The 71,469-nt window shown below is 45.2% G+C and overlaps 9 protein-coding genes across 9 annotated transcripts in view; 6 read left to right on the forward strand and 3 right to left on the reverse strand.

Annotated features, from left to right (window-relative positions):
• Positions 1 to 121: 121 nt before the first annotated feature.
• PtA15_12A529 (uncharacterized protein) lies at positions 122 to 6,892 on the reverse strand (the record flags this gene model as incomplete). Its single annotated transcript, XM_053162147.1, has 9 exons — positions 122 to 404; positions 511 to 803; positions 881 to 1,800; positions 1,870 to 2,466; positions 2,543 to 2,599; positions 3,015 to 3,225; positions 5,429 to 6,003; positions 6,056 to 6,326; positions 6,869 to 6,892. The coding sequence occupies 9 exons, from the start codon at positions 6,890 to 6,892 to the stop codon at positions 122 to 124; spliced, it is 3,231 nt and encodes a 1,076-aa protein (XP_053026094.1).
• Positions 6,893 to 10,244: 3,352 nt separating this feature from the next.
• PtA15_12A530 (uncharacterized protein) lies at positions 10,245 to 10,472 on the reverse strand (the record flags this gene model as incomplete). The annotated part of the gene is made up of 1 exon (XM_053162149.1): positions 10,245 to 10,472. One exon carries the CDS (start codon positions 10,470 to 10,472, stop codon positions 10,245 to 10,247), a length of 228 nt encoding a protein of 75 aa, XP_053026095.1.
• Positions 10,473 to 20,175: 9,703 nt separating this feature from the next.
• Positions 20,176 to 20,379, forward strand: PtA15_12A531 (uncharacterized protein; the record flags this gene model as incomplete). Its single annotated transcript, XM_053162150.1, has 1 exon — positions 20,176 to 20,379. One exon carries the CDS (start codon positions 20,176 to 20,178, stop codon positions 20,377 to 20,379), a length of 204 nt encoding a protein of 67 aa, XP_053026096.1.
• Positions 20,380 to 35,396: 15,017 nt separating this feature from the next.
• Positions 35,397 to 36,096, forward strand: PtA15_12A532 (uncharacterized protein; the record flags this gene model as incomplete). The annotated part of the gene is made up of 3 exons (XM_053162151.1): positions 35,397 to 35,405; positions 35,471 to 36,019; positions 36,082 to 36,096. The coding sequence occupies 3 exons, from the start codon at positions 35,397 to 35,399 to the stop codon at positions 36,094 to 36,096; spliced, it is 573 nt and encodes a 190-aa protein (XP_053026097.1).
• Positions 36,097 to 44,485: 8,389 nt separating this feature from the next.
• On the forward strand, positions 44,486 to 44,959 carry PtA15_12A533 (uncharacterized protein; the record flags this gene model as incomplete). Its single annotated transcript, XM_053162152.1, has 1 exon — positions 44,486 to 44,959. One exon carries the CDS (start codon positions 44,486 to 44,488, stop codon positions 44,957 to 44,959), a length of 474 nt encoding a protein of 157 aa, XP_053026098.1.
• A 95-nt stretch (positions 44,960 to 45,054) lies between these two features.
• On the forward strand, positions 45,055 to 45,764 carry PtA15_12A534 (uncharacterized protein; the record flags this gene model as incomplete). The annotated part of the gene is made up of 3 exons (XM_053162153.1): positions 45,055 to 45,123; positions 45,206 to 45,568; positions 45,690 to 45,764. 3 exons carry the CDS (start codon positions 45,055 to 45,057, stop codon positions 45,762 to 45,764), a joined length of 507 nt encoding a protein of 168 aa, XP_053026099.1.
• A 3,170-nt stretch (positions 45,765 to 48,934) lies between these two features.
• On the forward strand, positions 48,935 to 49,579 carry PtA15_12A535 (uncharacterized protein; the record flags this gene model as incomplete). Its single annotated transcript, XM_053162154.1, has 4 exons — positions 48,935 to 49,074; positions 49,143 to 49,219; positions 49,281 to 49,423; positions 49,487 to 49,579. 4 exons carry the CDS (start codon positions 48,935 to 48,937, stop codon positions 49,577 to 49,579), a joined length of 453 nt encoding a protein of 150 aa, XP_053026100.1.
• A 17,260-nt stretch (positions 49,580 to 66,839) lies between these two features.
• On the reverse strand, positions 66,840 to 67,907 carry PtA15_12A536 (uncharacterized protein; the record flags this gene model as incomplete). The annotated part of the gene is made up of 5 exons (XM_053162155.1): positions 66,840 to 66,900; positions 67,002 to 67,025; positions 67,149 to 67,196; positions 67,282 to 67,311; positions 67,402 to 67,907. The coding sequence occupies 5 exons, from the start codon at positions 67,905 to 67,907 to the stop codon at positions 66,840 to 66,842; spliced, it is 669 nt and encodes a 222-aa protein (XP_053026101.1).
• Positions 67,908 to 71,420: 3,513 nt separating this feature from the next.
• PtA15_12A537 (uncharacterized protein) overlaps positions 71,421 to 71,469 on the forward strand; it is a gene marked incomplete at both ends in the record, with an annotated part of 246 nt that continues 197 nt past the window's right edge. The window contains one exon of the mRNA XM_053162156.1: positions 71,421 to 71,469. This exon is cut by the window's right edge and continues 197 nt beyond it. Within this exon, the coding sequence (XP_053026102.1) occupies positions 71,421 to 71,469 (49 nt within the window).

The raw sequence follows: 71,469 nt of genomic DNA on the forward strand, positions 1-71,469 counted from the left end.
GAAGCGTCCATAGATCGGGGCCGGCTCGAGTTCCGAATGTTTTGTTGTTTGCAGGATACGATAAACGAATGATGAATGTCCTCATTGAAATAAATAAATGGGTAGTAGTGTTCCCGTGGAGCTAAGCGTGGCGATGGTTGGGATGGTAGCGATGGTCTTTGAGCGGCTGATGGTCGGGAGTAGGCTCGAGATAGAGCGGCTGGTCGTCGTCGTGGAGGGTGAGTGTGGCGTCCTCGGCCGCGCTGGGCTGGGAGAGCCGGGTGGAGTGGTCGTTCTGCGAGTCAGTCAGGGTCATCCGGTTGATCGAGTGGTCCGGCTCGGCCATCATCGCGTCCTCGGGCTCCTTGTTGAACTTCTCGCGGTCGTCGGGCTCGACGACGGCCAACCGATCGCCCCTGTCCCTGCTACTAAACGGCGGCGCACAGAGAGAGAGAGAGAGAGAATCAGTCAGTCAGGATTTTTTTTGTTTTGTTTTTCTTGCTTTTTGGGGGCGGTAAGCGGGACACGTACAAGACCGTGCGGAGCTCGCCGATCAATGGCCATCCGCCAAAGACGATGGCGGCTAGGAAGCCGATGCTGTGCAAGACGATGATGGCAAAGCCGAGCACTGTCCGGGGGACCGGCTTGGTCTCGAGCGACGGGACGAGGAACTGGAGGATCACCGACTGGATCACCGCCATCGTCGCCTGGATGATCGCGGCGACGTTGGTCAAGGTGGCCCCGAAGGGCCGGTGGACGACCATCAGGCCGAAGCTGATCGTCAGGAGGATCATCTCACTGATCACCTGTGTTTGTCCCGAGCCCTTTAAAAAAAAAAAAAAAAAAACGGCTCAGCGCAAAGGTTGGCCCACCGGGAGGCCCGAAGAAGGTGGCCACATACCTGGCCGAATCCGATGAAGGCGGCTCGGAGCAAGGAGATCAGGGTGAGGGGGCCCAAGATCCACCATTTGCCGGGCTTGAACATGCCGACGAGGGCGATGGACCAGTTCCAGGGGTGGCCGCGGGAGTGATGGCGGAAGAGACGCCAGGCGGTGAAGGCGAGGGCGAGGGAGCTTGCGAGCCAGAGGACGACGGCGAAGAAGATGGGGGCGCGGGCGTCGGCGTTCCCGAGTCTCCACTGCCAGAAGGTGAAGAGCGAGAGGGGCGGGTATGCGAAGAGGAGGACGCGGAGGCCGATGGCGAGGCCGACGGGACTGAGCCGGGCGAGTTTCTGGATCGGCGAGCGACGGCCGGCTCGGGAGGAGGGGGGCAGGATGAGGAGGGTTAGGGAGACGAGCAGGAAGCAGGCGAGGAGGAAGGCGGTGAGGATGAGGAGCCACATGAACAGGAACATGAACGCGTTCTCGACGGGGAAGCCGACTTTGTTGACGTATGCGGCCAGGCCGGGGTCGAGCAGGGTGGTGTTCCGGGTCACCACGGGGACGGTGTGGCGGGGGCGGGGGACGGTGGGGGTGAAGCCGGAGGAGTCGAGGGCCTGGCGGGCCCGGAGATGGTGGGTGGTCGTGGTAGTGAAGTTGTTGTTGAGGGGGGCGTGCTGGTATGCGCCGGCAATCATCTGGTGCATGGTGTCCTTGACGAACAGGGCCCGGGCGGAGGTGGAGGTGTCGGTGTGTGTGTCGACGGTGCCGGGCTGCTGGTTGAAGGGCGAGTAGAGCCGGGAGATGAAGGCGACGGTGTCTTGGGTGGTCGAGAAGCCGTTGCCGCCGGTGCGGTCGCGCAGGTCGTCGATGGCCCGACTGATGCTTGGGCTGGAGATCAGGCCGACTGAATATGCGAAGTTGGTGGTCCATGTGCGCAAGACTGTGTGTGGAGATGTGGTGTGTGAGTATACGAGGATGGATGGATTGTTTGTTTGTTTGTTGGACTGACCGACGGGGTAGTTCAGACTGAGCATTCCAGCCATGGCCATCTGCTGGAGTTGGTTTCCGAGGAGATAGAAGAGGGAGGCGGGGGCGGAGAGGCGGGCGGATTCGGGGGCGAGGGCGGCGGCAATGAGGGCGATGAGGGCGGCGAGGATGAGGGAGGCGGCGGAGAGCCAGGCGACGGCCCTGTGGCCGACGGAGAGGCCGTTGGTGAGGGTGACCTGGAGACAGGCGGCGGGCAGGCTGGAGGTGCTGTCGACGAGCTGGATGGTGAAGACGGCCTCGATGTCGGGGACGGCCCAGGCGAGTGCGGGGATGGCGGGGATGCGGTCGGGGGGGATGGCGTACTGGCCGGAGCCGGTGAAGTTGTAGGTGGGCAGGGGGCAGAGGACGCCGGAGAGGACGGAGCAGAGGTCGATGGACAGGTTGAGGGCGTGGATGCCGTAGGCGTTCAGGCTGAGCTGGGCCTCGAGGTTGAGGCCCCTGCTGACGGAGGCGGCGGAGAGGTCGAAGGCGAGGGTCTGGTTGCGCTTGGAGTAGCGGACATCGAAGGTGTCGACGAGGATGGCGCGCGGCTCTGAGCAGTAGGAGACCGAGCTGGTTTCTGGGGGGGGGGGGGGAGGAGGAGGATGAAGGGGTCAGTGGGTGTGTGCGGAGTGGCTGTGTTGTGGTCTACTGACCGATGATTTCTGAGCCGGCGAGTGCCTGGCTGGCTGGGAGCAGCAGGAGGAGGAGGACTGTGAGCATGATGGGTGTGGATGCTGGGGTGGGGGGGTGTCTCCTCGGGCAGGGTGTCTGTCTGTTTATATGTTGCTGGGTGGAGTGCTTCCGCCCAACACAGCCCAGCCTTGGAGGTGGCTGGCAGTGTATGTATTGTGGTCTGGGCGCACTCTGCATGGGCGGGCGGCGACTTCACCCGGATGCCGGGAGACTGAAAATCAATTCAAGCTCCGCAACAGTCATCATTAATAAAACTCGGCTTCGAGCCACAGTCAAACCAGGAAACAACCTTCATGGATTAAAAAGAACAATCGAAGTGTGAACAAGCGAAAGAAGTCTGAAGAATTGGAAAGGAGTGTGACTGGAATATATACAAAGATGGATGAATCGGAAGGAATGTGGCTGGAATAGAGGATGAACTAATAATGGGACCAAACCCTCCTTCTCCGCCGGCGGGGTCGGTGGGCGCTGATCCACTGCTCCGTCCGCCGGCACGACCAAGCCGCGGAATGTCCGCGCCAGCCGACCGAGTGCTTGCTCGAGTCCGGGCCCCCGAAGAACCAGTGCTCGAACGCCGGGCGGACATCCACGCCGTGCCTCTCTGGGCCAGCCGCCGGGCGGAGCCATCCAGCCGACTCGCCCGCTGCGCGACCACCAGCCGCAAGGCCCGGCGCAGGCCGAGCTTAAAACTAAGTCTCTCCGAGGAGGCGCAAATTAGCGCCTCCGAAGGAGAGGTCAAGTCACACCATTGGCCCTACAGACTCGAGAATTTCTGGCAAAAAAACACCTATTTTCTTTTCAAAACGTAGTTTTTAGTTTAAAAAAGATCTGAGTAGACAGACTTGTAGCCTGCAATCTCAGCTTCCATTTCACCATTTCTTACCCAACTGGCCCCCACGATTACTAGCCCACCCCTCCTGCCCTGAAGTGGTTCTGGAGTGGGCAAAAATAAGCTAAGAAGCTTGCCACTCCAATGGTGCAAAGGGCGCGGGATGAATCAAGAGGAAACAGGGAGGTGTTGGGGAAAATGGGGGAGCGTAGGGTCCTCCCTGCCATTTGTCTCAATCCTGCAGGGCAAAACATGCAACTTTTGTTGAGGTGGACCAGGCTAAGAGAGGACTGAAAGTCACAGACGCTGGGTCTTGTGACAGTGACTGGACACAAAGATAAAGTGGTTCTGATTCAGTGAGGAGAGCGCCTTGGATCTGAGGCACCATAGACTAAATACAATGTGTAGTTTGGATAGAAGCATACACTAAGTATAAGGATCTCAACACACCCCCTTGCTGATGACAAACTACTGTAGTAAAATCAGAGATAAAAAAATTCTACTATTTGAGTCTCATAGTGTGAAAAAAAAAATCTCTTGAGGGGACAGAAAAAATAAGTATAACCAGGTCAGAGATTCTAAGTATGCAGGGAGAAGGGAGAAACCACAACAGAATCTGTACTCAAAAACAAGCAGACAATAGAAATTAACCATAAGCGTGCGCCGGAGTTGCGCGTACTACGAATGAAAATAGCGGAGACTTCCGAGTCCTTCAACCCCAGACAGAGATTTCGTCATCGAAGTCGTCTTCTTCTTCTTCTTCTTCATATTCATCTTGTTGATTTCCAAGTGTGGCGACTGAGGTGGCACCAGTGCGAGCCTCCGTTGACTTGGAGGCACCCTTGAACTTAAACTTGCTCGATTGATTGGGACAGTCAGTCGAGTGGTGTCCTTTTTCGCCGCACTTGTAGCATCTGAGTCTGTTCTTCGATTTTGCGGCCGCCGCTGCGGCGTGAATGGGCTCGGAGGAGGCAAAGTCAAGTGTGGTTGATGTGGATATTTCGTGAGCCTCGAGTGCGCCGATGGCATCGTCAAGAGATATCTCAGTTGGCGAATAAACGAGATGGTCCCGAATGGCTTTCCACGACTCGTCAAGGCCATGGAGAAGCCGATCGCAAATTTGTTGATCAGCTGGAGTAAGCTTTACACTGGCGAGGTTGGTGGCGGCAATACGAACCTGAGCGATCCATTTAGCAATAGGCTGAGAGGGATCTTGACGGGCTGTCCAGAACGCATCTTCAAGCTGAAGACGTCGGGCCCGGGTGTTCTTCTCGTATGCATCACAGATCGTCGAGAAAAGCTTATGAGCCGGTTTGACGCCTTCGTATTGAATAGAGAGATCGACCAAAAGAGTGAGTGAGATTGTTGAGATCGCCATGTCGGACAGCGTGTCCCAGTCGGCGCCATAGTCTTCAGGGTTGTAGCCACGTTGTTCGGGGGATCGAACAAGAGACTTTCCATCCTTTGTATCAGTGTTATTCGGACGAGGGAGGGACTTATTGACGATATCGATAACACCTTGTATGGTGAGAACGTTCTGGAGCCGAGAACGCCAAGCTGGGAAAGTTACCGAGTTTCCATCGAGTACTGGGACTGAAGGTATCAAGGGAGAGGGATTGTTTATTTGTCTGGATGGCATGTTGGAAGTGAGGAAGTTGATGATTGAACTGGTCGATGGGTCGAGTAGTTGAAATCCAAAGTCGAGGAGGAGCGGAGCGACAATGGGTCTCATAACCTGTTGAGGTGGACCAGGCTAAGAGAGGACTGAAAGTCACAGACGCTGGGTCTTGTGACAGTGATTGGACACAAAGATAAAGTGGTTCTGATTCAGTGAGGAGAGCGCCTTGGATCTGAGGCACCATAGACTAAATACAATGTGTAGTTTGGATAGAAGCATACACTAAGTATAAGGATCTCAACAACTTTAGAGGCAAATCCCTCCTTCAGAGGTCGCTACACTCCACCGAGGAGGGTACACTTGTGTTAAGTTTGGGCACAGGCATGTGTCTGCGCCCACGGTCACAAAGGCCTTCAGCCGCCCAGCCCTCGATGTCGGCGCACGCGGGCACAACTGCTTGAGCTCTGCGACAGCGCCCTGCGCGCCGTACATCTGCCACGCAATATACAACACCTTGCCAGAATCCCAGCGTAGTTTGCGCTCCACCTTCTCGCACAGCAGCTTTGGCACAAGCTTGTAGAGGTTTTTAACTTGCTGGATCATCCTCCCATCAAAGAGCTTGGGGTCATGTAGCATCGCCCCGTTCCGGGGAACATCCACCATCGGCAGTCCGTCTCCTCTGGCCTCGCTTCCGCCAACCATTCTTGCTTTCTCCAGCACCGGTTGTGCCAGCCAATGCGGGTAATGTTCCAGAATGTCCGCGAGCACCTGTTGCACATCCGACCTCTTGTTGAATTCACGCGCAACCTTTTCATGCAGACTGAGCACTGCCCACTCCCAGGGGCTGTCGTCGTCCATAGTCCAGTAGTCGTGCGACCGATCAATGATAGACGAGCTAGCTGCACTTGCTCCACTCTTTCGATCCCCCGCCCAACAAGCAGCGGGCTCATCAGGCACGGATATCTTCCGGCGTGCTTGACAAAGTGGGCGGAACACTTGATTCAGTCTTTCCAACCCCCGCTTGACTAGGGGACTCGATCGTCTGATCAGGCACGCCAGGACCGGCGCCCCCTAATTTGCCCCTAATATCTTCCGACGTGCTCGATGAAGTGGGCGGAACATTTTCTTCAGTCTTTCCAACCCCCGCTCGACTAGGGGACTCAATCATCTGAGGCACGCCTCCCCCTACTTCGACGCTATCCGCCAGCTGGGGACCATCGACGGGTGGTGGTACGCCGGGGTGGACCAAGAACGACCAGCCAACAATCACAGCGAGAACGAGTTGCTGGATATTGATCTGTCCTCACACTTCGAATCGGCTCCTATAAGATACACATAGCCAGGACGGAAGTCATCAGCAGAGCACTCATCAAATCGGCGGAGCACTCGCTAACGTCTGGGCATGATGGCCATGACCAACTAACCTTTTGATGATTTTGTGGTGAGGGTTAAAGTAAAGAGGGCAAGTAGATTGATAATAGGGTCTGAGATCTAGGGCTAAAGTAAAGAGGGCAAGTAGATTGATAATAGGGTCTGAGATCTAGGGTTAAAGTAAAGAGGGCAAGTAGTTTGATGCCAGGGTTTGAGATCCAATCTGTTGGATGTTGTTGAGCTGGTGATCAGGAGGATGGGGGAGAAGGCCTGACGGGAACCAACAGCTGCAGGCATTTTATATGTGCAGAAGTGCGAATGGCAAACCACTCCAGAGGGACTTGGGCCGATCTACAGAAGCTCGGGGCCGGCGCCAGCGATTTCCCAGCTCGGTTGGATACCCCGTTGCAGCTTGAGTATGTATCCGAAGATGCCGGTTGGACTCCCCCTAGTATCTACACCACGGACGCACCATAAATTGTAGACCACCATGCATTGGTAATCACACATTTGTCCGCATTAAATCGTGGGCGCTATGGAGCTCCGTCCGGTGCTAGGCCGGCGGCAGCGCTGGGAGGGGAAAAGGTGTCGTGAGACTGCCCTCTCGGATGGTCCAGAAATGGGTCGTGAGGATTCAAAGTGATAGCTGGGGGGAAGTGGTTTTGAGGTAACTTCGAGCTGTGGAGTCTCGACGGCGGTTGTTGGTTTGGATGCATGAGGATTCTGGAAGGGACTGGGGGATCAGATGAAGGACTCGGACTTGGGATTCTTGATGATGATCAAAAAGGTGATGCCCTTATTCTTGGATCAGAATGGCATACCACTCCCTTCCTCCAAGTTCTGCAAACTTGGACTCAGGGAGGCGACCTGTCACATGAATTTCATCACATCCTCTGCGCGCTACGCGCGCACAGACAACAAAACAGAAGAGAGAAAGAAAGAAAGAAGAGAACAAAGAACAAAGAAAACACAACACAAAAGAAAGGAGGAAACAGAAAGATGAGAAAGAAAGAGAACAACCAGGACCAGAGAGGAAGAATAAGATGAAATGGAAATCACAAACAAAACACAAAATAAATCCACAGCAGATGCTGTGTTAGGACCAAGAAGGATGGAAGGGAAGTGGGTGAGAGGGGAGACAGTAGAAATAAAAGAAAGAAGTTTGGGGATGGGAATGGAAAAGTGGGGGGGGAAAGAATTTGAAGGATAAGAAAGGGATGGGGAAAGGGGAAGTTCTTGAGGATCTTGAAGTCTTGAGGATGAGTGAGAATCTTGATAGTTGCTTTTAGATCTTGATGCTTGCTGAGTATCTTGCTGATCTTGATGGTGGTGGCAGCAAACTGCTTCTGACTAGCTGACAACCAAATGGGTCACCACAGCGCTCGCCGAGAGGGTCCCCCCGAGTGCATGGATCCTTGTCGGACTCGGGTCGGATTGAAAATACATACACGGCGGACGCACTGTTGGGGTTTTCCCAGAGGAAAACCTTTGGAGTGATTCATTCCAAAAAACCTCCAAAGTTGCGTTTTGAATGTTTTCCAAATGAAATTCAAAGTTTTTCCAAAGTTGCTGCAGACACTTCGAATAACATTTGAGCGGATTTCACAAAGGTTTCATAGGTAAATACAAGGGCACAGCCCCCAAATTTGGGGTTTCAGGGGGTGAGAAAGTCACAATATGTGAAAGGCCCCAATTAGGGGACAGCTGAAAGGAAATGAGTTCAATTTTTCAAACTTTTGATGATGCAATTTGTAAGAGCTGAAGCTCTTCACTGGGCTAGGGATTTGGCACAGAGGGAGACAAGGGTCTCAACGGGTCTGATACCAATGTGGGGCTTGTATTTCACGTCTAGCTCAGGAGAGATGTCTAGTCAGTCGGGATCCCTCTGTGTATGTACAACTGGATAGGAGCAAGAATGGAAAGAGAGAAAGAGAGGAAATGGAAAACTCACCTAGATCAGGAGAGATATCTTGTCAGTCAGGATCTCTGCTGAGCTAGGAGTGGCCGGGGAGATATGTATAAGTACTACTAGGGTTTAAGGGCGGCTTCGCCGCCCTGTGACCATTAATTCCATGTCAACTGCAGAAGTCATGTAAAAAGTTCCAACATAATCACATATCATTACGGGAACAGTTCTCAAAATGTTTAACCAAGTCGCGGCTTCATGACCCCTGGTGAAGCCTGGTCCACTACTTAGTAATGCCACACTAAAAAGGTGGATGGTACCTCAATTCCAAAGTCGCAGCACACAATTGAGAGAAACATTTAATTATTCACAATAAAGATATAATTTAAGACATATCTATTAACTACATTGTCTTTTGACGTTCCAATTTGGAAAATAGCCAATTTATCAGGAGAAGTCACTCGTGACAAGGCTACATACAATTGACCATGGGCAAAAACCTGAGACTTCAATAAAAGTACTACATTAATCAATGTTTGGCCCTGGCTCTTATTAATAGTCATCGAGAAACATGCTACTACGGGGAACTGATTGTGATAGAAAGAAATCTTAGCCTGGGCCTCCCCCTTGTATTGCAGTGTTATCTTTGTTAATATAACTTCTTTTCCTTTGTGAGACCCCGTCAAAATCTTTGCACCCATTGTCCACTTTTTTAAGCGCGTCACCATCATTCAAGTGCCATTGCACAAGCCTTGCGGAATATATTACAGGCATTCTAATTGCTAAGGATAAGCGGTGTTCAGGAAAGCCAGGGAAATCCAGTTTATTTAGACTTTCTTCTGGCAGGGAGTCCAAGGCTTCATCGTCCGGTCTATCCACTGAAAATGACGTTGACACCGCTACATTCATCTTTTCCAGCACAGCGCAATTAAGAGACCATGTATCAACATTAAGCGGAGCCAAGATCCACCGTGAACTTAAATATTCCATGTAACTGTTCTGGGTTCTGCGGCATTCAGTTTTGATCCCTCCGTACAGATATCCAACCGACTTTTGGATCAGGTCATCTGGAGAGATTGCTAAGTTCACGTCGACCGTTCCCAATTGAACCTTCTTGTTTGATGCAATTTGCAGTTTCCCTTCGCCAAGATGGAGTAGTTCTTGGCCAAATCGAGCGGTAGTCCCGTCAGAGTCTTTGCTCTGCCTCAATCTCATGTTAAGAGTCAAAGCGTGCTTCTTGACTGCTGCCCATAGGTATGAAGATTTTAGAGTTGCGTGGCATGAAAGAGGACACTCCTCCATTCCAACGACGGGAAGAGTTTGACAAAAGTCTCCCAAAAACACAACACACTTTCCTCCAAACGGCTGCTCATTATTAGTCACTATTTGAAGAGATTTATCAACTGCTTGGATAGCTTGGAGGTGCATTGTCACAATCTCGTCCCAGAAAATTACTTCGGCTGCAATTAAATCCCGACTGTATCTTGTTGAAGCATCAATGTTGCATAAGGTCTCATCATTGACTGTCAATAGGAGTTTGAAAGCAGAGTGAGCAGTCTGACCTCCGTTGAGTAGGAGCGCTGCTACCCCTGTCGATGCGACGACTACACATTTCTTACGATTGATTGTCATCCTGTCGATTAAGCTGTTTAGGAGGAAGGTCTTCCCAGTTCCGCCAGGCCCATCAAGGGAGAACAGTTCAGGTAGTCGGTTATTAACCGCATACATCACATTATTGAAGAAGAGTCGCTGTTCCGCCGTGAAAATCAATTCATTTTTCTCCAAACAAGCACCGACCGCGCCGAAGTCAATAATATCTTGCGGACCATCAAACATTTCCATCAAAAATTGATCCTTTCGCGAAAGCTTCAAGCCCACCGACTGGAAACAAGCATTCATTTCCGCCAGTGTTTGACTCATAAGCCACAAAGTCGGGCATCAGATTTCCTCTTTTGTGGGGTTTGTTGCGCCATAGAGGGTGGCGAGTTTTAGTACGACATCATCACCCAGGTTCTTGAAGTGGTCTTTGAATAGTTTTTGTGGAAACGGGGGCGGGCTGTAGACCAATATTATTGCAAATAATAACTGGAGCCCCCAACCAGTCTTAAAAAGGGCAGCCTCCGCCAATGCCGCATTGTATTGATTGTCATTAACCAAAAGTCCCATTGCATCCGCCGCTTCACAAAAAGTACCGTAGACTATTCCATTGACTGTTTGGAGATCATGGAATGACAAGACACCGCGTTTATGCAAGAGGAGGAGGCGTATGTAATACCACTCCCCTTGGTGGATAGAGATAAAGTGCAATCTCCCAACAGTGTCGGAAGCTCGGACACGGGCCTTCCATTCATTATTTTCCCAGTAGAAATAAGTGGGGAACTCTTGATAAGTCAAATCTTGAGCAGATTTCCCCAATAAGTCAAATCTCGAGCAGATTTCCAGTCGATGTGGGCTGCTAGCGACAAGAGGGGAAAAGGAAAATTATTACACTCCTCATGATTAAGGGACCATAAACACAGTCTCATCTTCCCGGGTTTTGCGGCCGTCCTCAAAATGGCTAGACACGGAGGAACTTGATATCCCGGGACACGGTCTCAGTATCCCGGAATTGGTGATTTGCAGCAGATAGGGATACGGCCAAGAGCGGCATGTAAGTACACAAGGTGCCAAGGTCAGCACAACAACGAATGAAGCAAGGACCAATAGCGGTGAATATAGAGAGAGAAGCGGGCCAAGGGTCTTACCTTAAGCGGAAGTCAAGGAGCGACTTCCTTATCCGGAAGGCTTCACAACCCAAAAACAGGGGGGAAAATTAAAAAAGCAATGATGAGATGAGGATTGGGGCCACAGTATAAAAGCACGCGGCCTGTAGACCATTGAAGGTCATTGCTTGGCTCCTGCTTGGCGCCAATTGCTTAAGGAGCCAAGCAATCCAGGACAGTTGGTACCTGTAGCTTTTTTGATGGCGAGGAGGGAGGAATGCTGCCAAATTTTTTTTTGGCGGGCGCCTGTTGGTCCCGTTAATGTTAAACTGCTAATAAGGGTTCAAAGTAATGTTTTGTGAAAGGCTTGTGAGATATGTGGCGCCTATGGCACAACACAATTTCAGGGTGACTATGCATTCAGTCTAAGGAAAACCAACTTTTGACCCAAAAAATGGGTTGGAAAAAAACATTTCAATTGGAAACTGCAGGAAATAAGGTCAAGTTTTTTTTTGGAAAATACACAAAAGTTGTTGCTGAAAAAATGGCGATGAGGTAGAATCAGAAAATCTGGACACTGGCCACTTTCACCCTTAGAGCCAGCACAGCTAGCCTAAAGTCTGCCTTTTCTACTCTTTTATACCCAAAGTACTTTATATCTTTTCCACCCTAAGAGTTATCCTTATTCTGACTTCATATTCTATTTCCTCATACAATTTTAGCCCTAGATAATAGATAAAACTTACCATTTCTTTGTAACTCTACTCCTTCCCTGAGTTCTTGAGTTGTGGCGCGCATGCACAGTTGTGACGTGTAAGCGCTACCAGGCGCGCCAACCACATGTACATATCATGTAATTACATAAGCAAACTGTGAAGTTTTTAAGTCAGGATCCCCCTTGCATCAGGAGGATCTACAGACTTCAGCACACCAGAACCACACCCCAGATAACCCAGGATCACCACCAAAGAGATTTCCACACTCCCAGTATACCTACCATTACAGGCCCCTAGGATATTGACAGTAAGCAAACTCTTTCCCTGAACCTTGCTTATCCAGATAAAAACTCTGTTGCCCAAGGCCCAAGAGGGATCCCTCTTGGCAAGCAGGCACATATCTACAACAAACAACTTGGCGGGTACCGCTGGTGCGGGTGCCAAATACGGGTACGGGTATCTGTTTGGGCCAAAAAAAGCAGGCGGTACCCGGAAACGCAGTGGCTACCCAGGTACCAATTGCCATCTCTACACCAGTTAGCTTTCAGCTATGTACAGCATTGCCAAGCATGTTAAAAATTGGTGTGTCAAGTGACTCAAACCCGTGGACTCAACCTTAAGGATAATTTCTTTTTCTCCTCTTCAACTACAATGTCGACCAAAACCAAAGAGGACAAGCCTACTCACACCACAGTAAACCTGAAATCTCAAACTTCTGGCTCCAAAAGGAAGATCTCAGGAGCAAGAATTCCAATCCTCAAAGCACCGGGTTTGGACTCAAATTATCTCACTGGAAGAAAGTTGTGCTGCAAGTACTCAAGTTGGCAAAGGTAAAACATTTTCTGACCAATGTGGCCGCACACCTTTGGAAACCCACCTGGGAAGAAGATAACAATGTGATCTGCACCGTTCTGGTGCAAATCATTGATGAGGCTAACCTTTTTCACCTCTCCCAAAAGGACACCACCTTGAAAATATGAAACAATCTCTTCCATGCCCATCAAGATTCTTTGACCAGTGGTCGGTTCTATTGGATCCAAAAACTTGTCAACCCTTGAATGGAGGGCAATGACATAAACTCCCACATTGACTAACTGGCAAACTCGTACAAGCGTCTAAACTCCCTTGTCACTCCGGAAAAACCCCTTACTCCGGACAATGTCCATAACGCCGCCTTACTCAGCTTGATTCCCCCCGACCGGCTCCGTTTGTGTATCAGCACTCATGAACAAGGAGGGGGTGAAGATGGAAACAATTGTCTCCGCTCTAAAGAACAAAGTCATCTATTGTGAATCTCAAGGAGATATCATCTCCGTTGTGGTAGACAGAAAGGTTCCACTACATCAAAAATAAAAAAAATCTTTATTTCTCTTTTTTCTTACATACTATTCATCAGGAATCGCGGACTATGGCGCAAGGATAGGACTCTAAAGGACTAGATGCTAAACTTGCAGATTACATATACATCACAGGCTACATATATATCCAACCTCCTATTACAACCTCACATTTACATATACAACCCAGCTGCAGGACAGCTACACATACTCATTTACACTCACCAGGGGGGAAAGTGTGGCACTCCCTGGAGAGTGCCAGACCGTATGTTCCTTTGGGAAGACTGTCTGATGTCAAATTTGTGAGCATGTGGGATTTAGGCTTCAAATATGTTGACCTTATGTTCAACTCAGGCTGATCTTTGATCCACTCCATGGTGAACATTTTGGTAATTGAGTTGAGGGTACCCCCACTTGATGCCTGGTACACCCTGGTATTCTACACTTAGTGGTGTGTTTCAGGAATCAATTTGAGACCCCCTCCACTCAATTAATGGGTTGTAAAGTCATTGAGTGGAGATTCCCTCCACTTGATGACTGTTGGACAACCATTGATTGGAGGTTGTGTCCACTCAATGACCATATCTAAATTACCAGCCACCAAGTGGATACATCCTCCACTCAATGACTGGTTTTTAATGTCATTGAGTGGAGGGATTCTCCACTCGAAGACTGGTGTGTATACTGACTGTTGAGTGGGGGGGTTCCTTACTCGGTGACTGGTTCTACTGGCCATTGAGTGGAGACACCCTCCACTTGATCACAGCTCACTAGGATGGGAAAATCCCAGAGCATTGACCAGTACTGCATGTTGGTCATTGAGCCGGGCCTCTCCCAGCTTTAAGGACTGTATTTACTGTACTCAGCGCGGGGAAAGTCCCGGCTTGATGGACAGTATGTACTATCCATCCTGCTGCACTTTTCCAAGCTGAGTGGCCAGTGTAGGCTGCCTACCGCGCTCGGAAAGGCTGACTAGATGACCAGCATTTGCTGGTCATTGGGCCAGGGCTTCTCGCTGGATGACCAGTATCTACTGGTCATCGGATTTGAGCTCGGAGAGGCTGCAGATCGATGACCAGGGCATGATGCCTGTCAAGCGCGGCCTCTCTGAACTCGATGGCCAGTTTGTGTTGGCCATCCAGTCGGAGAAGCCCTGGTCCGATGACCAGCACCTATTGGTCATCGTTCTGGGCCTGTCTGAGCTTGGTGAGCAGCCTGTACTGTCCACCAACCTCGGAAAAGCCAAGCTGAATGAACAGTATTTAGTGTACTGTTCATGGAGTTGGGGCTTTCCCAGCTCAATGACCAGCAAATAAAGGTCATCGAGCCCGTGTAAACAAGCAACTCGCCAATGTCCACCCTGATGTTCGGCCGAACATGACAGTGGACATAGCGACAAAAAAAAAACACGCTCCCCGGGGACACCCGGGGATACAGAGCTGATCCCTGTTGCCCCGCTGCCACCGTAGTTGACTTGTGCCCAGATTGAAACTCCTGGAACACAAGCTTTTTTGGTGATTTGCTACACATATGAACACCATTTTTGCCACTACAAAATGATGATGATTTTGATTGTTCTGGATTCAGCAGGTCAAAAGAGCATCATTCTTATCTTACACCTGGTGCTAATAATTACCATGTGATAAGAGCAATCAACCCCATTTTGTTGCACAATGGCCACGGACATAATGGTAGGTGTGATGAAGGTATGCTACCTGGAGGAAAAAATTGCCCAAAACAGTCAGGCAAAAGGTGTGAAGATGATCAATCTACAAGACAAACGGTATGACCCTGCATGCTGAGATGTGTGTGGACATTTCAGAGTTGAATTTTCACCTCAGAGTTCAGACCAGCTATTGAAATCTTTCTCCTGCTGGTTCCAGGATCATCAAAATATTGATGCATCTATTGATATCCACCAATCTGCCCCCTTCCCTCTGTGAAGCTTAATAATTTTAACCTCTAGCTGCTACATTTTTCAGTCAGATGGAGGTCAAGTGAAGGAAAATTGTGCAATGTGTATTCACATACAAAAGGTGCATGGACCCATATGAACAGCTGACCGTATGGCAAACTTTAGCCTGCATAAGTGGACCATCACTTGGTAAACATTGTTGGTGAAAAGGCCTCTTTGATTGTTCACATTTCATATTACAGGGAGGGAAGACAGGTTTCAGAGGTTTTCCCAGCTTTGACACTGTGTTATACTCAAAAAAGAGAAATTTAATTTTACATAACTTTCCTCCCAATTGATGAAGGGAACAGGCATGGCAGAAATATCCCACAAGGATTAATCTACCAGTTAACTGAGTCTTTGCGGTTGCTATAATTTACAGCTATCTTTCATTATGTGATTTTATGTGGGTTTTGATTGAAAAAAATCAGCCCTGAAAAATCTTCCTTCTCACTTGGTCAAGGATATCTTTGAGCATCAGGATAGTTACATTCTTGGCAAAACATGTTGTGAATTGAAGCTCACATCCTGGATTTTGTTTGATATGAACCAAACAGAAAATTTCAACTAAGATATTTCCATGTGTTGGAATTGAGTTACAGATCATCCCGCAACCACTTCACCTACAGTTACACATCTGTTGGGAAGAAAATTGAACAAAGAGTTGCGACTCACATCTAACTCACATCAGACCATTTGACTGACAGAATTACGGCCTGGCACTCTCCAGAGAGTGCCACACTTTCCCCCCTGGTGACTGCATAGTATATAAATAAATTCTAAACTAGTGGATTTTCACAACTGACAGCTGCAGGTGACATCATAGAAGTACCACATTAAATCCCTCATGTTCTGACCAATCATAGTCACTCATTCAGATGTTTGTACCTTCTACATGTCATGTACATTTCCAACCAACCAGATTCACTCATTCAACTTCTCCTGCAGCTAAAACACCTCATTCAGGGGCTTCCTTGTAGCTAAGTTCCCTCACATTTGTCTATATAAGGAGCTCTCTTCCCCCCTCAGTTGTCTTTTCCTCAGTTCAGTACCCACCTGTCACATACCCCACAACATTACATACCATCCAAACCCTTTACACATTATAACAACCCTTACCAACTCAATAACAACTGAACTCACTCTCATATTCTCATATCTCTCACCTCAGTTCATTACTCACCAATTACAGTCACCCCAACATTTACATAAACAACCTTACATATACTCAACAACCTACATACATAATAACCCTTACAATAAAAATATCAACAAATTATTCAGTGTCATCAACAAGCTCATCTTGAACCAACCAATCCTATCACTTCATTAAAACTTGCCAAGCTTACCTTGGTGGGTCTTGTTATCTGATAGTATAGAAGGGCAGAGTTTGCACCTCCATCATCCCCTTCTACATTCAGCAAAAGGTTCTCAGGAACACTTTTGAGTCTTACACCATATCTTCTACAAAGGCAACCCCTTCCTCAAAACTGAATCCCCCGTCCAACACATCAAAGCCTCCTCGGAGCAAATCCTCAAAGAAACCTTGCTGATGCCCTCTCTGCAACAGCAACTTGCATGACCTCAATTCATGCAACAACACTCGGAAGCTCATTGCGGAGCACAAGGCAGCTCAAAAAGCACATTGGGAGGCCTCTCCGGTGACAAGACAGTCAAGTCTCTCGTGGTCCCTGCCCTCCACAAACCTCTCCTCTCAGTGGCGGCCATGTGCAATAGAGATGGCCTCAGTGCACCTGGGTACCTGGTTGTTGTTTCCAAAAAACAGACCATTGGTTACACACCTGGCAGCACCTGACAGGATACTGGCGGTACCAGGGGTACCTCCAATCCTTCCGTTGATGCTCAAGCATTTCCTGATTTTGAGCTACGGTTTTCTTCCTCTCAGTCACTTTGGCCGCTGCTTTCAATAGGTTTGTTCTCTGGTTAAAGGCTAGGTTGAGAGGAAACTATTGAAGGCGCATGCAAGGAGTTGAGTTGGGTTTGGTTGTGTTTGGGTGGCATCAGCAGGGCTGGCTGGTGTGGCCCGGTGGTCAGGGGTGATGGTGGTGGATTGGCTCCAAGACACTGTTAGTTTCTCAAAGGAATCCGCCCCTTGTGACGGTGGCTGGCGGTGGTGGTGGCGACAGCAATTGCAGGGTGGTTGGTGGTGGGCAGTGGTTTGCTCTGGATGGCAGGCAGACATCCGTCCGTGCGGGCTTCCCCAAGCTCCACTGAGCACGTTCTGCGTGCACAGATGTCTCCATCTGCGGCGGCAGGAGCCCCAACCCAAACCCCACCCCACACGCAACAGTGGGCCAATACACTAACATTGTCTGTTAGTGTAGTGTATTTTAGCCAAAAACAGCTAACAATAACAACATTTTCTGTTATCATGTTTTTTGTGTTGCTAACAATACAGGAACTTGCCCAGGAAATAGTGATGGATAACAGCAATAAATGTTATTGTATCCTGTTAGTAGCAATAAAAGGCCTGTTATTTCCTGTTATTATTAGTATGGATAATTGTATCTCAGATAACAAATAAAATGAATTTGGGAGTCAATAAAATGGCTAAACTAACAGTTATTTTCCAATAAAGTTAGTGTAGTGCAGTTGCCCATTGCTGGGCCACACAGGTGAACTGGGGAGGTACCTGGATGGGTACCCGGTGTGAGAATAAAGGCTGGTTGGTGGGTAGAAAAGTCCACTAGCCGCCTTCCTCAAGAATAGATCTGTCCAGGCTGAGTGATTATTGGTTTCTCAGCTCCGCACTGCTAATTTCCGCTAGCCTTCAGCACTCCTCAACAAGCCTGATCTATAGCATCATAATCCGCAAGTGAATAAAGCTCCGCACTTTGCAAGCAAAAGATAAGGTCAAGTAAAACTCTTCTACTACTCTAGTACATCTGTAAGTGTAAGTACAATGATGAGTAGTAAGTAAGATGATGGAAAAGAAAAGAAAAGAGAAGAGAAACAGTGAACCTCCCCCCCCCCCCCCCCTTCCTTCCCTCCATGCAATTTGCTGTTCCCACCTGATCCCGCACTAGTCCGTCAGCTCCGCCCGCTTTCCCGCACATCATTGTCCCAGACTACGCTCCTCTCCAACGCTTGACCTCCCACGCCCTCTGTCTAGCCCCTGTCAGTCAGTCTCTCGCCACCACCTCCGCCCCAGTTCCACCCGCTTTGGCTTCCTTGGCTCACCTGCTGATGCACCGCTGCTACCATTCCAAGAGTGTAGTCCGCCGCAGTCCAGCCCTGTCTTTCTGCTCTGGTCCAACTATCCAATCCAAAATCTGCAATCTGTGATCTGTGCATTCCATCCGCGCGCAACTTTCTGTAAGCTTTCTTAGTGTGCTTTCTGACATCATCCTCAGCGCTTATGTCACCGGAATGCACTCTGCACTCAGCCGCTCTGTGCATTCCCGCCCACGCCATCTTCAAGTGGAAATTCTACCACACCTGCCTATGTATATAAATCACCACACCGGTTAGCCCAAAATAGAGGTACTTGTACCTGGACACAGCACTCACGGGCGGGTGCAGCCGGTGCGCAGCCATATTCTTTAACTGGGGACCTCTGGCAGGGCGGGTGCACCGGTGGTACACCCGGGTGTGGTCAGTTTTTTACCCCCAAAGCAGGCACCTGGTACCTCTGGGCTGGTGCGCCGGCGCACCAGGGGGTACCAGGTACCCCCAAACTGGTACTGTGAGGCCATCTCTAATGTGTAACAAAGGTCTTATGGTTGTGTTCAAAAAAACCACGTGTGACTTCTTTACCACCACATTGTCTCAGATCACTGGTCATCTTGCGGGGAGAGGCTATAGGTGAGGCAATCTCTATTACCTGCGATCTGAGCCTGTAAGCTCAAATTCTTCCCCTATCTCTATCTCAAAAACCCGCAGACAGCTCCCTTATGGCCCATCATCTTTGTTTCTCCCACATTGTCTTAAAATCTCTGAAATCTTTCCTGAAACTCCACAGAATCAGGCCAACAGTTATGAACAAACTAGATTTCTAACGCTGTCCGATATGTGTGCAAACCAAAATGCCTTGGAAAGCCTTCAAGTCTTGTTCCTCTCACCGCTCCTCTCTCCCTGGCCAAATCATCCACTCTGACGCGGGGTCGTATGAGATTACCTCGAGGGAGGGATATAAGTATTTTGTAACATTTATTGACAATTTTTCCAAGTTTCTATCTGTTTATCCCATGAAATCAAAGAGAAATTTGTTTTTGTGTTTCAAAATATTTTGTGCATTTTTTGAGAGAACCGGTGCACACAAGATCCTGTCATTAAGGACGGACAAGAGCGGTGAATACCTTTCAAACGGGTTCTCTTCCTATCTCTCTCAGGCAGACATCTAACTTAACTAAGTCCCTCTCTTTGTGGAGGGGGGACGCCGTCCCGCAGGGACCCTCCAAAGGAAAGAAATGTGCACGAAGCACTGCCAGCATGATTGGCTGGGTTGAGGTTATCCCAGTTAAACTGGGATGAACTCAACCAATTTAAACTTGGTTGATCTCAACTGATGAAATATAAATCCAAGGGACCCCCCTTGGTTTTGTATTTCATTGGATGAGATCACCCCATTCTAAATTGGTTGAGTGCATCCCAGTTAAACTGGGATGACTTCATCCCAGCCAAATATGCTGGCAGTGAAGTGCACCCCGCGGCCTGAGAGAATCAGGAACTTGGCCTTTTTCAATCCTGTGTAGCTTCACCCAACAATGCAGGAGCTACGCTTCGCTACAAAAAGCGGCGCTTTTTTGTAGCGAAGCGCAAAACCGCTACTCCAGACCCAGAGTAGCGTTAGCGCAAGCGGCAAACCGCTACTTAAAGCGGTAGCAAAGCGCTAGGCCCGCTACTGTAGATTAAGGATGCGTGTAGCGCAGCGATTTTTTATTGCTTTTGCTACAGTTTAGCGCAGCGAAAGCGAAATAGCGCCCACGGTGCGCTATTCGCCGCTATCAGCGCCAAGTAACGCCAACAGCGCAGCGGGCGCACCCGCTTTTCAGCGCCAAGCGCAGCTATTTTGGTGGTTACCGCAGAAACTCACCCACAGGCCCAACCAACCAAGAATATTACATAAATGCTGTAAACCTTGGCAGTGTCATCAGAATCACCCTGCCCGTGCACTTCTGCCCTCTCTTTAGCTTTGACATGTCTAGCCGACAAGACACCCCAGAGAACCCAAAGGACTTCGAGATACATGAAGTTGGCAACAATACTCCTTCCATCCCAACAGGCGCCATCCAACAATCTGCTCGAAAAAGGACTATCATTATTACTCCGGGCTTTATTCCAACTCAATCTTACTCCAGGCGAGCCCTCAAAAGCAATGTCCCACCCAAGCCTAAGACTTGAACTTTGACTGCAGGCTCAGCTTTGAATGACCAGTCCTCTCAGGTAAGTCAGTTTTAATTTGAATTGTGACTGGCAGTTGAATTATGCAATAATTTACTAATGTTGTATTTATTTCTCAATGGAATTCAGGAGCAGATCAGTTCAACCCAAGAATCCGCTGAGCCTGTCACGTCAGATAGATTGTACAATGTCCTGAAAGACTTGGATGAAGAGAACGCCAAGGCCGCAGCACGCTCAATGGATGCCAAGGCCAAGAAGAAGCTTGGCCCTTGCAAGGACGGCACTGATAGTGTCCTCCTATATTTCTCACAGGTGGAGAACACTACGACTTACGCTTGTTCCTGGTGTCCAAAAGTGGTGAAGGCTTCAAATTCTTCTTATTACAACCTTAAGATTCATTGCGATGGATCTAACATAAAACAAAAGATTCAAGCGGCTTGTAACGGCCGACATAAAGCGATTAAAGCTGGTGCTAAACTGCCTCCAACTGCTGCTCAGACTGATGCCAAAGATAAAACAGAGGCAAGCAAGAAAACTGGTAACACAATTGCCGCATACACGACCAAGGGGTGCTTTGACAACAACACATTCAATAAAATTATGGTATTCTGGCTCATCCAACACTTGCTCCCATGGATTTGCTTTGAAGACCAAACCCTTTGAATAACGTTTGACTACCTTAATTCTCACACCAGGCTAAACTCGCAAACCTGGGCAGCAAAAACCGCACATAGTCTTTATCTTTCTCTTCAGTGGGGGTTTTTGGCGGATATCATGGTTAGTTCAAACTTGAATCCTAGTCCCAAGTAACTTGATCAATGAACTGACTACGATTCTGAATTTTTTAGGCGTCTGAATCAAAGCTTAGTTTGGTTTCCAATGTGTGGACAACCAAGGGCGGACACAAAGCTTTTTTGGGCATATCTGTCTGCTACATTACAAAAGATTGGGAGTATTGTTTCCAACACTTGTCAATCAAGTACATTTCTTGGAACCACAATGGCAAGTTTCTTGCAGCACCGTTTTCCAGGGTTCTCACTAAGAACAAACTTCATGACAAGATAAGTAATCATATTACTCTCGGTTCTTGGCTCTCTTTTCACTAAGCTTACTTTATCTTGTTTTTTGTTTGGTTTACATCCTTGCGAATACGACAGACTCGGGCTCCAATAACTTTAAAATGGTTAAGGAGCTATGCAATTTGATTGAGCAGCACGACGGAACAATCTGGGATCCTTCAGTGAACCATCTTCAATGTTTTTGCCATGTTATTGCTCTCGTTTGCGGCGCCGGCCTCGCAGCAATAAAGCTATCCACCTCCGAAGGCCCAAAATCAAGAAAACCTGACAGCTTACCAGTCCTTGAAACTATCACCAAAGAAGGAGAGATGATCGATGATGGGGTTCAGGTTTCCAAAGACAAGGTTCAATCAGATTTGGATGAAGGGTCTGTGAACGATTCTGAAGACGATTCCAAGGCCACAGTTCCTGTTAAGACTAAGGCCCCGTTTGGCTGCCGCGTTATACGTCATAAATGGTCGAATTTATGACGCGCGACCCCCGGGGGTTTCAAAGTTTTGGTGGCAACGGGGGGCGAACTTTGGGTCGCGGCGTCATAAATTCAACCATTTATGATGTATACCGCGGCAGCCAAACGGGGCCTAAAGGAAAGTATGCTGATAGTGGTATCGGATTGACTTTGAAAAAGGTTAGTATTAGTTGGCTATATCCTGTATCACACATGTTGCACTGTACAGAATCTGGAATCCATGATGCTACAACTCTGATTACAGCTCAACAAGAGGTGTTGAGGATGGGAAAAAATAGTAGAAAGATAGGGACAGCTTGGGCTGTCCCAGGAATGTAAACAATTTAAAAAATGGTTCAGAGGCTCATGAGGGAGATTGATTCTAAAAAAGTCCCCACCAAAAGTCATAATCACCAGGGGAGTTTACTAGGCACTTGTTTACGAGTGCCATTGCATATGTGCTTGCAGAGAGCTGGTCCAAAGTTGGTTGTATTGTGGTTGTATGATATGTGCATATGATAACGCAAGGCAACCTGAACCAAAATGGAATCACACTCAAAGATTCATATAACACTTTGGCAAAAGGAATATTGAAACATTGGTGAAAACAAGCTGCACTCAATGAAATACCTATTTGAATGTAGATCATCAAAGTTTATCGGGTACAATGCCCAACTGATCGTAGAGCAATATATCCATATCCAGGTTATGTAGGATATCTTTTTTTATGCTTTTCACTTGAAATATTGCCCGAGTATGTACAATAACAAGGGCCCTCATCCAGACAAATAAAAAGTTTTTAGTTAGATATCCACAAAATATTGCAGTCTATCCAAAGTAATCACAAATTTGGTTTTGTTGTGTTGCACAAAACACATCATCAATAGCGCAAAAAAACACACCAACAGGCTGACCTTATAAAATCTGCTAGGCTCGGGACACACATACTGTTGCATGTGTTTCAAGCTTGCTGCATGAAAAACCAGATTGAAGAGATGGATTTTCCTTCTCCAAACGTAAGATGATGGAATTGATATCTCACCAGAACTTTGTGCATCTCCACCTACATACATTCTGAACTATTTTTATGGTTATACACTGCCAGGGGAAACCCAAACATTGATGTTGGTTCATGTGGGCAATAAAACATTTGACACTGTCCTGGTTTCTGATTCCACCTCGCTTCGCAGTTTGATTTCTCTTTGACATTATTTGACAGGAATTAATAACAAATTATTTGACAGGAATTAATAACAAACGTACTATGTCTCGGTCAATTTATAATACCTTTGCACCCCAACTCTTCATTTCCCTTCACTGAACTTCCCCAACAGGCATTCCTACAACGCGGAAGGAATCGAGTTCATGTGTGGTCCGCACCAAGGTTACAGTTTGGGGATCTCAGTCAATTGGAAAGTGAATTCCTTGGCCCATTACTAGGCCCGATCGGAAGCTGCTCAACGCCAATAACCAAAACCGGAATTGAGAACAACGAGCCATCTACCATCAAATTAAGAGCCTTTCTTTTCAGAAGAAACCGTGCAGCTCCTCAACTGAGGGGTTGCGTATTCAGTCTGGCTCAAAACAAGCAGCTTGTTCTGACGGCTTTCAGGCATGTGCAGGTCGATCTCTCCCCAATCTGGAATTATCAACCATCCGTCTTTTTCAATATTCCCCACACAGTTTCCAGAAACCAACCCACTCCCGATCTAGAAAACAATCAATCCTTTCAGACAACCGTCCAGGGATGCCAAACAACTTTGAAAGATCATCAACTCACGGCTCTGCAGTTTTTGGAGATGAATGAATCTACAGATGAAAACAGGATTTCGAACTTGTGGAACCACCCCGGCAAACTTGTGACAAAAAAAATCTCACACTACAAGAAAATGAAACGTTTACGTGTCGAGGATCAATTCTTGCGGACGACATGGGTTTGGGGAAAACATTAACCACCCTGGCATTTGTTTTATCAACCAGCGAAGCGGCCAGAAGTTTCCAGACCAGAAATATCGAACACCAGTCAGTTCAATCTGCGGCAACACTCGTTATTTGTCTCTTGGCGACCTTGTCCAACTGGAAAAACGAGATTGGAATCCACTTTAACAAGGGAGCTATACCCTACCAGGTCTTCCATGGGAGAGATCGAGGAGAGATTACGCGGGAAGCTCTAGTGTCATCTTTGGTTGTTTTGACAACTTACGAGATGGTTGGACCGACTGGAAACCCGCTACATACTAATCAGATCACAATTGAGTTGTTGGATATATGTTGGTTAAGAATTGTATTAGACGAAGCTCAGTAAGTTTCAAAACAATTCTCTATCTAATGGGTGTCAAAAAAAAATCCTGACTGTAAAAATTTGCAGTATGATTAGGAATCCAACTGCTAACCAAACAGTGAACATTCAGAAGCTGAAAACCAAGTTCTGCTTATGCCTCACTGGAACACCAATGCAGAATCGACTGACCGACCTCCAAAGCTTAATCACCCTCCTCAAGATTTCGCCATGGGATAAGGAATGGATCTGGAAGCAGCACCTCATCCCAGGAGTTAATGTTGGTGCAAGGGACGCAACTCAGACTTTGAACCGACTGATGGAGACCATTTGCTTGAGGAGGACAAAAGATGTTCTCTTGAATCTTCCTCAAAAGATAGAAAGAGGGATTGTGGTCAGAATGGATGCACCCTGGGAGGAAATCTCATGGGAATTTCATGAAACTTTTGTTCGGCTCTTTGGAAGACTTCGGGAATCTGGACAACTATGGGATTTGTCAGAATTCTTCAGACAGCTTACAATGATTCGACAATTCTGCAATCATCCAGTTTTTGCAATTTCAAATATCCAAATCCCTTGGACTCCACGATGGCAAGACTCCGGAAAACTGGTCCATCTTATGGAGAGCCTGAAGATTTTCTTGGCTGGTGATCGGGGAATTCCAAGACCCAAAGCTGTTGTATTTTCCAGCTTTGTTTCTTATCTCGAAATGTAAGCTATTTTTATATTTTCTCATGGATTGAAAAGATAATGGTCCATGGGTTTTATTCTTGAAAGAATTGAAAAGGTTCTCTCCGAAAGCAATATTTCTACAACAAAGGTGGAAGGGAGCTTGAGCATCAGAGAGCGTGATGAAAACCTTACTCAATTCCAATCAGATCCAAACTGTAACATCCTTCTGGGTTCAATTCAAGCAGCAGGGGTAGGGATTGATTTGAGGTGTGCTCAAAATGTATATCTTATGGTAAGTGTAAAAACTAAATTACAAAAAATTGTGTGATCTGATTTGGAATCTATATTTGAAAGGAACCCGCTTGGAATCCTGCAATGGAGGCTCAAGCTGTGGATCGTCTCTATCGTCTGGGGCAAGTTCATGAGGTCCATGTCTACCAATACTATGTACAAGGCACCCTGGAAATGAATATCCACCAGGTACAGAGGAGAAAAGGGGAATTGGCCTTGTACGTATTTCAATGATGTTCAGATAGGAATTTTTGAATTGATCTCTTTTTGGTTGGTGGGATTTGTTTTGATCGTTAGGCTAAGTGTACCATCACATGGGAATGAGGATTATGAATGTGCACAGTTGTTGATGAGTGAAATGACAAGTGCAAGTGTTATGGGGGGATGACTCACACAAAAAATTTTTCAACAATAGCAATTTGGAAAAATTGACTTCTGGCTTTGCATTGAGAAGTTTTTGTTCCAACTCAGACAAAGTAGCAACGTATTCAGGAGCATAGCAGTTTTTGGGTAAATTTCTCGGAACATCTTTGAATGGCAAATTCGAGCTAGACGCTTGGGAGTATTCTCGTTTGTGTTCCAGGTTGTAGGCTTTTACAAATTGTTGTCCTTTTGTATTTGTCATTTTGTTGATGTGAATGTTGTCCAACTGTGAGGCAAGCGTGCTGAACTTGGCCAAACGCCAAGGCAAGGGGATTTTGATGGCCTTTGTCTTGGAGGCTGACTCCGTCTCAGAAGAGCATTTGATGTCATCGAAAAGCTGCATCTCGGTTATTGAGATGGCCAGTTTTGAAAGAGTCTCCTGTCTGTGGTTTTGAAGCTGTATATGAACAAGAAAGATAAGGTTAAATAGAAATATGACCTTTTTCCCACAGAAAAACTCACTCGTAAGCGGAATTTCGACCTTTTTTCTGATCTCTTCTTTTTATCTCTGCTTTGAGGACAAAACCAACCCAATCGGAGACCATCCTTTTGTCCAAGAAACCAACGGTGCAGAATTCCAATGTGTAAAACTGTGTCTGAAGATTGGGCCGGATCAATGTAGAAAACCTTAAAAGCACCAAGTTTGTTTGCGTTCTGCCAATGTTTGAGGATGAATTTCGACAGTAGTTGGTTCCACTGGAATTCCCATGGTTGATCCCAGGCAAATGTCCAACCGGGAAACTTTGATTGGTTGAGGTCTTGGAGATAGATCGTCCTATAGATCGGTGGAATTTATTCAGTCACCTTCAAAGCTTCTGTGGGTGTAATAGTGTCAATTGGGTGTAGTAGAATAGAATCTGGTAATTCAGAGGCGGTATGAAGGTTGGCATCAGAGGGAGTGTTCTTCCATTCGTCAGATGGGATTTTCAGATTGAGTTGAAACAGGGTCCGAGTGAAAGAATAGATACTACGACTCAGGGGGGAATTTGAGCTGGGGAGGATTGTTGAGTAAAGTGAGTTGAGTTTACGGCCTCCAATAGGGGGCTTATGTTCAAAGTATGTTCCTCGAGACAATTTCATGATGATGGTTCTATGATGTTGGTGGGAAATAGTCTTTCGAGTTGAGGGGGGTGGGGAGGTTGGGGATTTGTCCTTAAATGCTTTCGACTGTGAGGACTTGAAGCTGGTAGCACATTGTTTGGGTACTATAGAGAAAGAGGCTTTGGAGGATACAATAAATTGAAAGGGAGCCTCTCATCACGTAATTCCATGCATGAAGGGGATCATTTTGATCGGAAAGGGTCCAAATATGTGGTTGAACAGCCTGGGGGGAAGGGGACGGTGGGTCCCCCCAAACGTACGCCCGTACATTTTTGTAACACATGTATGTAATGACAAGTCTGGCCGTGGGGATGAAAATGGATGGATTTTGATTTGAATTGGAGCATTTTTTGTGAAAACTGTTTACCAAAACGTACGCACGTACGTTTGGGTAGACAAGACTATCAATTTTTGACAGCTTAACCAAGTAAACAGAAAAAACTAGTCGGCAAACCAGGTCAATTTGACTTCAGAATTCAAAAAAACACAAATAGAAAACATGTATCTGATTGAATAGGGATAGTTCACTACAGGATGTTCCAACACCGGTGAGAAATCAATGCTTGTGATTGGTTGACAGAGGACGAAAACCAATATTAACCGTTTTTTGAACAGATGACAGTCTCTTATTCAATTTATTGATCGGACTGAGTTGGGGAAGTTTCAAAACATAATATCTGAGTCTGAGGGTAAAGTAGAAATATAGGAGGCATCCAGTGACAGCAGTAAAGGGAATAAAGAATTTTATTGTGTGAGATTGGTTGTAATAATCTGAAATCAATCCATGTGTTACGGTCTTCAGTTGAGGTTGAATTAGCAGTACATCCCCTATTGCAAAAATAATATTAATTTGATCTTTAAGGGTCAAAACTAACTTCTGAATGTATCCTCACTTAAAATAAAATGTCAAGACTCACATTTTGATAGTCACTTTTCCGAACCACTGATTTGTGGACAAGCTAGCCAGAGATTGAGACGCGGATAACAGGGCCTTGGAAATTGAAATGGATATGGGATCAGAAACATAAACAGGAGAATGATTGGGTTTAATTCCATACCTCGTCCAAACTTTCTCCTGCGAGCATCCCAGCATGCCTTCACATTTGGAACAGCTGATAGAGGAATTTGGAGGTCCTGTGCGCCACTATCCAACTTTCCTTGCATGACAATGTGTCCTTCCCAGTTTTGAGCATCACCTTTGTTGGTCTTGGATAAGTTATCGTGAAGAGGAGCGGGTTCAAGCGCTTCCAAGGTTTCATCCACCCAAGCCTGCTGATCTTGGAGCCATTTTAACTGAAGGGGAGTAAATGTTATAGTAGAATACATGTTTTTATTTGGCACGGTTGGGAATGAAGTGGTCTTGGGGATGATTCATTAACCTCAATCAGGCACTCTATTTATCTCAAGGAAATCATTTCAACCATGAACACATTTGGGACCTGGGTGCTAATTTCCAGGGACCAGTACCCTGAATCTTGATGAGGTATTTTTGCCTCTTTTTGAATCCAAAACATAATCAAGGATTTACAATGGAAATTTCATTTGAAAACCCTGACCAAACATTTGATAAACTGATGTCTTGCAGGGAAGATACATCAAAATTACTAAACCCCAAACACCCCAGAGCAGATGATCATTCCAGTTTCAAGGCATCATGATATTTTGGTTCCAAATATTCTATTATACTAAATTACACAGTTCAACAAAACACATGCTTGCATTTCTCTTACGTGTTTCTCAAAAAAGTGATACAATGTAACAAGTTGTGTCATCTCCCCAGGGATAATCAATGTAACCGATTTGAATATAAAAAAGTGTTATCAATTGAAATCTGAATCTCAACTTTCCCTTTAAGCTTCATTCTCCCAATCATCTTATTTATTGACTGTGAAATCGCCTCTCCATTCAAACACCACCATGTCATATAAACAGACGTATGTCTGTCATTGTGAATACTACTCGTGTAATACGGCAAACCATGAAGTGGACGGAATAGGAATAGTTCCTGGAAGGGTATTATCAAGGCAGGTTTATCAACAGCACCAAGCTAAGGAAGGCCAGAGGTTCGCAAGGGAAGGACAGGCAATTATTGATTTCCAAACAGTGGAAAATTTCCCAAGCCAAGTAAGGTGAAGTGCAGACCATATGGCTTCATTTGTTACCAGTGATTTGCTGATAATAAAATATGTTAGTCGGTTCCAACAACATCGAATTCAGATACAAGAGTTATGCAAAATCCAATTTTCTTAGAGGAAAAATTTTGCAAGCAGGTGATGATGCAGATGGCTAAGTCTGTATTCCATGGTAAAATGAGTAAAGATGCTGCCAAATCGTTTCTCAAATCAGCAGGCGATAATGTTTTACTTCTTGCAAAAATCTGGAGCTTGCTACATGGAATCACAATAGATCCAACCCCCATTGTAAAGCAAATTCCAATCACAAGGGATTCAGCTTTTCACTGACTTGGCCTTCAACCTCATCTGATCAGTCAGTTATGTTGCAAAAAATGCTTTGCACTCTATCCAATAAATTCTAAGCAGGAAAAATGTACAGAACTCTTTCTTTCAAAGTATCAGACATTTCAGAAGTGGACCAAATCTCAGGGTTCCGTCCCCCGTTGTGATCAAGATCTCTGGTGTATTGATTCACATGGTCAGAACAAAGCTATACAAACTTTCAATTACATGGCTATCAAATATTGGCTTAAGGATCAACTCTTAAACAAGAAATTTGAGACCTTGCTAGATTCTAGTTTGAATGCAGTTAACATGACTCCCGATCAGGCTATGGAAGATGTTTGGCATGGAAGAGTCTGGCAAGAATTTGCTAATGATGACACGGGATCAGGAATATTCACCCAAATCTCTGGAAATCTTGTCTTCAGCCTTTATCTTGACTGGTTCAATGCTGAAGGAACTTCAAATCTTGGAAAAAAAAAACTCAATAGGTGCAATTACCTTGGTCTGCCTGAACCTTCCACCAACTGAACGCTACAAAGTTGAAAACATATACCTTTTTGGGATTATTCCTGGCCCAAAAGAGCCAAGGCTTGAAGAGATCAACCATCTTCTCAGGCCTTTGGTCGAAGAGCTTAAAATATTTTGGTCAACTGGTCATTTCTTCAAATCAACAGCCTCTCATCCAAACGGCCGTATTATCAGAGTTGCCATATTTCCGCTCATTGCTGACCTTCCAGCCATTCGGAAGACAGCTGGTTTTGGAAGCCACAAAGCAACTCTATTCTGCTCATTTTGCCTTTTGGACAGGAAACAAATTGAAGAAACCAATATCTCTAAGTTTCCGCCTCGTAATCATGCCAATCACCTTTAACATGCATCTGAATGGTTGGGAACAGCAAACCGCTCTGAAAGAGATGCTTTGGTGAAACAGAATGGGGCACGTTGGAGTGTGCTTAATGAACTCCAATACTGGAAGCCTGTTGAATTCTGCTCCATTGAGTTGATGCATGCACTAATTCTTGGTGATCTAAAGGACCATAGTATGCGTTTCTTCTCATTACCAACAGTTGGTAAAATGCTTCAAAAGATGCAAGAGAAGGACGAAGAGCGGCAGAACGATAAATCTTACACTGATCTACCATACACAGAAAAACACGGTCCAAAACCAAAGGACTACCTAAACAAGGGCAAGGGCAAGAGAAAACGTGATACAAGTGAGGAGATCTCAACCAACAACAGACCAAACAAACGTATCTTCAAGCTCAATACAGATGCACCCACCAGCTCACGTACTGCAGCCAAGGAATCAAGTTCTAGTCAAACCAAAACATCATCCAGCTCAATTTCCAAAAGTGGAAGATCAGCCAACTCAGAAACAATTTCTACTCACTCCTACAAACTTCGGCGCAGGAAGCAAACCTTGTATGAAATGAGTGAACATCACTCAACTGGCTCTGAAGATGGGTCTTCTGATGATAGCAATAAAACTGCTAAGGGGGTCCAGAGAACTTCTTTGGTAGAGAAGGAACCTGGGGAACAGAAAAATACGCCCAAACTAACTCCAGAAGAGCTTGATGTTGTGAGGAGAACAATCATGCACACCAATGTGCCTTCTTGGATTGATCGTGTGCCACGTAATTTGGGTGCAGCTACCCATGGATCATTGAAGGCTGCTGAATGGTTGATATTGTACAAAGTATATTATCCTATTCATTGATACCGCTATGGACAAGACCTGACACTGGAATTGAAGATCATGAAGAGAAATCACAAGTTTCCTCCCTCCTTCAATCAACCACCTTGTTAGCCAAAATTACCCAATTTCTGACTCTTCCCAAGATTAAACCACGTGATCTAGGGGGGCTAGATTCACTTTTATTGAGCTATCGTAAATGCTTGCAGTATAACTGGCCCAAAGAACCCACAACACCCAACCTGCACCTGACACAACATTACTCTGATGTTATCCGGAGATTTGGTCCACCTCGATCTACCGCTGCATGGGCCCAAGAAAGGGTGAATGGAATTCTGCAGAAGCTCCCAACTAATCATCACCCTGGTGAGTGCTTTGAAATTTCTTACGTTTGGCAAGAAAATATGCATTCTAACTTATAATTTTTCAGAACAAATTCCAAAGACATTGATGAAACAATGGCATATCAATTCAAGCTTTCAACTCCTCCTGAATAGCGAAAAACAACATCAAAATTGTGCTGGTGCTGAATCCACAAGCAAAAACAAGGCCACTGAATTTGAGCTTGATAAGCCACTCTTCACAAAATGGAAACGTGCAGTTTTGGGTAAAGCATCCTCAAGGGGGAATCTGGGAAACAATCAACCCAACCTGAGCCCAAATGTTGATTTTGCTGATGGCTTTGAAATCAATGGGAAACACTTCACCACATCTATTAAACATAAAGGAAATGGAATGGTGGAGTTTTTCTTGGGCCCTGACCAAAGGTTTGGCGAAATAGAGAAGATTTTTGTATCAGCACAAACACCTGAAAAAACCTGGGTTATTGTAAAACCTTTCAAGGAGATACAAAGGACTGAAGATCCATACCAAGAATATCCGGATCTTAACTGCCGTTTGGTTCAAACTGATCACGAGTTTGTGGCAATTGTCAGCACTGAGGCAATAATAGGGCATGTTGCAACACTCAAGCATCAACGCGGCACATTTGGAATTTTGGTGGAAACAATGAGTGCTGTAGGATTAGGAACATCAGTAAGCAAATATCAAACCTTATAGCCTTGATACAATAATAAGTCTGAATTCTTTGATATTCCATGTAGGGTTGGGAGAGCCTTGGAGATACGTAGAAAAATGGTGTGCTTGAAAGGGGGGTTCCAAATAGTCATCTGTCTCTCTTCAAAGGGAAGCCACAATATATCGTATTTTAATGAGATTACATATCTAAGAATGCAGTGTTGTTGCACATTTTTCCAAGTCAAATTTGTTCAATATCAGGATGGCATTTGTACTTGTACCCACACTGTTTCCCCCCAGTTCCCCACAAAATGATTCTCATTGCTTTATCCTTTGCCTGTTTCTCCAAAAAGCCAGAGTTTGAGATTAAGAGTTCTTTATACTAGCTTTCTCTTTCTAGTCATGCAAAACCATCAAACCGATAACCCTACTGGATCAAATGATGATGAAATAGTTCAAAGGGTCCCAGCTGAAGAAAACTCTATTAATGCTTCCCAAGGAGCTTTGTCCAAAGATGAAGATACAATTTCCTCTGTTCTTTGTGATCTACTTCCTAAGTTCCAAAATCAGGCAAGCTCAACCCCAATGGAAACTGACCAAAGCGGAACAGCTCATGGTTGGTTAGATATGTTTATTCCATTTGAATTCAAGTGCTTATAGGTGATTTGTTAACTGCTGCCAGGAGAACCTTCAAATACGAGCAAACCAGCACCACTTCCCAAAGAGCCAAGACTATCCGCCAAGTTTCTTGCGACACAAGCGCGTTTGGATAGGTCTGAAGCTGAGGGTGCCTCTGAGAGAAAACGAGCCAAACGTTGAGTGAGGGGAATGGCTCAGAAGAATACAACTGTTGAGCATTACGATGCATACCCACGGAATGTTCAATTCTTCATCAAGTATTTTCTTGGTAGTCCAGACAAGCCCCAAGATTATCCTCCTCCGCCATCAGAACAGGAGAAGGATGCACGCTACTGGATCAAAAGACGCTCTGAATTAATTATGAAGAAACTCGATGATGTTCGCCAAGCTCTTTCTGAAAAAACAGTTGCGGAACAGGATTACTTTGTTTCCCGTGCCGAATCTGAAATCCGGAAAAAAATGCAACTGCCAGCATTCACTCCTGCTCGTCAATCAAGTGAACTTTGAGGCAGTAGGGCTATCTCTGCGCAAACTAAGGGGGACGTTGAGAGGGAATTGGCTCTAGCTGGAATATCAAGGATGACTTTTGATTGGACGGTTAACTCAAAGGAAGAATCTCCGTGGAACTCCGCAGTTGTCGAAGTAATGGGACGGAAATCGGTGGAATGGCTTTGTTTGTCAGTTCAAATAACCGAGGAGAAGGCCATCCAAGCCCCTGCCATCATTAACCGCTGGCTCCAGGGTAAATGTCGTGAAATCCAGAAGTATCGTAGCATTGATGTTAACACCTACACCACCCAGAAGAAGGCGAAGTTAACTCAAGCACAGTATACCAGATGGCGCAAAAAAGTGAGTTTATTTCTTCAAAATGAACTATCTGGGAGATAGGAAGCTGAATTGAAATGTTCTGTGGTGGTCTGATTTACTTTTAAGATTCGTGAAAACAGACGCTCAATGGCTGAAAAGCTTTATCCTGAGAATCATCAGTTACTGGTGGTGCTTTCAGAGAAGGATGTTGGGTCCGATATTGAAGACGCTCCCAATTCCGCGAACCCGGTTCAAAGTATTCCCGATTGGAGGAGCGACTCACTCACTAGCATCTTGCACTACTTTGACCGGATGGTGATTGCTCAAGCTCAGCACCATAAAACCAAATCAGTCAATGACGAAGTCTATGGACGTTCAAGCTCAACTTTTTCTCGAACAAAGGGGATCAACCAAGTTCCACGCAATTTGCCTGTCGACTCATACAGTAAGACTTGGTGGGATGGTTTGTCTAAATTCGAGCGAGATACGGTATTGGAAGTTCCTACCCTTGGTCTGAAGGATATAGAAAAGGCTCTAGAGAAGATGATGTCAAAAAGCCTTCCCCGCACTGGAACCGGACCGTCCCAAGGATCAAGCAAACAACCGACTTTATCTGCAACGCCGGCAAACCCAAACACCGGCTCAACTCCTGCTCAACCTGGTCCAAGTGGAGCTGGCTCGATGCATGTAGATTAGCTTGTAATTCTTTCTATTATGTTTTATTTATCGGTGAGGATGATTTTTATAAGACATAAGCGGAACCAATGGTTTTTCCCCCAATATTCACTCCTATTCACTTTCCCAATTGAGCTATAAATTGTGTTACCAGTTTATTAGGATTATATGGTGTTTTTGACTGATCTTACAACATGATTTTTCCCTGATTCACATGATCTTGTTTTGAACCAAAACGTACGCGCGTACGTTTGGTTAACAGAATTTATGTAATGTGAAAAATTTGTTGGAATTTGAGTTCTGACATGAGAGTAGTACACACATGAAATTCATGTGGCACTGGAACCAAACGTACGCGCGTACGTTTTGGTAGACATGTATATGTATTGCTGAATCCCTGGTTATCCCGGAATTCTGATGGACTTGTCCAAGACTTCCAACCTATCTAACACTGCCTCAGGAATTGTTTTGAACCAATGAATGCAAAGGTCCTTATCACCTCCTGCATACAATTTTTTAAGGCATGTGCACCTTTTGGTGTATAAGATGTGGTATCCAAGATTAGCTCTTCTGGCAATGCCAGAAAAAAATTCCCGCTAACAAAGTCAGAAAAAAGTGAGCCTGTGTTTTAAAGTTCAACCAACTGTTGGAAAATGGATTATATCATCTGGAGCAAAGCGCACATCATCTTAGATCCATCATGTTTATCCTTTCATGCCCAAACAAAACGTCATTACTCATAGGAAAAAGGATAGATTATGGGTGCACAAAGGAAAAAAATTGAATTAACTGCTGCGCATTCAAAACATTTGGAAAGTGTTCCAATTTTCATAAATACAGCCCCCCCTGTGCTCCTCTCCTCCCCTTCCAACCAAATTCGAAAATTTTCATTTCTTCCCATCCAAGAAAACTGTTCCAGCCAACCCACGTTCCTCCACCAACCAACCAAACCAGAAGATCCGAACATGAGTGACTCATCATCAAGTAGTGGAAGCTCTGCCGATGAACAGAAAATTCTAGATACTCTACCTCACATTGCAGCTGGGACTCCTCCCCCATGTATAATTCTTATCATTAACGCTTGACCAATGAACACGTCCTGACTATCCTATTTTGTTTACACAGCCCTAGATTCCCTTGAGAAGAATTTCCCTGGTTCCACCTTGTCGCTTCCTCCAGCACATCCAGCCCCTTCATTTCAAGAATTTGCCATGAACGCCAGTGGCGGTTACTCATCCGCCCAACTCAGCCCCAATGAACCAATCCTGAACACTGAAATTCAACAGATCACGGAAGAAGATTTTAACCGCACAATGACTGCTGCCAAGCAGGCTACGAAAACGCTTTCGAGTCTAAAACTACCAAAGAGTATGAAGGAGATTGTTAATTCACTTGAAAAGAAAATTCTTAGTACCAAGCGAAGTGAGTCACAAATATGCACACTGTATATTGTATAATAAGTAATTCACCAAAATAACACAAAAAACTTTGATTTCAGCATGGGAAGAGACTGGAACTCTTGCCGATGAAGAAGATATCAAGATCCATCAAATACCTGTTAAGGGTTCCTCACCTTCAACCACCCAAGCTTCGAAAAAGCCCCAAAAGAAAAGGGAAAAGAAGAAATCTTCCCTCAAGCCAGTCAATTTGTTAAACAAGAAGAACAGTTCCTCTAAATTAACAATCAACAATACACCCTTAGCGCCCTTTGTCATGTTGCAGACTGCTTCTTCTGGTGACGGAGTACCGGAATCCATATTGCCAAGCAAGAAACAAACGAACACGGACCAGGGTGATCAAGCAGCTCCTACCCCGGATCTCAACCCCCAGTTAAAGCCAGTCCAATCAACATTGTCTTCAACTGGCCAAGTCGTGGCCTCAACCAATTTCCCACCTCAGACCTGCCCTCTGCCGACTCAGACTACGGTTTCAACTGCGAGCCCCCCAGTTCCTAGACCCAACGAAAACCCAGATAGCAATCGCTCTTTTCCTGACCCAATGGACACCCCTCAGGTGGAGGATCCACAAAATCAAGATCCTTCAAATCGAACTCCAAATGTCAGTCATGAATTAGTTCCAGTTGCGGCGCAATGTACCAGTTCTAGCAACCATCCACCCAGCGCCAATCACGATAACCATACTTCTCAGTTTGGAAACATCAACATTACCATTATCAAGTCACTCGATGTACGAATAAAGGTGATCAAGATCCACCAGGAGGTCGATGGAATCAAACCAAACTGGCAGAAGTATCTGAACACGTGGACTTCTCTGACAACCTTGGCCAGCTTTCGCGTGCAATCGATTGAAAATGTTGAACCCCACAACCCCGACTTCAATTTTGGACGGACTTCCTGCTCCTACGCATTGTGGATCAAGAACATCAGTTCTTTTGGTGAGTTTTCTCTTTTAAATCTGATGTCTGCCAAAACCTAACACTTGCTTTATTCATCCATTATCAGCCAAGGACTTTTTAGGTCCATCAACCAATGAGCAATGGAACTGTCCCGACATCATCAACTTCCCACTCCTCTCAACTTTTGCAAATCCCGACCTTCCACCACACCAATTTATTTCAACTTCACATCCGGAGTCAACTCTTGTCCGATTTCTATACCGACTCCAGAACCCTCCATCTTCTGTCACCTTGGAATGGGCAAAAATAGTAGCCGCCTCGATCAAACTTGTGGCTGATGGTTTGTACCAGCCTCCACCACCAACAATTGCCGAAGATGAAGATGAGATTGTCCAGGGAGTGCAGGTTTTGCTTCACCTAGATCAGATGAAGAATTCGATTTCTAGCTTTGATGCGACAGACGAGAAAACCACTGATACCGGATCCGAAATTATCGCTCGCTCCCACTCTGTCGATGTTCTGCACGAATTTCAAAACTTGATAATTGATGTTTACATGGGTTATGTTATCTTGCAAACCCATGCCCTCAGCGACCCACCCCAAAGTGCTGCTCAGAAGAAAAGCAAAAAATGTGCCACTCAATCCTCCTCTGAAAAACCTGGTAATTCTTCATCAGTAGCTCAAATTGAGAAGAATTCGTCTAACCTAGCCCAACTCAAGGAGGAATCGTCAAAGCAGCTCCAATATATACAGGGAAGACATAACTTCCAACCACTTGTGTACTTTCTACTTGGAGGTGTACGCGGACTTTTTATTACCTCAAAAAACTATCGGACAGCCCCAGTTTCACAATGTATGTCTTTCATTCAGGCAATGGCACTGATCAGTCAACACTCAAAGACCCCTCGCACACCTCAAGAGCCCATCTGGAAGAACCTTTCTGCCTATATCGTTCAGCTCTTCCAACCAGCCTTTCAAACACCTCGCAAGATCATGCCACTTTCCAAAGCGCCTAACCGAACCCACCTTGCTGAAGCTATTGCCATGGATTTTCTCAATCTCTGGAGAGACAAGCAACCCAGTAGTCCATTTCTAATACCTCACTCAGATCAACATCTCACTGAGACATAGCTTACAATGAATTACTGCTTGTTAAACTGTTTCCTCCTTATTCTCTTGCATCTTGATGTTTTTCAGCGAAATCAATACTCCTTCAATCACCCTTGAGACTTCCAAAAACCTTCCATTTTCTTCCAGTGATACATTTATTCTTACCAGGTCAACGGGCATCTCAAGTTTGCTCAATTTAGTTTATAAAATGATCTGGAAATATGTGCACTGAGTTGACAAGTAATTTTTTCTGGACATTTTGTCTCCTTCGTTGAAATCCAGGTAATCTGGTTTTTCTGAACTACTCCTCAAGTTTGGTTTAGACAGCCGGTAAAATAAATACATGGATGTTCATTTCCAAAAACCACACCAGAGTCTGAGAGAATGAAGAAAAAGTTTTGAACTTTTAATCTTGTGGTACAAGACTCCAAATGTGTATAAAAATATTAAATCTTCAAAAATGTTAAGAAAATGAATCCATCAAAGCAAAACCTACAAAAACAACCAATCAAACCTTTTCTCCCCAATTCCAAAGAAAACCCAACATATTAAAAGCAGATGTGATTTTACCTACATAAAGAACAATGTAATTGTAAAATTTGTGTCATAAGATAGTACTTGCAAAAATTTAATCCATCTGTTTGCATACCCTATGTTGTAAATCTTGAGCAGGTTGGATTGTTAAAGATAACACCCAAATGATGATTTTTTAGTATTTCATCAACTTGCAGAACGTTTGATATTTCCAAAACTTCTATGCCAGAACTGGGGTAATGAGTTTCTTGTCTGTTTCAGTATTTCATAGAAGAAGTTTACTAGTTTGCATTTTCCAGGCTTTTGAATGAACAACAAAACATTATTTCTCAAATACAAGAAATGGTTGTCCTTAATGGCCTGCAATGATCAACCAATCAATTCAACTTTGACACACACGTAGCTGAATATCCTATTAAGCTGTAGGAGCTGTTTCAGCAAAATTAAGTTACATTTTTGAGCAGAAGAGGAGTGGCCAAAAACCGCAATAATACAAAATTTCAAGCTTGAAAAACACATTTTGCAGAAGTGAGTATTCAGAGCGCTAGGCAAGCATTCTAGAGAAAAGCGGAAGATACATTTTGAAGGTATCATTTTCTTACTTCTTTTCTTTTCTTTCTTTGCAAGTTTCCAATCATTGATTCCAATTTGAATCGCTTCGGAGGATCCTTCCTGAGACAGTATGAAGTTGATTCCGACCGACCCAAATCCTTAAAGCCATCAATCTTTCCCATCCCAATATTATTTGTCAGCTTTTGTATTATGATGGTAAAAAATCAAATCAGTAAAGTGTGGAAACTGACCTTCAACTTGAAAATTCCTGCTTCTTGAGTCAAACCATGGCCGCTGGACCCTTGAAACCAAATCCGGTCGCCACGTTCAAGCTTTTGGATGCTTCTTAACGTAGTTGGATTACCAGCAAATAGTTGAATGTTGAAATTCTGATAAAGTAAATTGAAACAAGGAAATTTCAATACTTAGTTTCTCCATGATTGCCTCAAAATGTGACTGACCTTTCCAAGGGCGAAATTCACAGCCTTCACGTAGCTCTTCCATTGGTTCCCACGATTCCAGCAAACCTTTGACACATAGACGTTTCCAATAACTCAAGCCTTCTCGATTTTGTTTTCAACTGAAGGATCTGTTGTGACTTGGGTCACAGTCTTCTCGGCTGCGGCTCTCTGCTGCGGAGGAGACATAGTCTCCTCCGCTGGAGCCACATCATCTGCATAGATCATCACCATTACCCATATCTCACCGAGTCCCCGAGCCACGTCTCCACAGGTTATGAGCCCTTAAGGTGTCTCGCTCCTGTTATTCCAGTTTATTTGCTGAAGAAAAAATTTATACCGACGCAGAATACCGGCTTTTGATCCTCCTCTTTCCCAACCTGAAGCAACATACCAGATTTTTTTTATTTTCGCTTAATTATTCACCTCTACATTCAATCTCTTCAAATATTTTCTCAACATCTGAATGGATCACCACCTGTACGGCGCTCACGGTCGAATTCGTCTATTCCTGGCGGACTTGCATGCCGTTCTTGGCAATTTCTCAGCTCCGATCCCCTGCGGGCCCGCTCCGACATTCAATCAGATTGGATTTCCCCAGAATTTGCACGGTGGTTTTCATCAACAGTCATCCCAGAGGCGACCAACTCTTCGTTCCCGGTCATGGAAGGAAGGGCACCCAAAAACGCATTCTCAGAGGTCTCGAAGTACTCGTCAGGTCCCGCCGTCCGCCCCTCCAGCAAGTCATTTCAATTTCAACAGCACTCCAGCCGCATGTACGGTCCAACGTCCCCCCAGTAGTCAACCAGTCTATATTCCAAGTCGCCGCGGAACACCGATGCCCCAAACCGTTGTGCGGAATTGTGACCAAACACAATTGGAATACCAGCAGCAGGTTATTGAAGATCCCTACAAACAAGATCAACGAGTGTTGGATGAGTCGAACTCAGCTTCTGGCAAAAAACCGGCTGTCAATGACAACGGCGATTTGATTGATGTCAATTTTTCATCTGTGCTCGGCGATCACCAAGAACCGGACGATCAGTCCGATTTGGACGTCGAACTAGGCCCAGAAAGTTTTCAGCCGATTCTCATACCCATGGCACCAGTAGATCTTGACACGGCTCCTTCCGCATTTGATGCCGAAAAAACAGAGGACACCATCACATATGATCTCGATATCGATGGCCGTTCCACTGTCGAAGCTCCCTCTGCTTCATATTCTGGCGATCACGATGCGCCCGATAGCGGCAACATCAATGAATCAGATATCACACTTGACTCCGGCCCCGCGGCTCAAGATATAGCTCGCTTTCAATTGATCCTGGCACCAGCAGTGTCATCAGACCCCAACATTACCTCTTTGGATAGGGAAGATGATGCCACCCTTCCCAATGATGGTCTCCTGTCGCCTAGACTTCTGCTGCTTCCACCGATTCGGACTCCTTTGGCTTCCAGACGGCCCGCGGAACAATTCCCTGACCACCAAAATGAAGATGCATCATTGCAACGTTGTAAACGCTGCGCTGCGCTAAAAAAAGCGGTCACTTAGCGCAGCGCAGCGGTCACATGGCTACGTCCCAGAGGCAAGTAGCGGAAGCTGTTGAAAAAACCGCTGCGCTACTCGCTACGCGCAGCGGTTGACCGCTACCCACCCAGGGCAATTAGCGATAGCGCAGCGGAAGTGGAAATCCGCTGCGCTATCCGCTAATTTAGCGGATAGCGGAATTTAACTGCATGTTAAACCTCTTTTAACATGATTTAGACCATTTTCTTTCTTCTTTTTCAAACCGCTGCGCTACTGCTGAAGCGCAGCGGTTCAGCGCTATGTGACCGCTTTTTTCAGCGCGCTAAAATTATCTTTTTTTTTCCAGGAAAACAAAAAGCGGTTAGCGCAGCGGTCTGGCCGCTGCGCGCAGCGTTTAGCGCAGCGGCACAAAAAACCGCTGCGCTAACCGCTTCGCTGCGCTAAAAGCAGCGCAGCTGTTACAACGTTGATCATTGATATCAACCCGACGCCGTATACCCTACCGATCTGTCCGTCTCGCTAGACTCAATTTGCGAGATGATGACAGCGCCTCTGAAAACAAAGCTCCAAGACTGATGAGTACCCGTCATCGACCAGCTCGGCTGAACAACCACTACCTTCAAGATGCCCGCCAGCCCGATTCCAACCTGAACAATCGCAACTCACAAAATCCCGGACGGCCTGTTTCCAACCTATACAATCACCGCCTCAACAACCACAGCCTGTACGATGTTGGCCCTTATGATCAACCTCGGAATGATTCACACCTGCACAGCAACCCCCTCGATGATCTTCCCCCATTCCATTTGGATCATGTCCCTGAACTTCCCTCTCCGCATCAACAATCCCCATGCCCGTCTACTGAATATCACAATCCATACTATTCTGATCAACCTGACTTTGAAAATAACATTGAATACAACCCTGACAACAACAACTACTATGACAATTACTACAACTCAAGTCTCAATGATTGCACTAATGTAGATAATGACAATTACACCAATGATCAAGTAGACAATTTTAATGATCAACAAGTAGACTATGATGCTAGTTGTGATGTGTATGATGATGGAGGAGATTTAGAATATTATGATGATGATTACTAGTTTCTTCCATGTTTTTTCCAATCTCTTGGCTTTTTTTTAGTTTTATCTCTTTTTTATTCTTGATTTACTTGTATGTAGATGCAGCCTTTTCTTGGTGGTAGGTTTCTTAGAGCCTTGCCGAGGGGGGGCTGTTGTGACTTGGGTCACAGTCTTCCCGGCTGCGGCTCTCTGCTGCGGAGGAGACATAGTCTCCTCCGCTGGAGCCACATCATCTGCATAGATCATCACCATTACCCATATCTCACCGAGTCCCCGAGCCACGTCTCCACAGGATCAAGCTGCCCCTTGTGTGCCATCCATTTTCCAGGTGGAACTTCAATCGTTGGACAACCAGAAGTTGAGGGGATGGAAAGGTGTCCAGAGATGAATATTTGAGTATCGTACTCCAACATGATTGAGGGAAAGATGGAATCTGATGTCTTGAGCACCACATGGAATCTAGCAGTTTCGTCTTCTGGTAGATCTTGAATTATTCTAGGACTTGAAATACAATTGTTCATATGTATGTCATGGCCGATTTGACATATTGACGGAATTTCAGTTAAGCACATATGGATATTCCCAATAACCTCTAACATTTTGTGGAACAATATGTGGATATCACTTTTCTAATTCAAGTTGATGGGATGAGACAATGAGAATAATCAGGTGATAGATGAAAGCTATGTGGGATAAATGTCTCCATAGCAGAGGTGTTCTTATGCTGCGTGTGGCTATATTGCCTCGGTACTCATTACTACTCAAGAACTCGATGCAATCTGCACTCCCCTTTCATGTTAGCATTTTCAAAGGGATCTCAATTTCCTTTGTTTGTTTTTTGTTGATGGCAAGCTGCAAAATCTGTCTTCCCCGCACTCAAAAAATACCCTTTTACCAATATCAAAGCTCCCTTCAATTACAATTACAAAAAACCAAACAAACAATTAACTGTTTTATTACGTTAATCCAAATCCGCACTAGGCCCAAAAAAATACCAAATAAACAACTGTCTAAATTACGAAAAGTCAGCTGGGAGCACCACTTGAATTCATTAATTTGGCATCATGTTTTTTTGGTATATGTAGTCGCTGGAAGGTGAACAGGATCAACCAACAGACTAAATATCTCATTGCAATATTGGGATTCCACCTCTTTCCTTGATGGACTTATCATGACTTATCTTTGAGCAGCTGCTTCAATAGTTCTCCTTCATTTCTTTGAATGCTGGAAAAAATAACCTTTGCCAAAACGTACGCGCGTACGTTTGGGTGGACCAACAAAATAAAAATACATGTCTCAATGGTGGGGCATGGTCACCCCAAACTCAACATCGTTGTCTTTCTTCCCAAACGTACGCCCGTACGTTCTGGTCAAAAGCAATCATACATGTGCTCCTGCACTGGTCATTTTGTTTCCTGCCAGCAATAAAGCTACATCCCAAACTGCACGCCTTTCATGATTGGTTGGCAGTAATTTAGAGTTTGTTGGATCTATCACCTTCATTGTTCTGATTTATATGGTTAACAGTGAATTATTGTGGCACAGAAGATTTCCATTTTATATATCATTTCTAATTTGGATCATCTATTCAGTTCAATCAATATCACTGGGAGGAATTTATGATCAAAAACATGCAGAAATTTCCCTTGTTTTATGCGCATTTCCCACAAAAAACAAAAAAAAAAACATCCATTTCTTATCACTTTCAACTTCACACCCCAGGAATCGGATAAATTTCTTGTGAATTCAAGGAGGATTTTATTTCATATCTTCAAAAATAAGAAGAAATAGAGTCCATCCCCAATCCCTTTTTTCATAAAACTTAATCTGAGACAAGTGAGGGCGCAACACAACCGCATCAACAGGAGACCTCATTCAAACTTGAATTAAGAAATTTTTGATTTTGCAGAGAATTTGTGTCACAAGAGCATAAGTCACAACTGCAGTGGGAAAGAATTAGGGGTAAGAAATCCAGGAAGGAACTGTTTACAATCAATCTGAAACATATGTCAAAATTTGTCCTCTGCCCACATATAAACACTGGTCATTTCAAGAAGAGGTATCTTGGTGAATGTGGTCGACATAAAGAGAAATAAAATTCTTCTCATTTTTGTCTAACCTTTTTGCAAAAACTTCTGGTCCAAATTGGAATCAAGTTTGATATAAATCTCTGAATCTCATTTTTTTCTCACCGAATAGGATTGTATTTCCCCATGAAATATTTTTCAACTGATTCTGAAGATTTTGTAGGCTTTATATCAATTGTTGCATGAGAACTTCAGAATCAAACCACCCCAGAGACCTTGTTTGATTTCTAGATGGATGGCAAATGTTTGTTCTAATTCATAAGATCTACAAACCCAAAAATTAATGAAACTGTGTCTTCTTACATGTCAGAAAAATACATGAATTTCCTTTCTTGAGAGTATCACTTGATTCAAATTGAAGCTTCAATTTCAGATTTGTTAAATTCCTCAATCCAATGAAATCATAACATTCATTTTCATGTGGATATAGAACACTGATGAATAATCATTCAAAATTGTTCAATACACCCCTGACCTCAAATAATTAATATCCAAACTTGCCACTTGGGCTGTCTTTTATTTTTCACAAGCCTGGCCTTTTTCATGACTCATCTAACTTAATATAAATAATTTTAGTCTTCCTTTTCCGTGAAGCCTTTGCCTTGGAATTGAATCTCAGGATAGCCTAAAGGAGCTCTCCTGAGATCCTAAATCGATTACCTGATTCCAAACACCAACTTAAGTTGACCTGGGCTAGTCCAATCTTAAAATTTGTGTGGAAATTCAATAGATTTCATGATTTTCAACTTCATCTTTTTTCTTGTTGCAATCCAACTTCCATTTCACTGCTGTTTCTGCAAAATTTGACCCGATGAAGGGTCCTGATACATGTTACAGATTTTTTTGTGTGAACCCTCCCAAAACCCCTGCCCAACCCGCTGAGACACTGGACTCAGGTGAAACTCACCTCGCTCGGAACAGGATAGGTCGCAACCAGCTCAGTCCCCCTCTCTTCGCTTCAAGCTCAGCCATGTCCCACAAATCGCGATTCCCTCAAGTACCACAGGAAAACTGTTCAATTCCAGGTTCAAATCCCATTCGGAACCCTCTTCAAATCAATAAACTGATGATGAATCTTTTTCTCCACATGTATACAGGCAGAATCAATTGCTATGAAAAATCAGCGACTAATACCAACTCACACACAGCTCCCTCGGTCTCCAGTGATGCACACCTTCTTCGGGATGCCGATGCAGGTATGTCTTACCTTCTTGCTTTCATCAGATCGCCAAATGCCATTTTCTTGACTTATTACTGGTCGATCCACTGCTTTAATCAATTGTGAATGGTAGGGCACCCAGCAGTAATAGATTAGGATATCGCGGACGCGAGCAGTATTCTAGAACAACAGTGGATCCAGCATTCCTGCCACATCGATCAATGGCACAGCGACGAAGCCATTCTCAAGCAAATCAATTGAACAATCGAATGAACCATCAATACAAAAATGTGCTAATTAGATTCTTGTCTTATCTATCTTATGCTCGGAATTCACTGAATCTAACCTGAATTTTTACTGTTGTCTTCACAGATGCGCCCCAACCAACGAGCATCGTTCCGACAGCAGGAAAGCTTCAGGCAACTGAATGAGTTGCTTTTACAGCCTCGGACCCCTCGAAGTGATGCCTACAGCCACCCATTAGAAGCCAACAGTCCTTATGGACCTCCGTTTCCTGGATCATCAACACCGAGAAATCTTCCTACCCAGCCAAATCTTCAAAACGATTGGCTTTTTATGCATCCAACCCACCCTGTTTATCCTTCAATTGATTTTTTATTCTCTGAAAGCCAAGCAAACCCCTTAGGCCCTGAATCTCAGTCCTCTCCTCCTTCTCGCGCCATTTCCTCGTCAAATTATCTTTATGATAATTTTTGCCACAGTTTTTCACCATCGGTAAGCAATTCTTCAGACAAATGAATTGCTTGAAAATGGCTTGAATTAGAAGCCAAGCAAACTCATGGCATTTTTACTGTGCCTCCTTTACAGACTTACCACAATTTTGGATCGTTTTCAGCAAGTGACCGAGCTCGTGAAGCCACTAGTATTCACCAACGCCAACCTGACCAACCTAACTCAAACCCCTTGCTAGGCCAGCCGCATGGTTTTGTAAACAACCTTCACCACTCAGAAGCTCGACCAACTGGTAGTCATCAATTTCCACATGTGGCACCTGGGCCTCTAGCGACCACTACACCATATCCAAATGAATTTTTTCCTCATCATCTTGCCCCGCAAATCCAAGCCCCAATACAACTTGGGTCACCCTCTCATAAACGAACGTTTTCTGCGGCATCCCTCTATCAATCAAATCCGATTCACTCCACCGCTATTCCTGACCCAAAATGCTCGAACAATACTGGCAAGCATGAGAATTCTTCCCTTTCTTGCCGTGAGTTGACCGTTGAAGCAAAAGAGGATACCCAACCTGGGTATGTTTTGTTCTTTTCAGATATTGGTTATTTTTTCTCTTTTCTTTTATTACAAGGTTTATGCTGTTGGAGCAAGCATCATTTGCACCCAGCCAACCGTGAATTTATCTTCATTTTTTTATCATTCATCTTTATTGAGGTTTGTCCTGCTGGAGCAAGCATCATTTGCACCCAGACAACCTCATTTATGCTGTTGGAGCAAGCCTCATTTGCACCCAGCCAGCGTCCAATTTAAATCTTTCTTTTGATATTTCATTTCTACCAAGATTTTTGCTGTAGGAGCAAGCCTCATTTGCACCCAGCCAACTTTGCCCTTTTTTTTCTATTTCTGTGAAAGGTTTAAGTTGGAGCAAGCCTCATTTGCACCCTCCCCCTTCCACTTTCCAAACAATACCTTAATATGCTTTTCCTTCCTGAGTACTGATCATCTATCTCTACCAATTGGTTTCAGATCAAGAAAACGGATTCGCCGGGGCAGAGCTGTCAAGCAATATGCAAGATTTTGTGCTAAAGCAAATGAACCTTTTGTTAATACCAAACACAACAATCAATCAGATCAAGAAACGAATGTTGATGAAGTAATTCAAGCAGCAGCTCCTCCTGTGGACGATAAATCAATCCACTATTACTTTGTTCCCCCAAAGCGACAACACGATCCAAATCCCAGTGAAATCCTCACCTCTCAAGCAACCCTTCTGGCTTCATATCACCGTCTTTCTCACGGCACCTGTATCATTGCGCCACGAAACCAGCCAGCCTTCTGCAAATTTACTGTGATGCCTTTCTCCAAAATATCAGCTGAAGAAATTCAAGGTTGGGAAAAGTGTCAGCCTACGTGATGTCAAGGATATTATCCTTCTAGCTACACGTGGTGCAAAGCTAAAGATTAGAGTTATAAAACTCTAAGACAAGGTTATAAGGGATAATTCCAACGTAATTGTTGGGAATTATGGCGTAAGAAATAAGGCAATTTGGGCCAATTTGGGCCAATTTGACGTAATAAAATGAATATAATTAATTTTAAGAGGGGCCTGATAAATCAGGGGTGTTTAATCCCTCTAGAATGAAGAACTGGGGCCTGTAAACAGGTGTGGTTTAAATCCCAGAAAGAAATAGCGGAGAATCTCAAGAGAAGGGGCTTAAACTTACTAGTATAAGACCCTAGAGGCACTTGAGGTTCTTCAGGCGTGAAGTTGGGCAGTTGGAGGCGCTCAGAGGAGGTAATCTTGAGGGCAGGGTGGTTACTGGGCAGCTTCAGGGCGGAAATTGGGGCTAAAAATCACGAAAGTAGGTATTTTACCTGGCAAATCACAGGCTAATGAGGCTGTTGAAGGCGGGTAAAATTCTAATAGGTAATGTAAAGCTGGGGAATCTCCTTTTGGGCGGAGAAAGGGCCATTTTTATAGCCTAGGCAGGCCTCCAGGGGCGCCCAGGGGACAGGGGGACACTTGTGGGCGCATTCTGAGGCAATTTGGTTGCGCTACAAGGCGCTGTGGGTCGTGGGACTTTGGGGCTTGAATACAAGGGTTGCCAAGAGCCTTTTACAGAGGTTCTGCGTGGTTTTACACAAGCCTTACGCGTCATGGGGGCTGGTTTGGGGGTTCTGTGACGCTCATTTCCGTGGAAATGTGTCACAGAAGGTACTAGAACTGGCTTCTGTGTACTTGTACACGTGCAAGCAGTGCTTCATACATGTTCTGGAGGCGCTTATTAAGTGCTCCAGTTCATTTGACCCCTTCTACATATTTACTACAGTTGTAATTTACACGTAGTGAGGCTTGGGAGAAGCTGGGGCGCTTTCTAGTGTCTCCTGTGCACGTTGCAAGAGCCTTTTTCCATCTAGAATGTTTTGACATTGAATGACGTGGTAATTACATCTTGTTTGGTGATTAATTACATGTGTACAAGACATATCCAAGTTTACTAAAGACAGAGAAACACAGAAACAAAGATCAAGGGTTCCCCCTACAAATTAACCAAATTACAAAAAAAAAATGCAAGGGTTCCCCCTTTCCAAAAAACAGATCACATAAACAAGGCTTCTCAACACAAAATCCAAAACCCACAAACTGGACCCACTATCCATCCCTGTCTAGCAGGGTTTAAAATAGTGGGTGGATGGCCCCCAGCGCGCCGCATTGAAGGCATTATGCAAAGGGGGGCCACTGAGTAGAGCCCCTCAAACTGTGCAAGTGCAACAGCGGAGGGGGTTGAGGACGAACCACACGCTGGAAGTGCAGCGGCAGAGGACGCCCTGGGGATTCATCAAGCCCAACACAGCCGTCTTTTATAGATATGTGGTCATACACAGTCCAAAATCCGCCAGCACCCTCATTTGTTAGTGTCGACACTGCCATGCCTTGGCAACTATGGCCACCGCCACGATACTCTTCCGTTGGTCCGACCTGCGTGCCAACTTGCCATTTTCAACGCTCACCGAATCTCACCTACATGCAACACGCGCCTCAGAAGCAGTAAGTACGTCTCGTGACTCATCATTACCCTCACAACGGTCAGCACCACCACTGAGCCCTTTCTATGTTTTTTTTCTGCCTTTCAGTCCCGACCCACCCACCACCACCACAACTGAACGATGCGGTGGGCCACGCGAGCATTTGAAATTCAACCACGCCAGAAACTCAAGCCTAAACCCTCCACCATCGCCGCTGTCCCCCGCCAGCCGGCCTTCGCGCTGAGCAGCCCGTTCCTGCCCAGCACTGCCCTTTTCGGCACCACCAACCACCTCGAAAACCGAAAGCAGCCAGAACAATGACAAGACCCACCCCGAGCTAGCACACTCCACCCCCAACGACCCCCAAAACGAACGCAGATGAGCCATCCAGCCCAGCACTACCCGCCGCCCACCCTCCCCGACTCCAAGAGCGCCGCCTCCGACTCCTCACTCTCCAAAACCAGCTCGTCCTTCCGCCACAGGACTTTCCACACCGCATTCGGGCCCCTCTCTGTAAAGTAAACACCCCACACACACACACCCTCAATCCTGCCGAAGCGAGACTGACATGCCCGGAGTGCTGCAGTAACTTCCTGCGCAAAGACTGGATCAAGTACTATGTCTTCCTCGTCCTCCTGCTCATCGCCATCGCCGTCGTCGCCAGTTGAGTCCCTCTCCCAGCCCCCGCCGGAAACAACAAAGCTGACAGCCCCTCGTGCAACAGTTTACCACCACCAGATCGTCATCGCCCTGCACCCGTTCGTCCTCTCGATGCGCAACCTCAAAATCAACGGCGTCGAGGTGGGCTGGCTGATCCCGGTCGCCGTGCTCTTCATCATCTCCTTCCCGCCTCTCTTCGGCCACGAGGTACGCCCCGCCCACACCCACCCACACTGCTTACAAACAAACTGACCACTAGACAAATATCAGATCGTCATCATCCTGTGCGGACTCGTGTGGGGTTTGTGGCTGGGCTTTGCGATCGTCTGTCTCGGCACCCTGCTGGGCGAGCTGGCCAACTAATGGACGTTCAAGTACGCCTGCTGGTTTTCTTTTTGGAAAGCTATTCTCAAATTTGACTATTTCTTTACTGAACTCAGCACTTGTCAGAGTTACCATTGCCTAAATATATTGATTGATTGAGATCAAGGCACCAAAAACTTGTTTTCTGGTGAAAACGTGATCTTGAGCAATTTTAACAAGCAAGTAAGATTTAGCTATTCCCTTTAGATTTAGAATTTTAGCCAACCAGAAGTCCTCCAATCAAAATTCATGAATTCCTATGAGATAATATGAAGCCTAATTTGGAGGTGACTGGGAGGGAATGAATATGCCAAAGGAGAAGTGGTGTGGGTGGGCCCTTAGGAATTTGACATAGGTTTTTGGGCCCTGCAGCGGCGCAGCCGCCTTGGCCTCTAGTAACACATGTAATATTGCTATTGGGGTGTATTCTGGCCCATTCTTACTTACTGGTAACCTGAGCGCTTTGGTTGCGGGCTAGTTTATGCATTATGCATATATGTACACTAGGAGCGCGGGCTTGAGCTCTAGGCAACAGAGCACGCGGGCTTGGGTGCGCCACGCAACAAATAAAGCCATCTTTTAAACTATACACAACACCTCAGTTACGTCACTGAAAATGGGTGTAAATATATGTACTTGTATATATATGTGCATACAAGTGCATCCACGCGGGGCGTGATGCACTTGCGCAAACTTTGAAGTTAGTTTACACAAGGAAGGGATAATAATTAAGGGTACTTGTAAGTGAGGTACCCTAGGTTATTTTACCCGTAGAATAAGAATCTTCTATAATATTTCACATATTAATTACATAAAGCTGAGTAATTAATTTTTTATATATGTATTTAATGTTTTTTGCGTAGTTTTACATATGTAAGAGTAATAATGTCTCTTTCATATGTAACACTACTTTTTATGGTTTTATTTGTATTATTTCTATGTCACGGTGGCTCTGCCATAGTAGCCAGCTGACAAAAAGTTAGTTTGTTTTTTCCTCAATCAAACCAACTATGTTGAAAAAGTCCACAACAACAGACCCCATATGGGTGGTGAAATGTGGGCCTGCAGTTGGCGAAAATGCTCAAAACAAAAAGAAGGATTTGGACAATATTTTTGTGTCGCTCGACTGGTTGCTATGATGCAAAAAGCTCTATACAACGCTGAAGACAAGGCTACTGCTTTTTGTGAGGCTAATGAATGGATCGCAACTCAATTGAAAAAACTGGCTCCAAACGTTTTTGACCAGTATCATAAAGCGCTTACCGAAAACAAGCTACCCTCAATGGCCCATATGGAATATCCAACACCATACAGCATGTTCAACTTTGCATCTTTCTTCACATTCACCATGAACAACTTTTTCAACGAACCCCATATGGACACCGATGTGAACAACTGGACCCTTGTATGCTGGATTCCAATATTCAATCCTCAGACGTTGGACGAGGACACTCCAATTTTGGCCGACGAGGGATTTGACATGGTCGGAGGGCAGTTTAAATTCCGCGATTTTCAGGTCTATCTAGATTTGAACGAGGTTGTGGGTGTCACAATGTGTGTGTTCCGGTCCAACAAAGAAGTACATCAGACTTTGGATGGAGTTTCTAAATCTGGAAAGTATACACGGGTTGGTTTCTCTTGTCAGATGTCTGAAAAAATGTCAAATGCTGTTATTGCATATATTAACCAGCAAACCACTGCAAACCAGCTCCGCATAGCAGGCCAAACAGTTCGGATTGAAGATGCTAAAAAAAACTTGCCAAGGCCTAAAGTCATATCCCTGTATTTTGGTTTTCTAGTATCTTTTTCATGCTTTGAATGTGTTGTTGCCATTTTTTTTTTTACATTTTTTTGTTGAAATCTTCTTCAAACTATCACCACTTCATCTTTCACTGAGTATTTCAGTCATCAAGCTTAAAAGTACTGAAAAACTAAGACTATTTGAATTGATGGCTTTAATCCCCAGCACATGCCCACATGTGGCAATAATTTTGCAAAAAACTTAATATTGATTCATTTGTTGTTAAAATTTACAAACAAAAAAATTGTGCTTCAAACAAATTCACATTGCATTGCCAGATTCTGAGAATCAGAGAATCATTTGGCAGGACCCAGCTGGTAATTTTTTCTGTGTGTGTTCAATGTAATACCTCCCGAGTCCCATGTGGGGCTTCCATCTGTCTTCAGGATTTCTGCTCCTCTCTGCCACAGTTTTCAGCCTCATGACACTGGACAGAAATTAAAAATCACCAAGGAAATTAATTTCTTTCAAACTTCTTCACAAGAATGAAGCAGGGTGGTCATGGCATCCTCCAATGTTACAAAATCACATGTGCCACTTTTTATCTGAAGTGTTATAAGACTCAGCCTTTGCATTTCTATTGTAAAAATGAACAAAATCACATGTATGGAATAGGATGACACTGAGAGCCCATGTTCTATACATGATGGACACTTTGCACCACTGTTTCTTTTTTGAAAACCAAGCATTGATAGGTTTCTTTCCCAAATTTGAAATGGAATAAATGAAAAAATTGAGGTGGCTTTAAACACACACAAATACGGATAAGTATGAGTATCTGAATTGATTATGATTTTTTATTGAACTCTTGGAGTACTAAAAATTGCGTTGAAGTGTTATAATTTTAATTGTAACCATTGAAACAAGATGGGCATCAGCACAGCACATGCTTGGTCCTACAGCAGCCCAGTATTGGTGGAACAAGCCTTAACCACAGAAAGTGGAAATGATTGGCTTACTCATATTAAAATCACCCAGAATCTTATTATGTTTTGTTTCAGTGTGTGTTTGGTCAAAATAACCATCTCCTGGGATTGAAATAATGCCACTGGGCTCCAAAGTGGGCTGAATGTCTGCACTTGGAGGAGTACCACGTCCACCTGAACCGGGAATCCATTTTTAATTTACCATGCACTCAATTCCCAGCCAAAATTCCCTGCTGCAATGTTTCCTTGGGTATAGTTGTAAATGAATTGTGGAAGAATTCAACACTGCTACCTGATATAATTCAGCTGGATATCCAGTTGCTTTGAAGTTGATATTCAAAACAATTCCTCAATATTTCAGCTATATCAGATTGTATTCAGTGAATGTTATGGGATGGCTCCAGAAAAGATTAGGCACAGTTGTAGAAAAAACATCTGCAATGGCACTCGCATGGGAGTGCCTAGCAAACTCCCCTGGTGAATTCTCTCTCAAAATTTGATTCTCACGCGCGAGCTCCGTCGTCTTGGGTATAAGCCTGGCCTGCACTTCGCGCATGGCTCTCGCCAGCAAGTGCTCGCAAGGCTTTGTTAAGCTAGGTTTTGGGCACAATTTGAGAGAGTCACATGACCCAAACTCAACCCAACCCTAGCTTAACTAAGCCTCTAAACAGAGGGTACGGGAGACCCCGCTGTTGAACTCTCACGCAAGGCGTAAGCAGAGCTTGGAGGGGAGATGCAAACTATCACAGGATTTGACAATTTACACGGGTGCTTGAAAGGCTGCCCTCCTGTAAATAAGCTCTAGGAGATACACTATTAATTTAGTGTGGCACAATCTTCCTGAATTAAGCTATTTAAATCCCACTTTCTTAAATCCACAGAATCCTAGACTCTTGGATCTAAGTTTTGGGGTGTTTTTTTTACAAAGCTACAACAAAAAATAGCACACACAACAATTAAACACAGGCACAAGTTGAAAATCCCCAAAGACCCGAAGGCCCTATGGATGACCCTCCAGCTGTGCCGCAGCAACAAGCAAAAGTGGGCCGGTTGTTAGAGTATTCCAGGAAGGCCCTAATCAAGTGATTAGTGGGCTCCCAGGGAGGGGGTAGGACGAAACCGGAGCCCCTGGGGGGACAACCTCATGGAACAGCACTCCTTAAATAAGTTTTCCGGAGGATCCCCCACAAGCACTTGACCCCAGCCACATCTGCTCGTCTCCAATGCCCTGCTATTGCTGCTCCCCAATCACCCGCCACCACCAACCATACACCCGTTCCCACTGCCTTGGGTGGTATTGCTCGCCACTGTAACCGTTGCGCATGTTCCATTGCATTTACAAAACCGCCACCGCCACTGTTGTCATCTTGTACAAGCTTAACAGCTCTTACCAAGGCACCACATCAAGCTCGTCATCCCATTGCTGGGCCAACCCCGCGCCACAACCATCACTTGCATAACCTGCCCACCTCAGCCTGTGCAAAGGTCTATCAACGCGCTCGGGTGGTAACCTCCGTGCAATTATGGTCTTCAAAGTTGGTTTGCATAATTTTATGCATGCATAAATCATAAAATCATAAAATCTTTTTTGCAGGGGATATGACTGTCTGATTATGTAATACAAAATTTCCTAACCAAAATATTTTTATGATTTTATGATTTATGCATGCATAAAATTATGCAAACCAACTTTGAACACCATAAATACACACAAATCCAACAATTATATTTATGTACATGTGTATCTGATTTGGACATGGTCACCAGATTTATAAGCTACCCAGGCCCGGCTGGCCAAGAACTCACAAGGCCGACTCATTCGAGGCCCCGATCCAGTCAAGTATACATATTGGATTTCAGAGTGCAGCTTGCCATGCACGCACTTCCTTCCTGGCTCAGTTCGCCAGTCTTACCGAGCAGCTTAGCTCATCCGTCCAACCTGACCACCCACCCACAAGCCAAGCGCCCGACACCATCCCCCTAGAATGCACTGGCTTTCCCCAACCCTCCTTCTTCTTTGGACCCTCCGCGCTTGAGTAACCAACAACCAAGGATGGTGTGTCACAGTCTCAGAAAGACGCACGCAGATTGACCAAGAATGCCAAGCGTGGATAGCCTTCAAGGGAGATTATACAACGATGGGAGCGTGCAATATCCTTGATGAGAAGTAAAAACAGGTGAGCAATTCAGGACCGTTTATGGCACGTCAGTATACACAGCAGCAGGAGCGGCAGTCTCATCGGTGTGTTTACAGGCTTCCGCATTGTACCGTCACACTCCGACCGTTCCCATCAAGCCCTTCTTGGCCCGGGAGGAGGAAACATTCATGTTCGGCTAAGCAGAAGAGAGTCGAGCCGACTGGCCCCAACGACTGGAAGAGCACAGGCGATTCGGCGAAGCAGGAGCCGAGCACGAAGCACCAATCGAGAGCCGTCCAAGTCGCTAGAGCGCGTCTAGCCCGTGTCGACGAAGGGCGTGCACTCACAATCTCCACGGAAGACGCAGCAGAAGACAAGGCGCCATCACTCGCCGCACAGGGACGGCCCATCTTTGCACCAGGTCACACCACGACTGCACGAGCATCTCCGCCCCGAAGCAGGCGCACTGACGACCCCGCAGAGCGCTTCCCGCCAAGGATCCGCGCGGGCGGTCCTCCCTGCGCCCGAATGGATGTGGTACTCCGACAGCAAGGTGTAATAATTCAAAGAATTCCTTGACACCTGAATAAGATGATTTAAGAATTGATCTGAGTGACAAGCTCAGGAATGACAACGACTACGACTCTTGACTACACACCTGAATAAGATGATTTAAGAATTGATCTGAGTGACAAGCTCAGGAATGACAACGACTACGACTCTTGACTACACACCTGCGGCGATGCAGATTGATGTTTGGGGTTTGGTTGATTGGGTTATGGGAAGGACGCGCGAAAGACAATTAGCCTTTTTCTTCACTTGAGTTTGTTTTTGACATTGCGCGTGAAGAAAAAAGAAAGAGACAAGAAATAACAAATGATAATGAAAAATAGTGATGATGGCGAACCTGAATAAGATGATTTAAGAATTGATCTGAGTGACAAGCTCAGGAATGACAACGACTACGACTCTTGACTACACACCTGGGATTTGACGAAACAGAAAAAGAAAAGATTAACAATGATAGGAAAAACAATTAAATAGTGGGAAAGATGGCAGGCATACCTGCGGCGATGCAGATTGATGTTTGGGGTTTGGTTGATTGGGTTATGGGAAGGACGCGCGAAAGACAATCTGAATTGGATGGATAGAGTGGAAGAAGATAATGAAGAGTAACGAACAACATTTAGCTTGAGTTTGACTTTGGGTTGGATTTTGAGGATGGTACTTACTAGCCTTTTTCTTCACTTGAGTTTGTTTTTGATATTGCGCGTGAAGAAAAAGACTAGCAAGTGTGGCCGGGTGTGCTTCCTTTTGAGTGCGGGGGAATTTTCAACTAGGTTAGGTTTATACTCGGTATGTTGCGGATGCGAGTGAGAATTGGATGAGTCTTGAATATTCAAAATGATTTGCAGGCGGATATTCATAATCTAACAGTCCCCCTCAATTCGAACGGCATTTGACAATCCAATCATGCTCCGGAACTTCAAGAAAGAAGCTTTGCCAAGATTTTTAGTCAGAATGTCAGCTATCATGTTTGAGGTGTATGCGTGCTTCATTTTGAACGTCCCGGCTTGAACGTGTTCCCGTATCCAGTGATGTTCAATGGCAACATGCTTGACCCGGCCGTGATGAACCGGGTTTTGGGCTAGATGTATTGCGCTTAAGTTATCGCAAATTAATTCGAGCGGAGTAAGGATAGGCATACGAAGTTCCTTCATTAATTTGGAGAGCCAGAGGGCTTCTTGGCCCGCCTCAGTGATTGCCTGGTATTCAGCCTCCGTCGAGGAGAGAGCAACAGTCGGTTGAAGACGGCTACGCCAGCTTATGGCACCGTCCAAGAGCTTAAACCCATAGCCTGTTGTGGAGCGCAGAGTCGATTTGTCCCCTGCCCAGTCCGCATCGCTGGCGACGGTGGGAAAAGTCCAGCTTGGATTAGCAGATAAGTTGGGTGATCGATCAGATTTGTATTGAATTGCCAGGTTGATTGTTGTCTTGAGGTATCGAAGCACGTGGATGAAAGAGTCCCAATGTTGCTGATTTGGTTTTTCAAGAAATCGTGACAGTACTCCTACAGCAAAGCTGATGTCCGGCCGCGTACAAATTGCGATGTACATTAGTGATCCGACCGCCTTACGGTATCTCTGGTTTTGACTCGTGAAGGCAAGCAAATCTTCATCTGTTGACTTGGTTAGTTTCACGCTGTATCCGAATGGGGTACTTGCGGGACGGCAACTAGTCATGTTAAACTTTTCAAGGACATGGCTGATCATACCTGCCTGATGAAGTGAATAATTCCCGTCGATGTCGCGTTCAATTTCAATCCCTACCGCGAATTTTGCTGTACCAAGATCTTCCATCGCCCATATTTGCTTTATTTCACTCTTGACGCTCGATATTTCATCACCGGTTATAATCATATCATCAACGTGTAGGCAAATGATGCTTTGTTTTTCATTGCGACATTGAAAGAAGACACACGAGTCAGCTTCGGTTTTCTGGAAGCCGATTGTCTGAAGGTATCTCTTGACTTCAAGGTGCCATAGACGAGCGGATTGTTTTAATCCGTATATAGATTTGTGGAGCCGCCAAACTTTGTCCTTTCCGCCCTGTTTGAAACCTTCAGGTTGTTCGAGATAGATTTCCTCTTCAAGATCACTGTTAAGGAAAGCGGTGACGGCATCCATTCGTTCAATAGCCCAGTTCTTTTGAGCTGCCAGGGCAACGATTAGCCTGAGGGAAGCGGGTTTGCCGGTGGGAGAAAACGTCTGATCATAGTTGACACCCTCCTCCTGGGTATAGCCTTTTGCAAAGAATCGGGCTTTGTATTTTGAAATGGATCCGTCAGGTAACGTCTTGACTTTGAAAACCCAACGGCCCTTGATCACCTTGCGATTTTTGGGTTGGCATGTCAGACTATAAACCCGTTTAGATTTCACCCTGTCGACCTCCTTATGGCATGCTTCAAGCCACTTGTCTTTAAACTCGGAGAATTGGATTTCATTGAATTTTCTCGGTTCAAACTTTGGGTCAGAGAACTTGTCATCGGGGAGCTTCTTCTGATCGGCTGCAAGGTATGCGCGGTTTGGCAATTGGCTAATTCGGGTGGATCGACGGACATAGTTTGGGTGATCAGGGTGATTTATCGGCGGTTTAGGAGGGATTACACTGATTTTGAGGGCTGGTGCTTCTGGTGCGGCTGTGACTGGTGCTTGGATGGAAGAGTCTGAGTCGGAATCGTCGGTGCAGGAAGAAGATTCATCATTGATGTCTGGTTGTTTAGGTGCTTCATGGGCATCTTCAATCTCGGGCTCTATCAAGAATTTGTCAGGATCAACGTCTCCGCGCTCAGGAAAATGTTGTTCATCGAAAGAAACCTCATGTGTGTTGATGATTTGGTGGTTGGAGTAATCAAAAATCAAGTAGTTTTGATTGAATTCGTCAAAACCCACTAGGAAGCCTTTCCAAGAAGTTGGGCTGAATTTGTTGTCCACGGTTTCTTTCCGGTTGTGGATATACGCCAGGCATCCAAAAGTCCGAATGTAATTGAGATTGGGTTTGTGTCCATACCAGAGTTCGTATGCGCATTCCGGCATCCCATTTCTTGAACAATTGAAGATTCGATTTTGAATGAACACGGCGGCATCACATGGGAGACTCCAGTATCGAGTTGGTACACCGCTCTGTAGAAGAAGGGCCCTAGCTTTAGTGGATATGGTCCACATGAAACGTTTGACGAGGCCGTTTTGCTCTGGAGTGTACGGTGCCGTGGTGTTTTTGACAATTCCGAGTGATTCGCAGAACGGGAGGAGTAGGGAGTTTATGAATTCACTTCCCCCGTCTGTTGTTATCATTTTGACTTTTCTCTCACAATGTCTTTTGGCTCTTAGGATGAATGAATTTATTGCTTGAAAGACTTCTTCTTTTGTTTTAGTTTTTAAGAAGAAGATGAATGACATGCGAGTATATTCATCAATTATCAACATGAAATAAGAGTGATTGAAGATACAAGGTGCTCGGATTATACCGCTGAGATCAATGTGGATGTTTTCTAGGGGATTCTGAGAGTAAGGCTTAGTGCCGGAGAATGGAAGTCAAGTGGATTTGCTCAATTTACAAGTTTCACAATTCAAATTCTCCTTCGCATGACTCTCGAGGGTTTTCTTGAGATACACCGGATTGAGATGTCCTAATCGATTGTGATCGGTTCGATTTTGACCACCATAAGGTTATTCACGTATCGTCCACGGAGAAAGGTTTCATCGTCAAAAGCAATTATGAATTTGGTCGGGTCATTGGGATTTTGAACTTCGGTGGCACCTTTCTGCTTGAGGGCACCGGCGGCGATGAGGTTATTTATTAGCGACGGAATGAATAAAGAATTTCTAAGGGTGAATTGATCAATGGTCACTCCTTTGATGATGACGTCGCCACTAGCTTCGACTTTCAGTTCTTCGGCTCCTGCTGTCATTATCGAGTCTTGAACTTGAGAGTTGTTTTTGATATGATGGAAAAAGGCGTAGTCATTGAACATATGACTGGACGCGCCGGAATCCCATATAGCTTCAAACTTGGGATTGACAAGATTTGCTTCGTCGCCGTGAGCAATGAAGACGTAGTTCTTCTTTCTTGGAGCTGTGTCGGTGCTGGTGTGGCTTGCTGTGATAGGAGCGGAAGGAGTCGTTATCTCCGGTTGCTCAGAGGATCTAGCAAGATTGGCCCTGTTTTTAGGTGGGTTCAATCCGCGTGATTCAAACCATTCGCGTTGCGCATGAGCGTTCTCAGGGCGTTTAAAACACTTAGTTGCTGGGTGTGGTCCGACACATGTGGTTGGCGTGCATTTGGGCTTGTTGGCATTGGCTTTGTAAGTGTTCCCGGCGAGTTTCAGGCTGCTGATTCCGCTAGTCAATTTGTCGTTTGAGTCGAGCTCGAATTCTTCATTCTCATCTTCATATTGTTTGAGTGGTGCAATAACTGATCGGCTGTTGATCGGCTTCACAGTGTTGAGGATGTGAAGCACTTGTCGAATATGTGAACTGTGGAGGGAATGGAGTAGTTTTTGTCCTATATTAGATTCATCAATTGTTCCTCCTCGGTTCAGGAATTTGTTCTTGAGCTTGATGAAGTTGTCGATATGATCAGATAGAGAGGTCTTGTAGTCTTGTTTAAATTTGTCAATTTTAACCCGAATTAGGTAAAGGTTTGCTTCGTTGTCCGCTTGGTGAAAATCTTTAGCTAAGTTCCAGAGGTGAGCTGGTCCACGCATGATTTCTGGAACCATTTTTCCTGGTCTGGCTTGCGCATCGGGATCTTCCTCGAGTTCTTCATCTGACGGCTTGATAAATTCTTGGACCATTGGAATTTCCACGTCTAGGAGAGCTGAACGAAATCTGGTTGAGTTTGTTTCGTCCATTCGTGAGAAGAGGAACTCTAGCAGACATTTTCGATTGATGTCGTTGATTTCGGGTGCGATTGTCATGTCTTCATAGTATATGTCTTTAAGAAAGGGTTCGAATGAGATGACATCCAACGCGCCTCTGACCTGTTTGGACCAAGAAGCATAGTTGTTGTCCGTGAGATCTTCGATTCCTTTGATTTTATGGAGTGTCGATGACATAGCAAACGCATGCGCTTGCTCTGCGCCTAGAACTAGTCCACCGCGTGTTGCGGCATTCTTAGCTGCAATCTTTTGAAGACTCAGGAGTCAGGCTTGTTCGGTTGGGTTTCGTTCGGCCATTTTGATCTCTCGCTACCATGTAATAATTCAAAGAATTCCTTGACACCTGAATAAGATGATTTAAGAATTGATCTGAGTGACAAGCTCAGGAATGACAACGACTACGACTCTTGACTACACACCTGAATAAGATGATTTAAGAATTGATCTGAGTGACAAGCTCAGGAATGACAACGACTACGACTCTTGACTACACACCTGCGGCGATGCAGATTGATGTTTGGGGTTTGGTTGATTGGGTTATGGGAAGGACGCGCAAAAGACAATTAGCCTTTTTCTTCACTTGAGTTTGTTTTTGATATTGCGCGTGAAGAAAAAGACTAGCAAGTGTGGCCGGGTGTGCTTCCTTTTGAGTGCGGGGGAATTTTCAACTAGGTTAGGTTTATACTCGGTATGTTGCGGATGCGAGTGAGAATTGGATGAGTCTTGAATATTCAAAATGATTTGCAGGCGGATATTCATAATCTAACACAAGGCACACCATTCCAAGCAGGTCTTCAGCAACCTTCCTCCAGCTAAGAGCTCCTCCCTCGGGCCCCCGCCTAAGAAGCTGGACTCCCAAGACTCAACTGTCCTGAAATTCTTCAATGACTCCTCCAAGGCCGCAAGAGGACTCGCTGTTGGGAAGGAAGGACCTCTTGACATCAAAAAACAAAGCTCTGGAAGAAGAAGAGGAACCCGGTCAGGGCCCCATATTAGTACTTCAGACTGTTTACAACAAAGGAATGGGAACACAAGTGGTCAGCTCTCCGGACCAAGCAGGAGAGTGGTGGCATGTGCCTGCAGCCGGACGGAAGAGTTCCCGTGACAGCAGTTCATGCGCAAGGTGCATTCAAAGCTTCAGATCTTCCTGCGCCTGCCCCTTGATGGGTGCCCTTGGCTCGGGCCGTGGAGCCCTGCTGGTCCAGTTCAAGATGGACAAGCCTAAATGGGGTTGCATACGTTTTTGACAAGGTTGCACGGGAAGGTGGTGCACAAGCAGATTATGGGCGTGACTGCAACCGCTGTGCCAATGTGATTCTTCCCCCCAATGTGATACCCAACCTGGAGGCAATCTCTGAATCTTGAGTATTTGTTTGGTATTATGAGCAGGCGGCAAAGGACCTTGATTGTGTTGGCGCCAAGCGCAACCCGGTCTCCCGCCACCAGCAGCATATCTCACTTCAACCTTCCGGGGGACTGGTGGGTTCTTAGTATTGTAATATTGGCTGGAGAGAAGCTTGTGTTGGAATAATCCGCGCGCGCGCGCTCGCCAGAGCTCCTGCTCCCACTTGACCATTTGCTCGCTGCTCATCCGCCCAAACTATCCGCTCAACAACATCCTCAAACTCGTCTCAACCCTCAGTCGACCAACTCGTCTCATCCACAAGCCTCAACCACAATCCAGCCGCCAACAACAGAAACCACAAGTCGGCCACTCTCAAGATGAATATAAAAGACCTCCTTCCCTCGACTCAACTTCTCCCTCAGCTGACTTCATCAACTCCAAACTTGACCCACATTCAGCCTCAACTGCTTGGCCTCCGCTCCATCTCAACCTCAAAAACTCCACCAACATTCCCGTCCTCAATCTCTCCATTCAACTTTGACTCTTCCCTTCCTTCTTCCTCTACACACTTTCCCTATTCTCTCTTATAATCCAATCCAATTGTCACCGACATCACCTCGAATCATCGTCTTTGACTCAACCTCTCATCCTTGTTGCTCCGATCTACTCACTAGAATTCATCAATTGGCTTCTTCCAATTTGGTGAGAAAAAACAACAACAACTCCTCAAAAATCAACAGCTTTTCTCGTCACCGTCAACCTAACCTTTTTGTTTGCCTTTTTGTTATTTCCAATAGCGTTTACTATTCTTCCTTGTTTGATCTAATCTACCTCAGTCTGTCTGTCTTGATCCCATCTAAAACTCACTCCTATCGCGGTATGCCTCTCTCATCTAAAAACGATCTTGTCACTCCACCGTTAATCTAACTTTGTATTGCTTTAGTCCTGGTTCTAGTTTCAATAATAAAAACTGCTTTCCCTCAGCTTGTGTCCTTGTTTCTTTTTGATCTCCTCTTGTCTTGTGCTATGTGAAGGTAGTTGGGCTTCCCTGATACCCAACGGGTTGAGGAGGTCAACCCCAAGGGAAAAAATGAAGCTAAGGTGGGGTCATTGACAAATATCCAACCCCATAGAATTTTCAAGTGCTTAAGCAGGGAATACTCTGTGTACTACTAAGACATCCTTCACCTTACACTCTGTTTTAACCTGGCCATTGATGATCTTCCTCTCCAAAAATCTGATGATTTATACATAATTTTGTGTCCAAACTGGGAAGTTATGAAAAATGTGAGACTTGAGAGACTCAGTCATCCAGAATTTCTGACATTTGTAAGGGTGCCACAAAATTGAAGTTGTGGGTTATTTGACAATAGTGATAAGAGTACTGTAGATGCCCACTGTCAATGAAATCATTCACTAATTTGTTTTTGAGTGTCAATTAGGCATAAATGTTGATAGAAGCATGACCAATTTTATTGTCTTGCTCCCTAAAGAAAATATAGTAGGGGAGGGGCGGCTTTGCCACCAGCCACAGTGAGCCTCCCACCGGGGGGGGGGGGGCTTGTGTTGAGCTAGACCCAACCCAACTTGTAAAATCTTGGGTTGGGTTTGGGCAGCCAATTCTCTAATCTGGTTGCCCAAGACCTGACTGGGACACTGGAGGATGTCAATCTGGGAACTCAGATTTTTCCAGATTTTGCGGGGAAATATAGGCTTGATCATCCCAAATCCTAGATCTGCATAGATTTCCCTGCAAAATCTGGGAAAATATGGGTTTCCAGATTGGTGGTTTGAGAACTCCTTTTGGGACGGGTGGCAGTTATGTGAGGGGGAAATAGCAGTTCTAATATTTCAAGTATGTATGAAGCTTTACAACTGTTACAGGTGGTTTGAAAGACCTGCCCCTCTATGATACTACGCAAGAGCTATCACAACAAATTTATGGACCTACTTTGCGCAGCAGCAAAAAACTCTTTGCGCACAGAATCGACTGTCCCCCAACGTCAAGCCCGCTGTGCGCGCAAGCCAAAAAATACTTCGCACACAGAAACTTCCCCCAAAAGAAGGAGGGGATTTTTCTCAATTTTTTTTAATTAATCAAAAGAGGGGGTCTTTAATGCCCTCTCCAAAAAATATTGGATTTTTTGGAGGTGTCCTTGTCATGTAAAAAAAAAAACATAATTAATATCCAAAAAAAAAGGCACCCGCTACCCCAATAGCCCACCCTGGGGACTTTTCACCTGCTAAGACTTAAGCGGTTGGGTACCCAGCCCCTTGAAAAGAAAGTTCAAGGGGCAGCAGCTCCGGGCCCAGCTATCCCCCAGCCGCTGTGCCAATGGACGGCACAGGCCATCAAGCAGAGTTACACACTCCCCCAATGACCGGCCGGCCAGCACACATGTGTGCATCTAGCACTAATTACCGGTCATCGAGGGGATTGTGTACTCCTCTCAATGGCAACTTGGTCCCGGTCATCGAGAGGAGTACATCCTTCCCTTGATGACTGGGTTCGTTCCGGTCATTGAGAGGAATGTTCACTCCTCTTGACGACCGGAGCTTGGTGACCTGGTTGCTCCGGTTGGCGAGAGGAGTGAACACTCCCCTCGATGACCGGAACGGACTTGGTCATTGAGGGAAGGATGTACTCCTCTTGATGGACGCCCTGTTCCAACCATTGAGAGGAGTACACTCACCTCGGTGACCCAATCACTCCGGTTGTTGAGAGGAGTGAACATTTCTCTTGATGACCGGAACGGACCCGGTCATTGAGAGGAGTACATACTCCCCTGACCCAATTGCTCTGGTCATCGAGAGGAGTGAACACTCCCCTCAATGACGGGAAAGGACCCGGTCATTGAGGGAAGTATATACTCCACTCGATGACCGGGATAGATTGGCCATCGAGAGGAGTGAACACTCCCCTCAATGACCAGAACGGACCCGCTCATTGAGGGAAGTATGTACTCCACTCAATCACCGGGATAGATTGGCCATCAAGAGGAGTACATAATCCCCTCGATGACCGGTAATTTGTGCCACATGCACGCACGTGCTGGCCGGTCATCGGGGGAGTGTGCAACTCCGCTCAATGGCCTGTGCCGGCCATTGGCACGGCAGCTGGGGGATAGCCGGGCCCAGAGCTGCTGCCCCTTGAACTTTCTTTTTGAGGGGCTGGGTACCCGACCACTTAAGTTTGAGCAGGTACAAATGTTAAGATTTCAGCTCAAGGTGATGAGGTGATGGAGGCGTATTGGGAGGTGAAAGAGTAGCTGGTGACTTGACTGGTTAGGGGCTCAGGTTGGTCACTTTGGTTGGGGCTCAGACTTGATGATTTATATTTCATGCCCGAGGAGCAGACTTTAACCAAACAACTAGAGAGCCCCCCAGCAAGATCCAAAGGGGGGCCTAACAGCAATGACAGGGGAAAGGTGACAGGACAGGACAGGGTACTGGACAGGTAACTGAACAGGTGACATGGACAGGACAGGAACAGGAACAGGGCACTGGACAGGTAACTGAACAGGTGACAACAAGACAGGAACTGGGACAGGAACTGGGGAGAGGAACAGGAAAACAAAGAAAGTGAGCAGACTAAGAGCTCAGATTCTGACAACAAAGACCCTGGGGTAGCGGGTGCCTTTTTTTTGGATTAATATGATGATTTTTTTTTTTTGCATCACAAGGACACCTTCAAAAAATCCAATATTTTTTGGAGGGGGCAAGTAAGGCCCCCTCTTTTGATCCATCAAAAAAAAAATCCGGAAAAATCACCTCCTTCTTTTGGGGGAAGTCACTGTGCGCGAAGTATTTTTTGGCTTGCGCGCACAGCGGGCTTGGGTTTGGGGGACAGTTGATTCTGTGCGCAAAGAGTTTTCTGCTGCTGCGCGAAGTAGGTCCACAAATTTATTTTATTGTTGTGGCAAACTAATGATAGAGAAAACTATTTGTAGCAGTCTCCTATCAGACCTAGATCAAACTCAAATTCAGCGGGAATGGTTTTTTTTCTTTAGTGGTATTCGTATGGATAGTGGATTGGGAGTGATTATGGCAGCCTGAAGTCAGATAGTGGAAATGAGTAGAAAGGTGAGATATGTTTTATATGGTTTTATATGTTTTTATGAATGAAATACGGATGACTGAGATGATATGAGCTTTGAGAGAAAACTGATGGTAATTGTGAACTATTCAAAGTGTCTTTGCCCTCCTCCTTAACCTTCATTTAAGAGCACAAATGGGTTAAGATCACTTTGACTTGTTAAGAGCACAAGGTGGTGATGCTTGCTACTTGAATACTTGTATATCCTCTGAGGTATGAAAGATGTTGATGGGTAACTTGATTGAGATCACACTACTGGATTTACTAGGATTTGTGACGGAAGGTCTAAGTGAGATGTGTGTTCTGGTTAGAATTGCCTGAGTGGCATGCTGAAACTGAGGGGTAAGACATGCTCCTTATATAGTAAAATGTGAGGGTTTTTTGCTGGTGGGAAATTCAGTTGAGAGATTTATGCTGGTGTGACTTCTCCTTTGAGGGATTTTTGCTGCATGGAAGCTTCTATCAAGGGATTTTAGCTGGTGAGGCATGTGATAAATGTGTGATCCAACATGTGACTGATGATGTCATGTGACCATACAGGGGTACATGTGTACGCCTGTCACTACATCTTAACTATGTACTTGTACTTAATTCTATACTATGTACTACCAAATATAATTGTATAGAATTTGATTATGTTCTATCAAAAACAGTGTAATCTCAAATAACTTTTGACTGAGTGGAGCCAGCCTAGTGGTTCACAGGAGTGACTAGGGGTTAAATAACCTTTAGAATCTAATTGTGCAATAATAAATCCAAGAAAATGCCTCCTTCCCATACAGTATACCATGACTTCATGTAATTTGATACTTGAAACAGATTTGGCATACCACAGCAGGAAGTCCTCCACTTTCAACAGTCAAGTGGGAGTTTGGTGGCTCTCAATAAATTGGGCCAGCCCAATACCCGTCGTCTCATGATCCAAAACCACCCGACCCGACCTAGAATCGCAGTGGGTCGGGTCCGGGCGCTGTTTTTCTACCCGAAAACGACACGTTTACACCCTGACATGTGATAGAGAATTGCTGTTACATTTATGCTTGGAGATACTAGATAGAGTGGCTAAATATTGGTGGATATGTATGATTTATCACTATGACACTGTGCTGAATTATGCCTAAATAAATACATTGGAGAATTTTGAATCTGATAAAACTACAATCATTTAATTTGGTTGACATCCATGGCAACATTCTCCATATGACGATAGCTTTTCCGAAAGGAAAATAATAGTAATAACAAAAATGTGCATAGCAAAATGGGCCCTGGAAAGTCAATTTGCTTTCAATTTCGACATTTTGTAGACTTCAATTGTCGTCGATTTTGATTTATGTGTGTACAATAACGACGACACCGCCTGCAATCATTGCAGTGTGACTTATAATTTCTATTGGAGATGTGATGCGGTTTGGGGTCAGGAATCCGACTTCAGTTGAGTGCTCGGTAGATTTCCGAGTGATAGAAAACGTTTGTCTCCTTTTTTCGTTCTTTGGATGTAAGCAAGTTGAATTGCTTTATTGAGCCGTCTCATGCAGACTTTGATGGCGCTTAAGATTGCTGGTTGTGTTGAAAGCTCTAAAATTGAGAATGGGTTGTGATACAGATTACATGAAACAAAAGCAACTGTTGTCAGCAAAACTATTGCTACAAGCTGCAAAATAGGCAACCAGTCTCACCTTCCGCAGACAGGGCAAACATATCTGCAATTCGATACCGTCGTCGACAGGAAATAAAGTATAATTATTCAAGCACACAGCCATGTCAGCAACAAGAAAAGGGAATATAGCATCGCTTTCGTTTCTATAAGATCAGATCGCACTCACGGTCTTTCACCAGTATGTATAAATTCATGTTGAGCCAGCGAAGATGGCCTGTAAGAACACGTTTATCGAAGCAAAATAGCAATCAATTTTCTGGACGGGTGATTATGAATCAAAAAAGGAAAATTCCACAAACCTTCCAAACCCCTTCCCGCAAGTTGGACATCTATCATTATTAAAGTGTTTCAGGAACAGAGGTAAGTGATATTGAATGAAAAAATGACAACTTCCTGGAGGAAAATTTCACTTGACTTACATATGGTTGCGTACAACCCCATGGCTTGGACGTGAGTCGGAATTATGAGATGGGTTTGGACAGTTTATCGCAAGAGAGCTGGATAGATAGCTGTCATGGTTCAAACCAGAACCCGGATTGCCTCCAAAACCTTGGTGCGAGAGGGTATTACTCGACGTCATAGGTCCATATAAAGTGTCCAAAGATAGTCCACTTGGCTGGGCGGAAGAATTATACGAAAGGCCACCGGGTGCCAAGTCACTAGCATACTGTGCTCGGCCATATAGATCACGAGTGCTGGAAGCAAGGGAGCCGCCACCGATGTTTTGGGTTGGCAAGCCTTGACTGTAACCACCTGGGGGGTTATACTGTAAATAAGAGTTGACATTCGCTCCGGGGTACTGTCCGTAAGATTGGTTGGCGCTTATGCTGTTTAGTGAAGAAGAGTTCGCGGATGAACTCCCAGAGGTTCGACGAGTATCTCCTGGGTACTGGGGAAATTGGTTGGATCCATAGTTACCCGACATGATGTGGTATGATTACCAGCTCTGCGGTAGACTAGAAGAAAAAGATCGTATCTGAGGAGGTTGGTTGCTGGTGTAGATGTAAATTTACTGGTACAGTTCGGTAGATGAGAGAGACGACTGGTCGATGGAAGAATGAGAGAAAGGAAGCTTTATTTATAGAAACTCGAAGGAGCCAGGAGACTGATGGGGATCCCGCCGACTTGCCGCTGAAAGATTGTCCGGCTGGTCACGTACTTGCGGCACTTCCGAGCCGGTACAGCGCGGCTATCTTTCATCTTCATTATTTCTTTTTTTTTTTAAAAAAAAAAAAAGTAATAGTCACCTGACGCAATCTGGCAACCAGCCGAAAGGCAGAGGACGAGGATGCCACAATGACTGATTGCAACTGTTTGATTTTTTCCAGCTTAAATAATGGTCAGTAAGTTTCGCGCCCATAACACAGTTTAATCAATAAAGCGGGGCAACAATACACACATTTTGTGGGATGGTGGTCGAACGTTCAAACACGATTGTAGCCAAATGCGTGCCGACCCCACAAATGAAGAAAGACTGTTGTGAAGCAGAACTGGGTTTGTGGGACTCCGTACGTATGAGGAATCTATGACGCTTGAGCTGCTGGTATCCACACCCAAACCATGGAATCCCAGCAGAAACAGTCATTTCCACTGCCTGTGGGGTATATTTACATACAAGCATTCACTCCATAACTCCAGGGGGTTAAAAACCGATGAGAAAAACAATACAAGCACAGAAAGAATATGCCAGTGCTTTCCACCTCTACGGACCAAACAATAATGCCAGTGACTTGGCCATTGGCATCCCAGCCATCATCTTTAATTTGCCTTTGTTTAGCGATTTGAGAATAAAATTGTAGATCAGCTCCCCAACTGCTTGCCGAAGAAGCATCGATGCAGGAGCTTCCGAAGCTTGGCGGCGGAGATCCTCCGATGGCGTTCAAATTCGGCACAAGGCCAATGGTATTAAGATGCTCCATGATCTCCTGTATGGTTCGATCAGGGCGAATCAGAAAAACCATCACATAAGATGACATCACTAAATCCAGAATATGGGGCTGACAGTGTGCTGATACTTCAGGCAAATTGGATCTCAGCAGTCGTACTTTTCTCGCTGGAGGTGATATTATATGAGACTTTGGGTGAATATACTTTGCATTCACTATTCTGGCTTCAATATGTACCAAACATGAGACCGCAAGTTACCCCTGTCCAAGTAGTTCTATCAAAAAAATTCAACACCAAGCCTAACTCTTAATTACCCACTTATTGTGCGGAATAATTCCGCGACGGGGAAATACCAAAGGAACGTCCCATCTTAGGATCTCTGAATCGCGATAACAACTGTGAAAACTAAATAGAAAGGAGGGCCGATGGGAGAAAACAACTGGTGAAAAGCATTACTACCAATTATATGGGTAAATTCTTTTTGCGCAGTATTAACACGCTGTTGAGCGGGTAAGGCCGTATGTCGCAAATAGCTCGTTCAGCTGAACCTTTCCCACAAGCGTCTAATATTTCTCAGCCAATCATGCATCAGAGAAAGGACCAGGGCAAGAAGCTGGAGTATAATACCAAGCAAAAAGCTATTGAGGAGCAACTTAGTTCAGATTGACGCGGTAATTTTCTCTCAAATGTCATCGCTTTGCTAGGGTTTTCTTGGCAACTTTTACATTCAGCGCAACAATGCGACTTGATGAAACAAGCAGCTGGCTTATGAGCGCTGGTTCATAGCGATCGCAGTCCTATTCGCAGAACACACTGGTCACGATCGTAAGCAAACCTTTGACAGCTCAAATAATTTGCATAGGTTCAGCGAAACCATACTAAGTAAATTTAATATGTAATCACAGATGCATACACAGAAGTCTAGTCGAAGTGTTGAAAACGAAATTTTTCCATGTTTGATATACATTCAAGCAAGCACCGGAGACCACTTGTGAACCAACCAAACACGTTCGCCTGCTATGTTTTCAGTTGGAATATCTTGCAAGCAGGATTCAAACTCAAAGAAAAACAACTGAAGCTCCTGTACTTTGTTTCCTGCTGATAAGGAATTATCAGTAGTTTAGTTGAAAGGGTAGGTTTGGTAAATGACAACCGTCATTGTGATAAGGTGCGTCAAATACAGTGCCACGTACGTGATATGCATGGTGAATGATCCGAGTCTCAGATTTGTGGAGAACTGCAATCAACAAAACTGTGATTGGTCAAGAAAAATTGACTCCGCAAAATTACCCGCTGTGGCAAAACCTAATGAATTGGATAACTCTGATTGGTCAAGAGGAGCTGACTTTTCAAAAAAATGGAGGACTTCCCGCGGCCTAAATGCTTGATCTGTAGGGAAAAGCCAAACCTTAAGTGAAAATTGATTGAGATCGAGTTTTCACCAGCAAACAAGGTTTAGTGGCTCCCACTAAATCAAGCCATTTAGGCCATCAAGCCATTTAGGCCACGGGAAGTCCTCCAATCCCTCGGACCTTCTGTGGGGAACCCTATTCAATAGATTAGGGGACCTGGGAACAGTCGAGGAAATTTGTATCTTCAAAAAAATCATTCCCTGTGCAAGTGCACCAAGTTGATATTTTGCAGGTTTGCACCGCAGCAGTTGTGAACACTACAATCTTTTACACCGGAATTCCGCTCTTTTTCTGTGCATGCGGTAGACTGAAATTTGATGCCGTTGTAAACCTGACGTCAAATTGACATGACTCAAGCCTATTCGCGCTCAATTTCCACCGATTTGCATACCCTCTCAATCCCAGCATCCGCATCGAATTGATGATGCCGAAGCATGCCGAACCAATCGTAATGGACATGTATGCTTTGACGGTTTCAAATCCATCATCGGATAGTCCGATAATTTTTTGCTACGCAGCAACCAGCTCCCTTCAATGACGCGATTGCCGCTGGGCCAATGATAGCCAGTAACACACTCGACATCTTAAGGTCTGTCCCAGTCTTGTTAAAATTTGAAATTTGAAACTGTATCATACTCCCATCAACTGTTTCGATATCTATAAAATAATCCCAATGGAGTCAAACGGCCCAGTGAGGTGAAGAAAAATTGCTATCCGGGACCGATGCAGCTTGTCATCCCCGGATCAACTTTTCTACCATTATCAGAAACGCGGCATTCCTTGCTTCTCGATATCTTGCTTGCTTTCAACTTTTTTGGTAACACGGTTATACATTGGGCCCCTTATTGAAGTAGGGGAGAAGTATAAATGGTCACCGAATGAAATGTTTTAGGCATTTTTTACTTTCATTTTCATTTGGCTTGCTAGTCGCACAGCGAAGCGTTGACCAAGACATGGCAGGGCAGGTAGTTTGTAGAGAAAATAAAAATACGCGCAAAGTCTGCAATTTAGACAGGGAGTAGTGGCTGTGACATATTCCGTGAAAAGAAACGTTCACTCGGCTCAAGAGATTATTTGGTAGAGAGATGGCACTCGGGCTTTAAGTTCAGGTATAGACCCTTGATCACAAAAACAGTGGAATGTCTGCCTGGCGCCTGGGACTGCACAGCGGGATTGATATCTTCTTTT

The sequence above is a fragment of the Puccinia triticina genome, chromosome 12A (genome assembly GCF_026914185.1).
Source record: "Puccinia triticina chromosome 12A, complete sequence".
Classification (NCBI taxonomy): Eukaryota; Fungi; Basidiomycota; class Pucciniomycetes; order Pucciniales; family Pucciniaceae; genus Puccinia; species Puccinia triticina.